Source organism: Arachis ipaensis, chromosome B1 (assembly GCF_059453495.1).
Source record: "Arachis ipaensis isolate K30076 ecotype BB chromosome B1, ASM5945349v1, whole genome shotgun sequence".
Lineage (NCBI taxonomy): Eukaryota > Viridiplantae > Streptophyta > Magnoliopsida > Fabales > Fabaceae > Arachis > Arachis ipaensis.
Genome location: NC_142436.1, coordinates 131,380,676 through 131,452,764, shown reverse-complemented (window position 1 = coordinate 131,452,764; position 72,089 = coordinate 131,380,676). Strand labels below are relative to the sequence as shown.

The 72,089-nt window shown below is 33.6% G+C and overlaps 1 protein-coding gene, 1 long non-coding RNA gene and 1 other non-coding gene across 5 annotated transcripts; all 3 read left to right on the top strand.

Annotated features, from left to right (window-relative positions):
* Nucleotides 1-15,849: 15,849 nt before the first annotated feature.
* LOC107634528 (respiratory burst oxidase homolog protein A-like) lies at nucleotides 15,850-23,055 on the top strand. Of its 3 annotated transcripts, none has more exons than XM_088499416.1 (14): nucleotides 15,858-16,400; nucleotides 17,430-17,520; nucleotides 17,847-17,895; nucleotides 18,111-18,224; nucleotides 18,783-19,205; nucleotides 19,716-20,102; nucleotides 20,181-20,276; nucleotides 20,828-20,943; nucleotides 21,024-21,126; nucleotides 21,302-21,481; nucleotides 21,607-21,741; nucleotides 21,952-22,083; nucleotides 22,235-22,313; nucleotides 22,568-23,055. In XM_088499416.1, exons 1-14 carry the CDS (start codon nucleotides 15,959-15,961, stop codon nucleotides 22,675-22,677), a joined length of 2,457 nt encoding a protein of 818 aa, XP_088355542.1. In that variant the 5' UTR covers nucleotides 15,858-15,958; the 3' UTR covers nucleotides 22,678-23,055. The 3 variants fall into 3 exon arrangements, with proteins under 3 accessions (XP_088355544.1, XP_088355542.1, XP_088355541.1); XM_088499415.1 differs by having other exon boundaries at nucleotides 17,430-17,586; XM_088499418.1 differs by lacking the exons at nucleotides 22,235-22,313; nucleotides 22,568-23,055 and having other exon boundaries at nucleotides 15,850-16,400; nucleotides 17,430-17,586; nucleotides 21,609-21,741.
* A 17,059-nt stretch (nucleotides 23,056-40,114) lies between these two features.
* LOC148578392 (small nucleolar RNA R71) lies at nucleotides 40,115-40,222 on the top strand. The gene has a single exon (XR_015903055.1). It is a non-coding gene; the product is annotated as a small nucleolar RNA R71 (small nucleolar RNA).
* A 5,031-nt stretch (nucleotides 40,223-45,253) lies between these two features.
* Nucleotides 45,254-47,686, top strand: LOC148578391 (uncharacterized). Its single transcript, XR_015902248.1, has 3 exons — nucleotides 45,254-45,637; nucleotides 46,525-46,711; nucleotides 47,552-47,686. It is a non-coding gene; the product is annotated as an uncharacterized LOC148578391 (long non-coding RNA).
* The last annotated feature ends 24,403 nt before the right edge of the window (nucleotides 47,687-72,089 follow it).

Below are 72,089 nucleotides of genomic sequence, written 5' to 3'. Positions count from 1 at the left end.
TATGCTAGTGTATGTTGAAAAGTTTGTTGATGCCATTAACTAAGCGAGCAGGTGTAAAGATGATGTAACTTGTATGCTATTTTTCAAACTTTGAATTTCTATTACTGATATTATTATAGGTTGTGTGTGAAGATAAGTGAGAACGCTAAAATAAGGTAAAGAAGTTGGAAGACAGAACCTTTAGTTTTGTGTGGCTCTTCTACAAAGAGAAAGGACTCTCAATAAAGAACTCTCCTCCAGAGAGAACTCAATACTCAAATTTTTTCTTCATTACCTCTATTTCATTACTAGGGGTTGATTGGATAAGATCCGTGGATCTACGGTATTTATCCGCATCCGATCTACACTCCATTGGGATCAGATCATGGATATCACACCTGTATTTGCAAATCCGCACCCCATAATTAAAAATAAATTAATAAATATATACTAACATAGCAACAAACCCTAATTTCTTAAACACCCCTCTTTTGGTTCTAGACGGCGCTTCTCTCTCTCTCTCCCTATATATATATATATATATATATATATATATATATATATATATATATATTGCTGGCATCAAATTCAATTGAGAAAGTCATATCAAACAAAAAATTAAACAAAATAAAATAATATAGAAAATCAAAATCATTATGCTGGAGCCGGACCCCTCACTTCTAGCACTCTTCCTCTTGTCAACCTTGTCGTTCGAATTTTTTTCATCATCGTTCCATTTCTCTTTTGCGGTGTTCGTTGATAGCATTTCGCGTCGTGGTTCATCTATTCTCACCCCATTCCTCCAGTCCATTGCCTTTCACCGCCTCCTTCATCGTCGCACCATCACCTCCTTCCTCGTCGCCTCACCGCTACTTCAGCTTGCCATCCGTATTTTGTCCTCTTATCTTACCCTCTGATCTATCCCCTGTTCATCATGGTTCTTCTGTTCTTGTCATCTTTTTGTCTGATGTTAATTTTTAAATTTTTAATTTTAGGATTGTCTTGTCCTTCTGATAAGTGATTTTAATTTTTTACTTGTTAAGTTGCTCCTATGGTTGATTTAATTTTAGGATTGTCTCGGATGTCTAAAAGTTTAAATTAATAATTATTGGTTATATATGTTGTATTATTTTGATTTTACTATAAAAGTTTGTTTAATAATATTTTAGGATTAATGAAAAAAGGTTTTAATTTTTTTAGCAATAAGCTTTTTAATATATTTTTTTCGTGGATATATCTGATATCCTATCCTATTCGCAAATGTGCGAGTCGAATATAAGTTTAAAAAGTGTGGATATTAGATCTGATCTGATCCAAAAAATCTAGTGCGGATCGGATCGAATTTTTACCCATATCCAATTCGATCCGATCCGTGTGCAACCCTATTCATTACACAAGAGTCATGCATGATGGAACCATGCGAGCCAAAGAGTATAGAAGCCCAAGTTGAAAATTATTTGGATCAGACCTGCTACACATACAAGCCTTTTTGGCTTACAAGTCCTACAAGTTGGGCCAAGCCAAACAAAAAGGACACTCACCCATACGAGCGTGTTAACACGCGTGCTACTCAACCATTTCCATAGCGCGTTAACTCACCATTATGAAGGACGCTTCTTCTTCCTCGATCAAAACCACAACCGTCAAGATTCAAACCACGTTCGAAAATTTTGAAGAAACTGTCAAAATCGTCGCCAACACTCGAGAAAATCAACAAGAAAACTTCCAAATATCCATAAAAAAAACCAAAATATTATTCAAGGTACTGTTTCACTAATCTTCCATGTTTTTCACTTTTCTGTTCATTTCGAATGCGAAACATTATATCATCATATTTCTATTTATTAAGTAGATTCATTATGTGTTCTTGGTTGAAAATACATGTTACTGATAAACTCCATTTTTAGGATTTATCTTGTGTTAAATTTAGAGGGTCTTGTCAACTTTTCTCCCATTAATTCACTAAAATAGCACGGTTTTGTAAGTTCTCCTTTAATTGTGCTTAAGAGTGAAAACATGCTTTTTAGGTCTTAAAATAGCTAAATTTAATTCACCTTGATTCCATTAGATTCCTTGATATGTTTGTTAAGTGATTTCAGGTTTAGGAGGAAAAGATTGGATTGAGGGAATGAAGAAAAAGCATGTAGAAATGGAGAACTCATGAAGAAATGAAGGAATCGCAAAGCTGTCAATCCTGACCTCTTCGCACTTAATAGATTATAACTTGAGCTATAGAGGTCCAAATGAGGCGGTTCTAGTTGCGTTGGAAAGCTAACATCCGGGGCTTCAAAATGATATAAAATTTGCCATAGTTGCCTAGCGTATAGGGATGCGTACGCATGGGGAAGCTGCACGTGACTCACTAAAGGCAACTCATGGCCAGCAATTTCTGAAGCATTTTGGGCCCAATCCAACTCATTTCTGATGCTATTTAACCCAAATATTGAAAAGGGATGAACCAATTAGTTACCAATTAGTTTTAGTTTGAGTTTTGGAGGGAAAGTTAGTTTCTAGAGAGAGAAGCTCTCTCTTCTCTCTAGAATTAGGATTAGGTTAGATCTAGATTAGGATTTCTTAGATCTAGGTTAATTTCATGCTTTGATTTACTTTTCCTTTATCAATTCTTGTTCCTCTACTTCTCCTCTCTCTAGTTTTGTATTTTAATTCTTGTAATTCTCTACTTTTATGTTGATGCACTTTTGTTTCCTCTATTTTTCTTTTAATGCAAATTATGATTCATGTTCCTTTATTGTTGAATTGCTTTGTTGTTGTTTAATTCCTTGCAATTGAGTAGTATAGATTTACTTTTCTTGCAATTTTACTATGCTTTCCTTTTATGCCTTCCAAGTGTTTGTCAAAATGTTTGGTTGAATTTTAGAGTAGGTTTTTCTCCTCTTGGCCTAGGTAGAGTAATCAGTGACTCTTGAGTTATCTAATTGTTTTGTTGATTGATAATTAGAAGTTGCTAATTGACTTGAATGCCACTAAACCTAGTCTTTCATTATAATTTGGCTAGGACTTGTGGAATCAAGTTAATTCATCCACTTGACTTTTCTTCATAGTTAGAGGTTAACTAAGTGGAAGCAATGGACAATTCTCATCACAATTGATAAGGATAACTAGGATAGGACTTCTAATTCTCATACCTTGCCAAGAGCTTTTCTAGTTGTTAGTTTATTTGCCATTTACATTTCTTGTCTATTACCTCAAAAATCCCAAACATACTTCATAACCAATAACAAGAACACTTTATTGCAATTCCTAGGGAGAACGACCCGAGGTTTGAATACTTTGGTTATTAATATTATGGGTTTGTACTTGTGACAAACAAATTTTTGTATGAAGGGATTATTGTTGGTTTAGAAACTATATTTGCAACGAGATTTCATTTGTGAAATTCTAAACCGTCAAAACTTCATTCATCAGTTACTGTTCTCATCAAACTATTCAAATCGATGATAACTGGTTTATGTACTCTTTCCCGAATAATGTATATTTTAATGTGTTTTTTGCATGTTTGGAAACTGAGTTTGTATGAATAGAAACTTTCGACTGTATTTCAAGTAAATTCGACTATAATTGGTGCTATTATTATTTAATATTATGTATGTGGCTAGTATTTGGGTGTATATCATACGTATTTGAGTGTAACTGGTGATGTTTTATGTGTATATCATGCGTATTCGAGTGTAACTAGTACTATTTTGGGTATATATCATGCAAATTCGAGTGTAACTGGTGTTGTTGTCCTATACCATGTGTAACAAGAAATAGAGTATTGTCCTTGTACTTCTGGTGTCATTTTATACATGTTTGGTTGACTTGAATATCATTTTAAACTCATATAATGTTGTGTAAATCCAAAAATTAATAGAGGTGTATGTTGCTGGTATTTGGGTGTATATCATGCGTATTCGAGTGTAACTGGTGCCGTTGTCCTATACCATGTGTAACAAAAAAATAGAGTATTGTCCTTGTACTTCTGGTGTCGTTTTATGCATGTTTGATTGACTTGAATATTATTTTGAACTCATATAATGTTATGTAAATCGAAAAAATAATAGATGTGTATATAGCTGGTATTTGAGTGTATATCATGCATATTAGAGTGTAACTGGTGCTGTTTTGGGTGTATATCATGCAAATTCGAGTGTAACTGGTGATGTTTTTATCTATTAACAATATTTTTTATTTCTTATAGTAAAAATGGCAAGTAAGAACCCAGCTGGAAAAAAAATACAATGTAAGCACATATATCTTAGACCAACTCAATTTTTTCTTTTATAAATATAGCTTATTTAAATGATTTTCGTTTGGTTTGTTTACAGCAAACCAAGGATTTGAGATGCTCCATAAGACTACTGAATGAAAAGTTCCAAAAAATGATTAAAGTAAAGAAGGCCATCGTCCGGGAATTAGGATTTGATGATTTGATGCACATCCCTCTGATGAATGTGCCACATAAACTCTTGAAGGAGTTGGCATATTCCTTTCATTTGTCAAAAAACAAATTGGACACCCGGCACAATGCATTGAGCATTAAACCCAAAATAAATAGGAGCTGCCCTTGGCTTGAATGCATCAGGTAACTGATTATACAAAACCTTCATACTTGCATTCTTTGTAATATATTCTTCTGATCTCATGTAATCATAAAATAAATTGAGGTGTATATGGCTGGTATTTTGGGGTATTTCTAGTGATTTGGAGTGTAATTGGTGATCTTTTTTGCTACTTCTGTAGGGGGCCTATTTCCCCAAAAATTTAGTTTTAAAGAGCTATCTGAGGAGAACAAAGAACTTTATAGAAAGTTCCAGGGGAAAACTTTGAAGAATCTGAATGATGAGATGATAGATATTGGTGTTGACACAGATCAAGATCGCTTGATGTTCAAGAGGATTTTCATTCTTTATATTCTAATGGCATTCTTGTTGCCGACTACCATAAACAAAGTATCTCATATCCACATGCCTCCAATTTTTTGACTGGACAACATAAGGGAGTGGAACTGGGGTAGCCGTGTCCTTGATTTCATCATCAAGGGCATAAGCCAACACTACTTGAAAAAGAAAAAATTCATTGATGGCTGCCTCTATGCCTTGATGATTGTATATTTTCATGAAACAAAACACAGAAACAAGAAAGCAGATGCAATCCTTGGACCACCCTGGGTGATGCATTGGGATATGGAGCTACTAGTTTAGAGGATCAAAGCTGAAATTGATGGTCATATGGTAACTGAACAGAATACTTTCTCTAAATTGAGTGTATTTGATTTATGTAGATGGTGTGAACTAATATTTTAACTATTTCAGGGCATCGTCAAGAGGGTAGAACTGAAAAAGAAATTGAAAAAAATGAAAAAAGAAGAAAAGAAAGAAAAAAAGAATAAGGAAAGTTCATCATAGAGTGATATTGCTATTTCCTCTGAGTCTGAGTCTGAACAAGACTCAGAGGAAACAACAAAAACAAGAAAACAACTAACCAGAACAGCAAAAAGGTAAGTAACATTTTTGGGTGTATTTTGTCATTTTTAGGGTATTTTTTGCTAGTGATTGTTTGCTGTTCAGAATGGTATCCAGAAAGAGGAAGCAGATTGTGGAGGATTCCTCTTCAGAAAGTAAAAGCGGATTGATGATGAATAAAATTCTGAATTGTCATTGCATTACTATATTTTCTGTTTATATCTAAATTTTATGTATTAACAAAGTGTTTCTCATTTATTGTTAGAAGTGAAGAATTGGAACTAATAATTAAAAAAAAATCAAAGAAAAAAGTTCAGACTCCACCAAAAAAGTATGCATTGATTTTAGGTGTATTTTATCGTCAATTTTGTTGTGTTTGTCTGATTGATACTTCTTTGATTTCCAGGAAGTAATCCAGAAAAAGAAAGCACATTGTTGAGGATTCCTCTTCTGAACAACAAACTGAATCCTATGATTTGTAAGATACGTTGTAAAGCTATCTTACTCTTTTTCATCAAAATTTTATTTCTTTAACATATTCTTTTGCATGTACTGTCAGAACTGAAGAAATACAAGAATATTTTAGAGAATCAAAAAAGAAAAAAATAAATGAAAAGACTGCACAGGGGTATGTTGAATTTGGGTGTATATTGCCACTTTTAAGGTATTTTTGTTGCTGGTGATAGTTTTTGCTTTCCCAAGATGAACGAAAAAGGGCAGACATACCAGAAGTTGGGATCCCCTCGACAGAAGCTCACTATGATTCATCCAAAACGTAAGATCCTTTATTTAATAGAATTTTATAGTTTCTGATGTAATTAAATAGTCTACTTATACTTAATGATGTTTATTTTATATTTAGAATGCCAGAGGTGAACTTGGAAAGTGAAAATGATCCTGTGTTTCAAATACAGACGGAATAAAGCAGTGTAAACAAACCCAGTGATAGCATGTAATTTCTGTTTCTATTGCCATTTGCTTAATTTTTGTGTTACCATCTTCTGCTTCTGATTGTGTATATATTTTTTAGAAAAAAAAAAGCCCTTTAATATTTTATTCAAGAAAAAAAAGACAGGAAAAAAACAGAGGTTGTGTTTCTATTTAATGTTTCAGGTGTATTCTGACATGATTTTGGTGGATTTTAGGTTTGGTGTAGAAGAAGAATCATTCAGTGACCCGGCTCAACAACAGATGATCATTGTTCAGAAGGAGACACATTCGCAATCTAAACTGCTTAAGATGTGAGTTTTACAATTATATTTCAACCTTTTAATGTTCTATTTTAAGAGAGTTTGTTAAATTTTTATTTTTGTCTTGGTTGGAGTTTCGCTTTAAGTACGTCTGCCTCCGTCGGAGACGAGAGCACCAAGCCCTATGGAGAGTGAACCAATCCCTCTAAAGTCTCCGAGCAAAAAAATTAGAGAAGAAACAATTAAGGGGTAAGAAATAATATTTGGTTACATGTCTTTTATATATAGGTGTATTTGGTTCTTATTTGAGTGTATCTCTAGTGAATTAAAGTGCATTTGGTTTTTTTCTTATTTAAAACCTTTTCTTTAACCGTGTAATACTTCACAACCCCATCAACCTGTTGATGGCACACCTACAATGCCAGCAGCTCCTTCTAAAATATAAGTTCTACACAATATATATAACTCTCTTTTGATATCATTCATCTATTCTTATTCTTATAGTATTTTATATGTCAACATGCAGTCAACTAGCTCCTCAAGTCACTGCTGCATTGATGATGATGGCTAGGGCAGTATCCTTTGTACCGAAAGAATTTCCCGTGCCATCATTCAGCCTTGCCTTTACTGATTCAAGTCAGGAAGAGACACTGACTCAGGAGGAACGATCGACGTCTGAAAAGGGAAAGAGTCAAGTGAGTCCGATTCTGGTTGAAGATTTAGAAGAACTGGTGGAGCAAGTTGCAAACACAGGGGTTGCGGCGGCTTTGAATTTTGTAGAAGATAGAAGTCCCCCGCTCCAAAAGTTTGAAAAGTTTGAAACTCCTGCGAGGATGACTGAGGTGTCGGGGGACCTAAAAAAAAGTGCTTCCTCTGGGCTACTAATATAAAAACCTATGCAGATGGAAGCACTAATGAGTGGGAGTCAATGTGCATCCTCAATGCTCAACAACTGATGGAAATAACAAAAGGCCACTTTGCGTCTTTAAAAGCTAGTACATATTGAAGCTAAGGCAATCTTAGAATAAGATTAATGATTTTATTATGAGTTATGACTACAATGTTGATGTAATTAATTTGAATTTTTTGTTTTTCTAGATTGTGACTACAATGTGTCTAATTCTCAACAAAACAAGAATAAAAAGATTTGAAGAACAAGTTTACTGCTTTCCCCCTGATATTGTGGTAAGGTGTATTAAGCTCAAATTTTGGTATATTTATGTAATGTACTGTGTGTAGTAACTGTTTCTTTCAGTGTTATACAAATTCTGCAGAATATGGCTTTGGGGAATCATGGCGGTGGCGAGTTCTTACATTCAAAAACAAAAAAGCCCTTCGACATTCAAGACTACTCAATGTTCATCCCTTATTTGGACATGCGAAAATTGGCATCTCATTCATATGTAAGTTTTCGTTTCTAAAACTTATCACAATTCTTTCGTTAGGCGCCAATTAAACTAAAACATCGTTCTGTCAGGCCAAACTTCAGATATTTACCCCGGTTTGCTATTTTATTTTGCTAATTTATTTTTGTTTTTAGCTTTGATTGTGCTATTTATGTAATGAAATGGCTCGAGGTACTTGAACTGGAAAATATTAAAAAGGAAAAATACGACTGGGAGAATTGGACGCAGGTAATTATGTTTAAAAATATATAATTCTGTATTACTTTGCTAAATTAACAGAGTTTAGTAAAAAGAAATTTTTTTAAACTGTAGGCGGAGGTGGACCATTTCAGAGTTGAATAGCTTCGCAGATTCTGTTTCATGAGATGAATCAAGATAGAGATAGAGCCATTCGAGAAATTGAAGGAATCAGATTGTCCAAGCCTTCTGCAGCATTGTTGAGTCCATATTGTCAGTTAGGTTCAAATGATATTGACAATGATTGAATGTTGTATAGTTTGTGATTAGTGATGGAAGAAAAATGTCGGTAAAGATTTTTTCACAAAAATTATCATGTTGCAAGTATAGTTCTAAACCGACAATTAACCCTCAATCAATGTTTAGATTGTTTATCACAAATACAAACCCAATAAAATTAACCGAAGTATTCAAATCTCGGGTCGTCTCTCAAGAAATTGTAGGGAAGTATATTTATTATTGGTTATGAAAAAGCATATTTTTGGGGTTTTTGTAATAAGGAATAAGAAAATATAGATTGCGAGAAAAATAAACTAATAACTAAGAAAGCTCTTAGCAAGGATTGAGAATTAGAAGTCCTATCCTTATTATCATCATCAATTGTGATGGTAAATATGAATTGCCTTCACTTAGTTAACCTCTAACCAATGGAGGAAAGTCAAGCGCATACAATTAACTTGAGTTCACAAGTCCTAGTCAATTCATAGTGAGAGACTAGCTTTGGTGAAGTTCAAGCTAACCGACAATCTTCAATCGCCAATCAACAAAAGACTTTTGATAACTCAAGAGTCTCTAAATAATCAATCCAAGTCAAGAACATAAAAATCTAAATTAAAATCCAACCAAATATTTTATCAAACACTTAGAAGGCGTAAAATAAAAACATAGAAAACTAACAAGACATAGCAAAATCTAAGACTAACAATTGCAAGAGGAAACAATAACAACAAATTAAAGAAAGCAATCATAAATATAAAAACATAAATTGCATTAATATGGATTAAAGGAAACAAGAAATATTCATAAACTAAATTGGCAACATAAGGAAATCAACAAGAGAAATAGATAAACTAAAGTACTAGAACAAATAAAAGTAGAAGAAAATTAAATTAAAGTAAGGTAGAAATCTGAATCTGAGAAGGAACAAGACTAGAAACCTACATGTAAAACCTAAAATTGTGTGAATGAAAGTTAGTCTCCCTTCCAGCTCCACTCTGCAGCCTCTAATCTGTATTTTCGGGGCTGAAACTGGGTCAAAAGCAGCCCAAAAATCGCCCCCAGCGAATTCTGTTTAATGCAGCATGTGACGCTCGTCACGCATACGCGTCGAGGCCAGCTTCCCAATACTTCACTTTCTTGTGTTCCTTCCACTTTTGCATGCTTCCTTTTCATCCTCTAAGTCATTCCTGCCCTATAAAATCTGAAAACACTTAACACACATATCATGGCATCGAATTGTAATAAGAGAGGATTAAAATTAGCAATTTTAAGGCCAAAGAAGCATGTTTTCAATCACAGCACAAAATTAGTAAGGAAAATGTAAAACATGCAATTTACATGAATAAGTGTGAGAATAATTGATAAAATCCACTCAATTCAATACAAAATAAACCATAAAATAGTGGTTTATCAATTAGTTTAAACACATACTTTTTGTATAGATTGTGAATATTCAATCCAATCTTATTATAAATTTTGTTTGCATTAATAAACTTCTATGGAGCTGTCTGTGCTCTATTCAAAAGGTGTTAATTATAGGTTCCAAAAAATCAAGGGAAACAAAGATCAAATATACTAATACGCCCCTTTTATAATACACCAAAAAAAATGGGGAATACACCCTTATTGCATGCTTACATATTTCTCTTTAAAATCTAACCAGGAGTTATGGCAATTCAGAAATTTGAATTATTACCCTCCTTAGGTATTGAATTGTATATGTATTGTAAATTTAAAACAAACAAATCCTTTCAGGACACTAATTTCCAACACAAACAACAGCATCTCACTAATTTCCAACACAAACAACAGCATCTCAATATATATATATATATATATATATATATATATATATATATATATATATATATATATATATATATATATATATATATACACACATAAGAGAATGTCAAAAATAAGAGCATGCAGAATACACCAAAAAATATTCATCGGTACACCCAAATAGTGTCACTTTACACCCCAAATCATGTCCTGTGCTACTGAATCTCTGAACTAATAATTCATAACATGTCCATGATATTGGTTGGAATTTGATTGCACCACTGATCCCCTATAAAAAAAAGGTTCAACTGCGAAAAAATAAACTCACATATTAGCAAAACTATTAACAATATTAAACTAAATTACCCACCCTGTTTAAAGAACATCACTTTTACCTCGCTTGCTTAGAGCTTTTGTTTTCCTTTTCTTTGAAGCATTTGCAATCTGTTTTTCCATCTTTAAACCTAGTTTATTTTTGGGAAGTCCTCTTGTTCTCACACGTGGAGGGCTTTGAAGCTCGTTAATAGCTTCAAGTTAGCATCTTCGTGAGATAACGAATATTTTTCGTTGCTTTTGGCTTTGTGTTCTTGCATCTCAACCATGGCATTATCGTATGTGCGGTGCAAAATCGTAGTGAACTCCTCGGGTTCTGATGCAAATTCACATATATTCTGTGAATGAAACACCAATTTGTCAAATCTCTTGCTTCTTGGCTCTAACAAAGGCTCATCGTGGCTGCTCTTGATGTGTGTGTGTCTCCTCTTTATGTTCTTGCTCTATCGTTCCAATATGTATCTCGGTGACACTTTGTTTACTCGTTCAAAGCTTAACACGCTTAAAGCGTGACGGCACAATATCCCTCTTGACTCGAATAAGAAGCACTCACATTTAACTTCGGCTGCTACCGCATCATATGTAACCCCAAACTTGTTGAATATTGAGTTAAAAATTTGTTCTACAACTTCATATATCGTATAACCTAGAGCGGAGTGCTTTGATCTTATGATGCAATTCACCTTTCCTCTGAATTGTGCTTGAAATTCCTTAAACTTATCGTGAGTATACACGTGTTGAAACTGAGCTTCTATTGAGGATTTTGTTTCACACGGTATGATGGTATGAAAATCTGCAGCATCCGATTCTCTCTTTCTTTGCTCCCTGCTTCCTAGGCAATTGTCGTATTGTTTGACGAATTGGATAAGTGAGCTGTTTTGTGTAATGAACTTGTTAAAAAAAGCATGCATGCTCTCGCTCCTTTGTGTGCTTCTCATCCCGGTCCAGAAGTGGTGATCGAGATAAACTGGAATTCATATATGACAGTCTTCGAAAAGCTCTGCAAAAAACACCTAAATCAGAACTAGGATACACCCAAAAACTTGCAATGTACACCTCTGCTACAGAATTAAAAAAAAATATTACCTGAAAGCCACTTGTTGTCCCCAAGACCGTACTTCATCAGAAAATCATTCTAATTCTTATCGAATGATTCTTTCGTAAGAGAGTTCCAAACAACATGGCTCATCTCTTGTTTGATTTCTTGGTGTCTTTTATAGCTGTTTAATTTGCTTGGAATATTCTTCATAGTGTGCCAAATACACCACCGGTGAATTGATGTCGGTATACAAGCCTCGATGGCCCTTTGCATCAATGCGCATTGATCGGTGAGAATGCCTTTCAGAGCATTTCCTCCCATGCAACAAAGCCAACATTCGAATAACCATTTGAATGATTGAGTATCCTCGTTTTTCATCAAAGCGCATCTGAAAAGTGTTGACTGACCGTGGTGATTCACCTCGACAAAAGAACCAAAAACCATATTATACCTGAATATGACGAAACAGAAAATAAAATAGTTAAATCCGCCGAAATAATCTCTCTCTACACCCAAAAACATGCAATGTACACCTCTGTTGTAGAATTGAATATTACCTGTTTGTATTGTAGGTGGTATCGAATGAAATAACATCTCCAAAATACTCATAGGCAGCCCTGCTCCTTGCGTCCGCCCAAAAGGAAATCTTAATCGACTGATCGACCTCAAGTTCGAGCTCGAAAAAGAAATTCTGATTCTTCTCTTTCATTCTTAATAAGCATTTTCCGAATTCTTTTGCATCCTCTAGTTCCGAAACATTCCGTACTTCTCTTGTGATGTAACTTCTCACATCTTTTTCAATAAAATTTGACTCGCGGTGACCCCCGACTACTGCGACAAATGATTGGTATGTTTTGCTTGGTCTGATTCCGGCTTACTCGTTATTCTCTATTGTACGACACACGGACATGCTTAGTTCCCTGTGCTGTTTAAGCATCTCTACTTGATTTGGACAGCAGGGATGTGAATGATGCAACACGACCTTCGAAATGATCCAAACACCAATGTCATTCAATATGTGTATATAAATTCTTATAGGACAATTTAAACCAGCTGAGAGATTTGTCTTCTCGGTCGGAGATATTTTCAATTTTCATTTTCCCTCTCTGCTACATGTAATCAATTGGTTCTTAATTTCATTACCCTTCTTATTTGGGTTCCGAGCTCTTGTAGAAAAACCTGCAACTTTCGAATAATCTTTGTAGAATTTTGCAGCATCTTCAAGCATCTTAAAAGTCATCCTAACCTTTAGAACAAACTCCTGATCAACATCGCACAGAAACTGCAAAATACACCCAAAAAAGACCACAATACACCATATTAAAAGCTAGGATAAACTATAGAATGCAACAACAACTATTCAATAAGCATCAAATAGAAACGATTCAACTATAAAATCTTAAACTATGAACAAACTACATTGTCTAGATTCAAACTACACCTCATTACTTGATTCGAGTCAAAACAATAATACAATTCACGATCGTTCAATTGACAAGTCAGAACCTGTAAATACACCCAAAATCTTATTACACCCAAATATGTCTGATTTACCCCAAAAAATACGATATAAAATGGACAACAATGGACAGCAATTTTCATCAGAATAACTACATTACATTCAATTTAAACAATCAACAATGAACAATAATTTTCACAAGCAAGGTTCACAATATTATTCACCTAGATAATCATAAACTACTAACAAAAACATTAATTAGAATTCAATCACACCTCAGGCACTTCATTCGATTCAAAACAATAATCCACTTCGCTCTAGTCTAGCTGACAATCTGAACTTGAATCATTCATTATCTTCAAAACGATTTCAGAGCTTAATTTCAAAAACGAACGTAGAGAACAAAGAAAATCGAAAAAAACGCAGAAAGAGAACACAGAAAGAAATGCACGAAACAACGAAAGAGAACGCAGAGAGAACGTATGAAAACAAATGAAGAAAAACGCAGACAAATTCAAAAAAAGAAACGAAATCCTTTTAAAAAAAGAAATTATATATTCGCGCGTTGATTGAAATCTGTTAAATTAAGAGGCGCGTGGAATGGGCGTGTGTAGACGCGTGCATGAGGGTGGTTTAGAGAAAAAAGAATTGTATGAACTTGTATGATAAAATAACTTCTATAGTAAAATAGCTTGTACGTAAAGAACAATTATATCTAAATTTAGGAGAATTTGAAGTTGAATTCAATAAGGATAGATCCTCTAACACTTCATGTCCCCTTTCCACCAGGCTTTGGGCCTTGTGTGGATGGGATCCATATGCATCACAGCCCAATGAATACTCTTCAGGTAAGAGAAAGAAAGGGTCCTAAAAGGAATAATATCTCTAAATCGGTGGAGTCCTTGGAGACTATAAAATAAAATATTCAAACTAAGTGTAAGTAAAAATAAAATAAAAAGTAATTAAAATTAACTAAAAAAAATTAAAGCCCTATACTCTTTTGAATTAGTTATACATCTAATAAATCACCATTTGATCAAAAGAATATCTATATTAAAATCGCGCGTACACAATTTTACTACAAATTTCGTTTATTTTTATTTACGCAACATTCCACACAAAACGAAACCAAATCAGTTACGACGCCCACCGCAATGAATATTGTTTGTTTTCTTTTGAGTCACATGGCTCGCTTTGACTTAAAATAGAGCATACTTAAAATTAAAGTTAACATTTAGTTTGAAATTAAAGTACTCTAAAGACATTTATTTATTACATTTTTACTATTTTCTTTTACTATCAACCGGCATCCTTTAATAAAATCTAATTAGATACGACCATCATTCAATTTTTGAATACATATTAGCTCCCGTTAATTTTAGCGAATATTTATAATATATGAAAAATGTTAGGTAAACAATGACTATTTTGAACAATATGAACAATCACTAATCAAATAAAAATACATTACATCCTAATTTAATGCTATTAATTAAATTTATTTTTTTAACCCTATTAATTCACATTATTTACATATTGTTCAAAAATGTTGTTGGTTACCTATACTTTTTCATAATATATAGCTGTCCTAAAATAATTATGACAAAAAAACACATATTAAGAAAAATAGCAAAATATATAGCTTGAACATTAATCAAATTACAATATATGAATATAATAAATTAATCTTATATATAAAAGGTAAATTTCATTTAATACAAAGATACTTAATATAAAAAATATTTTAAATTTTATAAATTACAAACAAGTACCTTGGACCCAATTGGCAAACCCTTAGCTAGGCTTGGTGATACAATAACACATTAAAATAACTTACTTTGCTACCCAAAAGTGGTAACATTTTTCCATTTGATCCTTCCAAGTTCCAATAGAACCACTTAGCTTTAAAATATTTTTCATTTCCATATATAATTACTATAGCATAGTATGATATATGATATGATAATTAATAATATTCATGATCCATACCACACACATTATTCTGTTTGCTTGCTCAGTGAAAAATATGAGGTGTCATTGATTTAGCAAAGATAGGAAAATGAAATGACAGCGTTGTTCTTCTCTCTTCTCCCCCACATTTCAACCAACACACCAACACACAAATATATAGATATATTATTTATTTTTATACGTCACACAATCTTTATATTTCCAATCTAATAATCCACCACCATGGATTTGTTATGCAACCTATAATACCTGCCCTTACTTAATCTACCTTCATTCTCTCATATAATCAGATAGATGATCCAACAAAACCTACATTAATCATCTTCATCAATTATTTCTATATAATCATATACATTAGTCCACACACCCATACCAAACCAAACACACATACACATATATATACAATGTATTATATTAATTTAATATTATTATCCTTTCTTTTACACTGGAACAAATTGAAAACCATTATTGTCCTTTCTCTTTTCCCTTACTCAACCACTCAATTCCAATAAAGAAAATTCTACACTACTACTCCTACATGAAAAAAATAATATAAATAAAATAACAAAAAATATATACAATTATTGCCAATTTGCTCGTGCATTATTTGTAGCAACATAATTTAGCTAGCTAGCTATAGTTTTCTTTATCTCCTTTCATGGGTCAATTTTTGAGTGCAATTATTATTATTCAAGTGAAGACTTTGTAATGATCCTTATAAAAAAAAAAAAAGAAATTATTCACCTTCTTTCTCTGAAACAAAAATACATTATTTTCTCTATGCTTATTATTATTATTAGGGAAATGCGAATGAAAATAATAAGCTAATTAAGACACAACATCATCAAAGAGTTTCTCAAAACGACCCAACAACAATGGATAATGTTCATCATGTTCAAGTAGAATCAAAAGCTCCTCATCATCAGCATCATAATCATGATAGTCATCATCGTTCTTCTCTCATTGCTCTCATGAGAGCATCACCATCTTCTTCATTGACTCCCTCCTCCTCCACCTCATCATCTTCTTCTTCTTCTTCTTCTTGGACCCTTAAGAAATACCTCCTCTACGACCACCCGGGTCCGACCGGGTCCAATAATGTTCCTCCTCATGATGATGAAGATCATCAAGAACACCAACTACGACCACCACACGTGGCAGAAATCCACGAACTTCAGAAAAGAGTGTTCATCGATGGCATTGTCGGTCACAGTGGGATGCAATGGAACCATGTGAACAGCCGGTTCGACCAAGTTTCCTCCCCCAGAACCAGCCCTGAACCGGTTGTAGAATGGTCCAACTTTGCCTTCTGCATTGGTGAGAAAAATTGTTTTGGTTTAACTAAATTTTTTATTTTTTTATTTTTAAATATTTATAATTTTTGTCGGTAAAATTTAAATATTTTTCTATTATATGCTAATATAATATATTAAATGAAGAAATTAAAAAATAATAATTTTAATTTATATTGACTAATACTTTTAGCTAGCAGATTCAATATTTTTAGTTTAACAGTTCAATATTATATTTTTAATTAATATTTTTAAATATTATAAATTAATTGGTCAAAAATAATAAATTATTATAATCATATAGTAGAAATGTACAATTCTATCAAATATTAATATTTTACATTTTGCTACATTAGTATTTAATAAAATAAATAATATCAGAGACAAAAATAAATCATTTTTATATGTTAATAGATGAAACTAATTTTTTTATATGAACAAAAAATTTATTTAGTATTATAAACAAATAAATTTTTAATCTACTTGTTACTTTACCATCATAAGATAAATATGAAAACAAGACACTTAATATAAAAAAAAAATTCGCATAGATATTTCTTTTTATAAGAAACAGAAAGTCAAACATTTCTTTTTATTATTATGTGTAATTTATAATATTTCAGTAATCACTTTATTGAGTTGTTTTCATTATCTTTAATCATAAAAATTATTATGCGATGCATGATTCTTAGAAACGACACCGTTTTGTGTGCCTTAAATTTCGGTGGCTGCTTTTGTTTGCCTTATAGTACCAATCAACTAACACACAAGAATCATAGGGTGAGCAAAGCATAGTAGTTAGCCACCTTAGCCACGTTCTTCGCATATGCTATAATGTCTTACATTACAACACAGTTTGTATAATCAATTACTCGTTCCTTAATTTGGTTCAGTTATCAATGTTTAACATTTATTTTATTTTGAATCCTCCACTTGGGTTTCTTTTAATTTAAAGGTATTGCTTTTATTTAAACCAACTTAATCTGATTTTGAAAGTTGTTTGTCTCATTGATTCTTTTGCCAATCATTATTGTTATTGTTCATTTTTCAATAGGGATGCAGTCTTCACCAGAATTTGCCAATGAATTGCTAAGAGCATTAAGAGGAGGAAAGCATTGGAAATTCAACATCACTAAAACTGATTTGTACCGTTTCTGGCTTCGGATTAAAGATGATTCTTTTGATTCAAGAATGCGAATTTTTTTTTACATGTAAAAAATTTACACTAAATTATCATACTCGCATCTTCAACTATACTAGGTGTATATTAATTAAAATTAGCTATTAAAATCAGTCACTAATATAAAATATATATTAGAATACAAAATATAAATTGAAAATAAGTTAAATAATACATATATGAATACATAATAACTGGTTTTAGTAGCTAAATTTAGTATATAAGTAGCATTTTTGCCACACCTTAACAAGTTTATTTTACTTTTGACTGTAATTTTTTCTTTTACTATAGGTGTAACAGAAACAATGATGGAAGAATTACCAAGACGGATATAAAACAGGTTAATTAATAATTAATCTTAAGATGATTGAAGAAAAATCATGTTACTATTTGTCATGTTTTTGAATGTTCATGTTAGATTTATGGCACCTAGTCCTACCGGGACAAGTGTATGATTAGTAAAATATAGTAGGTGTGTAAGAAACAGTTAATTGGTTCTAGTAAGCATGGGCATGTTCTTTGTATTTTTGACTAATAATTTTGGCGCTTGTGTAGACAATTGTATTGGCTGCATCTACAAATAAGTTATCCGTGACACAAGAAGAAGCCGAGAACTCTGCAGCTTTGATCATGGAATCACTTGACCTCCAAAACAAAGGCTACATTCAGGTACTAATTTTAATTGAATAAAAATCACATGTTTAACTCTTAAAATTTTAAAAGTTTAGTTAGTTTTGTGTCTTTTTAAGAGTTTAGTTAACATGTATTTTCAAAGTATATTTAGTAGAAGTTTTTAAGTTTTTACTAAATAAATAAATAATAAATGCAAGTTAAGTCTCAAAGTAATTTTTGAGATTGATTATATGCATAAAAATAGTTTCTAATATTTCAATTGCACTAATTACATCTTTAAGATTTCCTATGTACCATATAAGTCTCTGAACTCTTTTTAATCAAGTAACTCATCACATGGTTAAAGATTAACGTGGGGCACTTTTGACAATTTCAAAAATATAATTGATGTAATTAGAATCTCAGAAACTATTTAAATGCACATAATCAATGTCAGGGATTATTTTAGAGCTAAATTTTGTATTTTTCTTAATACAAATTTTTAATTGGTAACATTAACATGTGTCTAAGGACAAGTATTAGCTAAACTCAAGATTTAAATATTGATAATTCAAGAGACACATTATTCATTATGCATTGTTTTTTGTTTTCTAGATATCTCAAATGGAGTGTCTCTTGAAGTTAATCCAAAGTCCATCAAAGAAATCATTAGCAGCAGGAGATACAGAGAAGCAAAATAATGTGGAGAGCAACAAGAATGGGTTCCTTAAGGAGCAAGAAGCAATGTCGAGGGCGGAAGTGTTGTTCCGAACGAACTGGCGGCGCGCTTGGATGGTTCTGGTTTGGGTAATGGCTTGCATTGTGCTGTTTGGGTGGAAATTCTATCAGTACAGTCATAGATCAGGATTTCAAGTGATGGGTTATTGCCTTCCAACTGCAAAAGGTGCAGCTGAAACATTGAAACTCAACATGGCTCTCATTCTCCTCCCTGTTTGTAGAAACACAATCACTTGGCTCCGCAAGGATCCTAGGATCAACTATCTCATTCCTTTTAATGACAACATTAACTTCCACAAGGTACACCCTCGTCTAATTTTGCCTGCATTTCGGTTAATTAATTGTCCACTCTGAACAACATGGTACATTTTGTGTCTAGGCTCTATACATTAGGACTATTTTTAAAACTTATTGCAAATATTAGGCTAGTTTGTTTGTTTACTATCCCAAAATCCACATATATACACATAAATATATGCATTTTGTTTGTTATTAAGATACTAATAAGGAGACATAAATAAATTTGTCATAAAAAACAAATTTACTACTAATAAGGAGAAAATTGTTAGTAAAATATGCGTGTTATGTCTAATATCTGCATCTTAATCTTTTGACAAAATACTAAATACATGTATTTTGTGTGTTGTTGTATGTCAATATGTTCTTATTTTACTAAATAAACAGTGAATATGTATCACTGTAATTCATATCTCGGATAGATATAAACAGCAACCAGAGTCTTAACAACAAAAAAACATACTTTGTCTTTCTGTTTGTTAAACTTATGATGTTATTGGAATTTATATGCAGCTTATTGCAGCAGGAATAGTGGTGGGTGTGGTCTTGCATGGCGGTACACACCTTGCCTGTGATTTCCCAAGAATCAGCGGCTCGAGCACGGCGGTTTTCCAGCAGACTATAGCGGCGAGATTCGGGTTCCGGCAGCCAACGTACTTGCAAATTTTGGCCACAACAGAGGTGGCAAGTGGGATAGCCATGGTGTTTCTAATGGCCATTGCATTCACACTTGCAACAAAGTGGCCGAGACGTCGCTCGCCGGCGCTGCCGGTGTCCCTAAGAAGGGTCACCGGCTACAACACATTTTGGTACTCACACCATTTGTTTGTTATTGTCTATGCATTGCTCATTGTCCACTCCATGTTCTTGTTCCTAACTAACAAATGGACCGAGAAAACGGTTAGTCTTTTCTGTCTTTCACCAAATTTTGATACAAAATTATTTTTTTCTCACTGATAATTTCTTTTGTACGTGCAGACTTGGATGTACATTGCTTTTCCAGTTTTGTTATACACTGGAGAGAGGATCTTTAGAGCTGTAAGGTCAGGATCTTATGAAGTTGATATCTTCAAGGTAGTATTTGATCAACTTTTTTAGCAATAGTAGAAACATTGAACTAATTCTCCGTTAACTTTATCATTCTTATGTAACCGTCCAAAATTTGGAAATTTCCAATTTCATTTTTGTTCTTGTAAGTATGATTAAAAATTGAGCAAACCGTCATTTTTGTTCAAAAAGATTCAATTTGGATATGGTGACCCATGAAAATAAAATGACATTATGCCTTTCAAAGATTAATTCAGTTCTAAAGTGTCTTGATTTTTTATAAGCATGTTTAGTAAAAGGCGAATACTCATATGAAGATGTTTTGATGTGAAGATAATAGTGGACAATCGTGGGATAAGTTGACATATTTGACTAAACAGTTTAATATAAGACTAACATCTTAACTAGATATCTTCGTGATTAGCTACCATAAAGTGAGTTATTTTTATCCTTTCAAATTTTGTTATTTTACGTCGAGGGAATATTTTTAACAATTTTTTCATGTTCAAATAACTTGTCAGATAAAGTTAATCTTCAAGGGATTATAATGTCATTTAGCTATGATAATTTGCATGCAGGTAAGTCTGTGTCCCGGAAAAGTTTTGTACCTGAAAATGCAAAAACCTGAAGGCTTCAAGTACCAAAGTGGCATGTATATATTCCTTCAGTGCCCACAAATTTCATCCCTTGAATGGTACTTCAATTTCTACGACATTAAACACTGCTACATTTTTAATTCAGTATTAATCCATTCCAATCTTGCAATATTTGCAGGCATCCATTTTCCTTAACTTCAGGACCACAAGATGATTACCTTAGTGTGCACATTAGAACTCTTGGAGATTGGAGCTACCAAATATACGACCTATTCCAAGAGGTACACGTATATATTGTCAAATGTGAGAGAAAACGTGTCGGTGTCAAAAAAGACGTTGTATAATAAAAGATCACACTTAGCAACATTACTTAAGAGAAAAATTAAAAAGATTTATTTTCATAAATAATTACAGCATTGAATTTCTAAAAAAGAAGGTTGTGGGATATGAATGCAGGCAGTGTTAACAAGATCAGAAGTGTGTCCAAAAGTGTACATAGATGGGCCATATGGTTCTGCTTCTCAAGATCATGTTAAGTATGACATTGTGATGCTGATTGGCCTTGGTATTGGAGCCACACCTTTCATTAGCATCCTCAAAGATGTAGCAGCTACAACACACAATGATCATGTTCATGTAGGCTTCTTTTTTTTTTTTTCAAAAAAAAAATATATATATAAATTCTACTGTCTATTTTCTTATTACTACACATCTGTAGCTATTCCATTAAACAAACACCAAAACTTTGGCATTTGAAATAGAGTGGTGTGAGAGAATACGGCAACTTAACAAAGTGTCCGCAAAAGGCATATCTCTATTGGGTCACAAGAGAGCAAAATTCCCTTGATTGGTTTAGAGATGTTATGAATCAAATTGCAACTTCAAACAAAAATCAGGTATGTCTAAGTCTAACCACAACCCCATTTAAAAATATCACAAAACCATATTCTCCTGAAAAATGTTTGACTAACTGGGTTCCCATATAATTGGAATGACTCACATTCTCACTTAAAGGTGTGAGTCAATACCATATACAATACAAAATGAATAAATCTATCATTACTCTTTTTCTAATCGTTGTATTTTTTTGGTAATCTGTGTTTTAGTCGGTGGTGGAAATGCACAATTTCCTTACTAGTACCGTGTATCCTGCCGGAGATATCCGTGCGGCGCTGCTAAGTGTCATTCAAGGGTTGCATCACGCCAAGAATGGCACTGACTTAGTTTCCAGGAGCCCAGTAAGTTCATCTTCTTCTTAGTTATATAGGCAGTTTATGTCAGCAACAACAATGTAGGAAGAGTGAAATCTGAGATATATTTGAGTATTAAGTAAATTAGTACCTTGTTACATGAATTATAGAATAATTTTGTCACTGAATTATTTATCAGATATACACTCATTTTGCTCGTCCGAATTGGTTCAACATATTTGCTAGATTAGCTCAAAGGCACAGGGGAGCTAAGATTGGTGAGAATCTCTATCTCAAATTCTTTACTTATTAAGCTCAATGCATTGAATACATAAAAAATATTAAAAATTTTCTATTATTATATTTTTAAAATATACCCGGCACAAGTTAGTTAAATTCTACTTATAATACCATTCATCACATTGGTTATTGTGATATATGTAGATAAAATTGATGTTTAATAATTGAAATCCATATATTATATATTTTGCCCCAACTAATGCTGTTACTAATGTGAGATTTCCTGTTACAGGGGTTTTCTATTGTGGCTCATCTAATTTGGCAAGGGAGTTGAAGAAGTTGTGCACCGAATTTTCCACCAAAACCACAACAAGATTTGTTTTCCACAAGGAAAATTATTAAACCTTGAATGATTGGTGTTGTGTCAAATTCATAGTGAAGAATGCAAATTAAGTCAGGTTCAAAGCAAATCATCAACTATCTACTCTAGAGTCTAGAGAGTGTGTTTGGTGCTATTTTGGTAGGAATTAAGAAAGTATTAGTTATATACCAAGAAAAAGAAAGAAAGAAAGTATAGTTATCAAAAGGAAGGGAAAAACAAATTGAAGAGTTATATATTTATAGTAAGGGAATATTGTTTTACCAGATATAGAAGTAAATAGGAAGAGAATATTTTTTACTTATATAAGGCATGTTGCATATTTTTTTTCCCCAAAGATATGTAATTGCATTACTTTGTAAAAAAGAAATACTCAATTAAGAAGTCGCGGGTTCGAGTCACATATCTTTCCAAATACCAATGAGTTATAGTTCAAATGGCATAGACTCCCCATACTCAATTAAGAGGTCGTGGGTTCGAGTCACATATCTTTCCAAATTTTAAAGCCAATGAGTAATAGCTCAAATGGCATAGTCTCCTCATACTCAATTAAGAGGTTGCGGGTTCGAATCTCCTATCTTTAGTAAAAAAAAAAAAGAAAAAAATACATTGTCTATTATAGAAACAAAGACAAAAGAAAAAGATTGGATATCTCTCACTTTGATAAATATCTAGTACTAGCAAAAGGAGAACTAACAAAAAAAATTGGGGATTTATTCACAAAGAATAATGCTCTATAACTTGAGTCATTCCTTGCTGGAGTTTCCTTTTTGTTTCCATAATTACTGTTGCCGCCAACTTCTAACCTTCATAGACTTCTAAATTTTTCGCATTCGACAATGCTGAACACAAAAATGCAAAGAGAGTCATAGAAAATTGTCCTCTTCCAATAAAACATGTTGCATATTAACTAATATCCATGAATCAAATGTATATTTAATCTTTTTTTTTCTTCAAAAATGATAATGTATATATAACTTTTATTATTTAAAACAATAGTAAGAAAAATACTAAGAGTGGTCTAAATTTTAAGAAAAATTAGACTGTCGTGCAATGCGTGAAATAGTAAATTAGTAATAGTATATAATATATTTTAATAAGTATTATATTGTTTAAAAATTAATTAAAATATATACAAACTAATATTAAATTTGATGGGTTTTATTATTTAAAATATTTTGTAATATAAAAGTTTTTTATATTGAAGTTGTACAAAACTACATCTTCATTTGGTGTTTTGATTTTTACATTTATTTTAGTTGACAGATTTAGTCTTTTTATGTGGTATTTGTCCTTTTTTTTTTTTATTATTGTTAGAGTTATTTCTTTTTTTCCTGTCATATATTTTTGTGAAGACGTGATTTTTTAAACTGATGACTTGTATGTATTTTTTATTATTTTTTTATCTTTGTATGCATGTTCTTCATTTAAAAATATCTCTTGGATTTGTTTGTTTCTCCTTAATTCTTTGATTGGTATATCATATAGGTCTAATTATATTAGTACCAGTGAAGTTGGTTCCTATAATCAATTAAGAATATAAATGAACAATATAAATACTATTTTGAATAATTAAAATTTTTGTAGTATCACATATTTTATTTGTTGTAATATGAGTAAGGTCTTAGTAATATTGTATTGTTGAGTGCCTTCTTTAAAGTTAAAATCATTTACTTTGACTTCAAATATAAGTGTGAGGTTGTATAAATTTTTCAATTAGAATGATACCTTAGTGTCATTGCTATCTTGGAGTGTCATTAGATTTAAGGCAGTTGTGCTTAACAATTTTCTTGTTTTTCTATAAAATAGCATGAGTTAGTAATTTATAATTTGGTAAAAATTTTTATGATAAGTATAATTTGATAGAATTTGATAAAATTTTTTATAATTTAAATCTGTAATAATTTTTTATGTTGTAGTACAAAAATTTTATTTTTAGTATTTTTTGTAGGTTTTTCTTTGACATTTGTTTATTTATTCTTCACCTAGTACATACAGTTTTTCAATAACATCTATAATAGTAAGAATAAAATTTTTAGAATATTTTTTGTGTATATGTGTATGTGTGTATATATATATATACTGAATAAGTTATTTTTTATAAAAATAATTTAAATAGCATAAAGTAAAAATACTTGTTAATATTTTTTTAACCTATTCTATCAGACAATATCTCAAGTGATACAAACCCAAAATAGTATTGAAAAATAATCAAAATTGATTCTTTGATTTCATTCCCAACTATTGTGAGTAAAAAATATACTTTCATTGTACCATAAACTAACTTGGGTTGGTCGATTGGTCAACTCACTCATCCACTTAAACAAGTATCAGGACTTCGAATCCCACTTTATACATGCAGAAGCCTATTAGGCTAGAAGATATCGTATGCAACAAAAAAAAATTGGTCTATATAAATTATTTGCATTTTCTATTTTCAAAATTTTAGTATAGACTTTTTCTTTTTATAACAAATGTTTGAATTTGTTCATCGTATTTTTTTTTACAATTATATGAAAAAGTATTCCTTACAGTATTAGTAAATCATAGTTAAAAATTAATAAACAAAATTATTAAAATTAATTTTTTTTATCATATTTTTTCTTACAATTATATAAAGAGGTATTCGTCAAAGTGATCTTTTATCCCCATACCTTTTTCTATTTTGTGCAGAAATAATTTTTCTTTCTACTAAATAAGGCAGAGTAAAACAATATTAGCTCAGGTATTCAGATTAATCGTAGATGTCCAGCAGTAAACCATTTTCTCTTTGTAGATGACTCAATTCTCTTTTGTAAGGCTACTGAGGAGAGTTGTGACAAGATCTTGGAGCTATTGCTTAATTACGAGAATGTGAATGGGCAAAAAGTGAACTTGGACAAATCATCTTTGTTTTTCAGCAATACTACACCTATGGAGACTTGGTTGTCTATGGCCAAAAGACTGAATATTCATGATATAGGGGCCCAAGATAAATATCTACGGCTATCCTCTACTATCCAATGTTCTAAGAAAGCAATCAGATATAATACTATTATGACAGCAGAGACAAGAACCTCACCTTCCTGCGGATGGCGAAGTATTTTGGGAGGTCATTCTGTGCTGGAAAAGCAACTTATATGGCAAGTAGGCAATGGCAATTACATCCAAATCCTTTCTGATCCTTGGCTCTCTCCCAATCACCTATTTTTTAATCCTCCATCTATGGCCATGGAACTTCAGAGACACAACGTTATTTGGATTAAAGACTTAATGTTATCCAAGGGAATGTGGAATCAGCATCTAACCATTCAACTCTTCTCACCTGAAATTAGTTAGAAATTCCTTGCTATCAAAATATCATAGGAAGAAGATAGACTCCAGTGGAATGCAACCAGAAGTAAAAAAAATATGAAGTTAGCTCTAGTTATCAAGTAGCATATCATTTCAAGCACCCCTCAATAGAATTTTACCTAGTGAATATGCAACGTAAAGAGATTTCGTGTCAAATATGGAAGTTTTCCCTCTTATCAAAACTGAAGATTTTTCTCTGGAGATGCATGCACGAAAAACTCCCAGTACTTAATTTGTTACACTAGCATCTCCCATTTGTATCCCCAATTTGTCGCCATTGTCAACAAGGAACAGAATCACTCAGTCACTACTTATTCATGAGTGAAAAGGCTAAAGATGTATGGAATAAAAGTCTCATTTCAATGACTTTTAATGATAACAGCTCACCTTCCTTCTGGTCTTCCTGGTCAAAGAGAGAATGGAGTTCTTCAAGAATCGTCAGGATGGGTTGTTGCAGCTTGCATTGGTAGTGACCCTGTGTTGGGGGATTTGGAGGGCAAGAAATAACTTCATCTTTGAACGAGAGTTGGTGACCACATAATCGACGTTGGAGTTTTACCTCAAGCTTATGAATGAAATGAACCCCAATAACTATATGTCTAGATCTATACTTACTTTCCCTTCTTAGATTTATTCTCTCTTCTTCAAGTTTTATTCTCTTTCTTCATGTTTAGTGAACATTTGAAAAATTCTCTTGCTTTTGTTTGCGTCCCAAAAATAGACCACATTGTATTTTTTTTTTTGTTCAATGAATAAATACCTTTATCTTTAGAAAAAAAAGGTATTTTTGAACCAAATTTTTAACCAAATCCGCGTGCTTCTTCTCTTTACACACGAGCACTTCTTTCTCTTCTTCCACCTCTTTCGTAATTATCGTCGTCATCATCTTCTTCTTCTTTTGTGCGCTTCTTTCCTGGACGTCATTGTCGTCATCACTACTGCCACCACTCTTCTTCTTCTTCTTCTTTTTCTTCTTCTTCTTGATATTGTTGTTGATGTTGTTGTTGTTGTTGTTTAATTTCTTCTTTTTTTTTCTTTGTCATCCTCTTTTATTATCATTATCATCGTCCTTGTCGTCTTCATCTTCTTTTTCTCCTATAAATGTTAAGAAAACCATAGCACATAAATTTGATGCATAACACATAAGTTTTGGTGCACACAAATTTTAGTGTACATCACTAAATTTTTTTAGAACTACATGTCCAAAATATTGATACACAACCAATAAAATATGCACAGCACATAAATTTTGGTGTACTACACAAAAATCTTGATACAAAGTACATAAATTTTGATGTGCAGCATACAAATTTTTGGCAAACTATATATTCAGAATATTGACTCACCCAACAAACAAAATACATTTGCAGCAAATTGTGTGCTATGTGTAAAACTTTCTATATTATGTGCAAAAATGTGTGTGCTATATGCAAATATTTATGTGTTATATGCAAAAATTTGTATATTATACCAATAAAATACGAACAACATATAAATTTTGGTGTACAACACAATTCTTGGTGCATAACACATAAATTTTGATGTACGGCACATAAATTTTTGGAGAACTATATACCCAGAAGTGACTCACCGAACTAACAAAACACATTCGCAACAAAAATTTGTGTGATATGTGCAAAATTTTATGTGCTATATCAATAAGTTTTCGTACTCTCCAAAAACAATTTGTGTGCTGCAAAAGGAGCAAAAGAGAAGAAATGATACGTATGTCTAACGTATGCTCGCATTTTTTCACTAGGCTTGCACCAACTTAGTTGGACTTGGCTACAAAAATACTTGTATATGTAGCATCACTCATATATGGTTAAAGAATTATGAATAATATGAACCAACTTAGGCTGGTCGAGTGGCCAGCTCACTTGTCCGCTTATGCAAGTGTCAGGGGTTCAAATGCAGCCTTGTGCATGCACCAACCCATTGGTCAACGACAGACCCTTAAATAGAGTTCAAATTCATGACGAATTAATCTTTAACCTGTCGGGTTGGGGATACTGTGGACAACAAAAAAATAAATAATATGTATAACATATTTATTTAAAATTTATTGTCATTAATGCAGAAATAAATAAATAAATAAATAAATCTATTGATAATATAATACTTAGACTTGTTTTTAGAAAAAAACATCTTACATTATATTGTAAATAAAATAGGCTCAATTATTTTATTAATCCCGATAATTTTACTAAATTTTTAATTATATTTATTAAGTTTAAAAATTTATAATTAAAATATTATATTAGATAAATTATTTCAATAATTTTTCTTAAATTTTTATTGTAAAAATAAATTAATTATTCTTACAATATTTATTTTAGCATTTGATATAAAATAAATAATAAAATATTTTAGAAGCAAATATTTTAGAATTATTGTATTTATTCTAAAAGGTAACAACTATTAAAATTTTAACAAAATAATAGAGTAGAATAAAATAATTAAACTATTATAATATTAGAAAAAGTAGAGAACATTCACCCAAATATATAACAAGTTGTTCTTGTAGAGGTTGGCCGGTGTATAGCTCGTCCGCCGATGAGTATCTGTAAGCTTTCTGTCGGGATGAGTTAGACGTCGGCAAGGGGAGAACAAGGGAATGAGTACCTGCAAAAGGCACTTCGACGCTCAAGTCAGTAAGTGAGTAATAAGCTTTGTAGAAAATGCAATGAATCAAATAAATGTTTTACCTCCCTTTTATATTTTGGGATGAAGTATCGGCAATTATACTCTCAATAGTTCGTATTAATGGAGAGTAATAGCATATCAAGGTGTTACAATATTTCTTTTGGTGCCCGTTGTTGATAAATGATCTATAACATATGCTGCCGAGTTATAATATTAAGGACGAGTTATAACGGCTTGCCGAGTTATAGCATTAAAGACAAGTTATAACGGCCATATAACGTATACTGCCGAGTTATAGTATTAAGGACAGGTTATAGGCTTATAGTGGCCATATCACAGCCCCCAAACTTAGCCTGGCTATATTTTGATAAAGCAGGTTGAGCTTTTTTAGTTATAACTCGGCGGTTTGAGTTATAGGTATGGATCCCCCAGATAAACTTACTTTATTAAAATAAGGAATAAAATAATTTGAATTTCAGATGTGATTTGAAGTTAACGTATATTGGAAAGTGTAGTAGTCTTGTCATTGATTGTGCCTTTGGTTTTTCCAATCTAATTTTGAATCGTTGATTTAATAGATGCAATGATTAGGGTTTTTCATGGAACTGAATAGTTTCATTAAATGTGGCATTGCTTTTCTATTGAAGCATTTTGGAGTCTTAAAGGCATGAGTAAAAGAGGTTAGTTTGTGTTACTGCTACTGTTTCTTCTTCTTTTCGCTTTTCTGAAAGAATCGTAAGTAAGGAAAAATATAAAGCTGAGGATCATGGCTCCTATAACTGGGTAAGTGAGGATGTGAGGATTCGGGGTTCACTGTTTGTTGATGAGGGTAGTGTTGGTGAGATTGATTTGGTTTAGACTGTTTGAATTCAACTTGATAAATATCTGAGTAATTGATAGATTGATATTTGATTTAGGCAATAATTGCCGTTGGTATGTTGGTCCCTTATGTTTGTTAGGGATGTGATAGTAGGGCGAGAATATCTTGTCTTTGTTTGATAACTGAGTTAGACAATGGCTTGTTTTAGATTGCCATTGATGTATGGGTCCCCATTGCTGAGACGGATTTGATAGAAGTGAATTGGTTAGGCAAGAATATCGCGTTAATTCACCTTTGTTTGTTGATTTGATTGATGATTGAGTTTGATTGTGCATGTGTAAACGATGCGCTTTTGAAATGAACCGTTAACGCGAATGGATAAGTGTTTGTGCTTGTTTGATATTTGATTGAATTTGTTGACTGTTGATAGTCATAGTTCGGAAGATAGTTGATACAGATTTGACAATGATTGATATAAATCTGATAATGAATGATAAAGATCTGATAATGATTGATACATATCTGAAAACAAAGATAATAGATATAGATCGAAAATAGAGATAACAGATATAGATCGAAAAACAGAGATAATAGATATAAATCAGAAAATAGAGATAACAAATATAGATCAGAAAATAAAGATAACAGATATAGATCGAAAAATAGAGATAATAGATATAGATCAGAAAATAGAGATAATAGATATAGATAAGAAAATAGAGATAACATATATAGATCAGAAAATAGAGATAACAGATATAGATCAGAAAACAGAGATAATAGATATAGATAAAAAAATAGAAATAATAGATATAGATCGAAAAATAGAGATAACAGATATAGATCGGAAAATAGAGATAACAGATATAGATCAAAAAATAGAGATAACAGATATAGATAAAAAAATAGAGATAACAAATATAGATCGAAAAACAGAGATAATAGATATAGATAGGAAAATAGAGATAACAGATATAGATCAAAAAACAGAGATAACAGATATAGATCGAAAAATAGAGATAACAGATTTAGATCAGAAAATAGAGATAATATATATAGATAAGAAAAAAGAGATAACAGATATAAATAAAAAAATAGAGATGACAGATATAGATAAAAAAAATAGAGATAATAGATATAGATCAGAAAACAGAGATAATAGATATAGATTAAAAAACAGAGATAATAGATATAGATGGGAAAACAGAGATAATAGATATAGATAAAAAAATAGAGATAATATATATAGATAAAAAAATAAAGATGACAAATATAGATAAAAAACAGAGATAACAGATATAGATCAGAAAATAGAGATAACAGATATAGATAAAAAACAGAGATAATAGATATAGATCGAAAAACAGAAATAACAGATATAGATTAGAAAATAGAGATAACAGATATAGATCGAAAAATAGAGATAACAGATATAGATCAAAAAATAGAGATAATAGATATAGATCAGAAAATAGAGATAATAGATATAGATCGAAAAATATAGATAAAAGATATAGATCAGAAAACAAAGATAATAGATATAGATCGAAAAGTAGTGATAATAGATATAAATCGAAAAACAAAGATAATAGATATAGTTAAAAAAAACAAAGATAATAAATATAGATCAGAAAACAAAGATAATAGTTATAGATTGGAAAATAGAGATAACAGATATAGATCGAAAAATAGAGATAACAAATATAGATTAGAAAATAGATATAGCAGATATAGATCGGAAAACAGAGATAATAGATATAGATCGGAAAACAGATACAACAGATATGATAAAAAAATAGAGATAATAGATATAGATCGGAGAAAAAAGATAATAGATATAGATCGAAAAACATAAATAATAGATATAGATCAGAAAACAGAGATAACGGATATAGATAAAAAACAGAGATAACGGATATAGATTAGAAAATAGAGAGAATAGATATAGATCGAAAAACAGAGATAATAGATATAGATCGGTCTTTTTTGGGCCATAATGATTTATTATACGACCTTTGTTTACAAAGGTGCAGGTAAGCTTGAAGCCACTAGAAGGGTTGGAAATGGGGCCTATAGAAAGAAGGGTTTTTATTTCGAGGCCCCACAGTGGGCGCCAATTGTTCTTGTAGAGGTTGGGCAGTGTATAGCTCGTCCACCGATGAGTATCTGCAAGCTTTTTGTCGGGATGAGTTATACGTCGGCAAGGAGGAAACAAGGGGTGGGTACCTATAAAAGGCACTCCGACGCTCAAGTCAGTAAGTGAGTAATAAGCTTTATAGAAAATGCAATTAATCAAATAAATGTTTTACCTCTCTTTTATATTTTGGGATGAAGCATCGGCAGTTATACTCTCAATAATCTATTAATATATAATAAGCAACTAGTGCTTGGTCCATTGCTCGACAAGTGTATAGTCTATTTGCTCAACAAGTGTCGAGTCTGTTTACATGACAAGTGGCATAAAAAAAGTTGGACAAAATAGGTATGCAGTGAGAAGATGTTTTGGTGGATTCTTCCCCAAAAAGGATAAAAATTTGAACACAAAATCTGAGTATTTAAAATAAAAAATTGAGTGAACAAATTTTGAATTCTTTGCAGTTCTCTCTTTTTCTTCTTTCTTTCTCGCGCGCTCTCTCTATCTGATTGATGCAAATGTGGAGTAAACAAATGGAGTGATAGTTCAAAATGCACAAAGATTATCACCGGCAAATAGTTCAAACGCTCTCCCATTTTGAACTATCACTCTCAAGTTTGACGAAGAAATGATAAGAACGCGGCAGAGGCTTCAAGTCTGTTTCCTCTTGCGAGTAGCAGAGATGAAGAACAATTAGTCATACGTGACGGTGGCTGTTGATATAGCGTCGAGTAGAAAGAATAGCGGCAACGGTGAGTGGTGTTGCAGCCATCAGTGAAGAAAGAGCATCTGACAATAAGTTGATGACATTAATGTAGAGAACGGAGAATTCTGAGATCCTGCCGTCGGTGGTGTTATAGAGGTAATTTCTTTAAAAAAATAGAAATTTATTTATATATATTTTAAGAAAATAGAAAAATATTTATTTATGTTTAATCTGCTTCTGTTTTGGCTGGAGGTTGAGGTTGGACTGGGTTGGGTTGGCAGAGGAGCTAATGGTGGTACGGCTGATTTGTAGTGATTACAACAGCACCCCCTCCAACAGCTTCGAATCATCTTCAGCTGGAGCATATAAGGTATCTATTTTTATTTGCTAGGGTTTTATTGCTGTTTTATAATTGAAAATCATGTTTATGTTTTGTCCATGTGATATTAGATGATTTTATGGTTTTTTTTAATTGTATCATATATTACAATTACAATTTTAGAAATTGGGAAAGAAAGATAGTTAGAGGATAGTTTACTCTTAATTATTTATTTAAACTTGCTAATTTTGTTATCCATTTGTGTAGATTGCTGATGAAGCTAAGTTCTTTTCATTTGGAACTAATGACCTTACCCAAATGACATTTGGGTATAGTGGAGATGATGTTGAAAAATTTCTTTCCATTTACCTATCAAGTGACATTCTGCAGAGTGATCCATTTGAGGTTAGTTATCTAACATTTGTTTGCTCAATGAGGATATGTGAAAGATGGTTGCTAAAATTTTTGAACTGTTTGACAATAATATTAGGTACTTGACCAGAAAAGAGTGGGTCAACTCATCAAGCTTTGCCCAGAAAAAGTCGTGTTGTCAGACCAAACTTAAAAGGAGGATTATGAGTAACTGACTAATTGAGATTTTTTAACCAAACAAATATTATTGTATAAACTTAAAAGCATGTAGCTCTTCTATTCTATGCACTATTGTACCTCATCAAGGTGCTGCAGCAATTAACACCTTCAGTTGGGTTATCAGGTTGGAATATGAGGAGAGCATGGTGTCAGCCATCTTCTATTGCATTCTTTGCTCAAATTGGTCTTGCTCTATCTCATACTCTTCTTTTAGGTTAGATTTTTAGTTTAAAAATAAATTAGAGTTTTAAATGTTCAACTATTAAACTGAAATTTGAAGACTCTTACAGGGTTCCAATTGAAAAGCTTGCAGCAGCTCAAGTTGCAGTTTAAAAAATTTGTTAATCTGGTGTAAGAGGGTTGAATGACTAGCTTCTAGATCTTTTATTACTCTGTTGTTAGAGCTCCTTTCAGTCCTTAACTGTTTTGTTACATTTTAGCTTCCAGTCCTTAAGTGCTTCCATTACTTTATGGTTTTTGTTACAAATTGATACTGAAAGCTTGCAAAGAATTTGGCCCAATTTTACTAGATTCAAGTATTGTTAGTTAAGTTGAATCAGATAATTAGTAATGTTCTTGCTTCTGTTTTCTTGAATAATATTTTGGCTTTATTTACAAAATGCAATTTCAAATTCAACTTTATTAACAAACTTACATTGTTTTCTTTTTATCTGGTCAAAGACTCAAGAGTTCATTTATTTTACATATATTGGAGATTTGTTAAGCTTAGATTTAAATATTTTATCATTCCTTCAGTATATCAAGTAACTTTTGCAAATAAGTTGTGCTTATTTTTTATCATAGAATTCTTATCTTATCATAACTTGATCTATTGTCATGTTTTGCAATCAATGTTCTAAATCCTGTTGTTCTTGACATTTATGTTTGTGCAGTGGGGGATGAGTATTGGAATTATATATTATTATACAGATTGCCTAAAAGCTAGGTAATGCCAATATGAAAATAAATTTGTTAGGTACTCATAAAGATGTCTTATGCCTTTGAATGATTAATTTAAATTCTTAATTTAATAAAAAAAAGTACTACAAAAGCATTATGTTGTTTTTTAGCATAAAGAATGAGAAAATGGATGTGGAATGAATGATTGATGTGACTTGGTATTCTATATTAGTGTCAAATGGTGGTTCTATTTCACTTGGTACAATAGAATATGCAAATGAAGACTAATGGCCTCAATAGAGTTTACTTATTGGTGCGCAGAAATTTTGATTACACTTTGATTATGTAAAATTTATCGCTCTTTCTTTCCCTGGTAATGGCGCCAAAAACATGATGCCAATACCATGGTTCACAACTTCGCACAACTAACCAGCAAGTGCACTGGGTCGTCCAAGTAATACCTTACGTGAGTAAGGGTCGAATCCCACGGAGATTATTGGTATGAAGCAAGCTATGGTCACCTTGTAAATCTCAGTCAGGCGGATATAAAATAGTAATGGGGTTTTCGAAAATAATTAATAAAATAGTGATAGAAATACTTATGTAAATCATTGGTGAGAATTTCAGATAAGTGAATAGAGATGCTTTCGTTCCTCTGAACCTCTGCTTTCCTGCTATTTTCATCCAATCAGTCTTACTCCTTTCCATGGCTGGCTTTATGTAATGCATCACCATTGTCAATGGCTACTTTCGGTCTTCTCTCGGGAAAATGATCCAAATGCCCTGTCACGGCACGACTAATCGTCTGGAGGCATCACCCTTGTCAATGGTTACATCCTATCCTCTCAGTGAACATGGTCAACGCACCCTGTCACGGCACGGCTATTCATCTGTCGGTTCTCGATCATACTGGAATAGGATTTACTATCCTTTTGCGTCTGTCACTACGCCCAGCAATCACGAGTTTGAAGCTCGTCACAGTCATTCAATCATTGAATCCTACTCGGAATACCACAGACAAGGTTTAGACTTTCCGGATTCTCTTGAATGCCACCATCAATCTAGCTTATACCACGAAGATTCTGGTTAAGAGATCTAAGAGACACTCATTCAATCGAAAGTAGAACGGAAGTGGTTGTCAGGCACGTGTTCATAGGGAATGATGATGATTGTCACGTTCATCACATTCAGGTTGAAGAGCGAATGAATATCTTAGAAGCGAAATAAGATGAATTGAATAGAAAACAGTAGTACTTTGCATTAATCTTTAAGGAACAGCAGAGCTCCACACCTTAATCTATGGAGTGTAGAAACTCTACCGTTAAAAATACATAAGTGAAAGGTCCAGGCATGGCCGAATGGCCAGCCCCTCTGATCTAAGAACCAGGCGTCCAAAGATGTCTAATACAATAGTAAAAGGTCCTATTTATAATAAACTAGTCACTAGGGTTTACAGAAATAAGTAATTGATGCATAAATCCACTTCCGGGGCCTACTTGGTGTGTGCTTAGGCTGAGCTTGAGTGTTGCACGTGTAGAGGTCCTTCTTGGAGTTGAACGTCAGCATTTGTGCCAGTTTGGGCGTTCAACTCTGGTTTTGGATCCTTTTCTGGCGCTGGACGCCAGAATTGGGCAGAGAGCTGGCGTTGAACGCCAGTTTGCGTCATCTATTCTTGGCCAAAGTATGGACAATTATATATTGCTGGAAATCCCTGGATGTCTACTTTCCAACTCAATTGGAAGCGCGCCATTTCGAGTTTTGTAGCTCCAGAAAATCCACTTTGAGTGCAGGGAGGTCAGAATCCAACAGCATCAGCAGTCCTTCTTCAACCTCTGAATCTGATTTTTGCTCAAGTCCCTCAATTTCAGTCAGAAAATACCTGAAATCACAGAAAAATACACAAACTCATAGTAAAGTCCAGAAATGTGAATTTAACATAAAAACTAATGAAAACGTCCCTAAAAGTAACTAGATCCTACTAAAAACATACTAAAAACAATGCCAAAAAGTGTATAAATTATCCGCTCATTACAACACCAAACTTAAATTGTTGCTTGTCCCCAAGCAACTGAAAATCAAATAGGATAAAAAGAAGAGAATATACTATAAATTCCAAACTATCAATGAAACATAGCTTCAATCATATGAGCGGGACTTATAGCTTTTTGTCTCTTGAATAGTTTTGGCATCTCACTTTATCCATTGAGGTTCAGAATGATTGGCATCTATAGGAACTCAGAGTTCAGATAGTGTTATTGATTCTCCTAGTTCAGTATGATGATTCTTGAACACAGCTATTTTATGAGTCTTGGCCGTGGCCCTAAGCACTTTGTTTTCCAGTATTACCACCGGATACATAAATGCCACAGACACATAATTGGGTGAACCTTTTCAGATTGTGACTCAGCTTTGCTAAAGTCCCCAATTAGAGGTGTCCAGGGTTCTTAAGCACACTCTTTTTTTTCTTTGGACCTTGACTTTAACCGCTCAGTCTCAAGTTTTCACTTGACACCTACACGCCACAAGCACATGGTTAGGGACAGCTTGGTTTAGCCGCTTAGACCAGGATTTTATTCCTTTAGGCCCTCCTATCCACTGATGCTCAAAGCCTTGGGATCCTTTTTATTTACCCTTGCCTTTTGGTTTTAAGGGTTATTGGCTTTTTGCTCTTGCCTCTTGGTTTTAAGAGCTTTTGGCTTTTTCTGCTTGCTTTTTCTTTTTTTCTTTCTATTTTTTTTCGCCTATATTTTTTTTTTTTTTTGCAAGCTTTGTTCTTTGCTGCTTTTTCTTGCTTCAAGAATCATTTTTATGATTTTTCAGATTATCAAATAACATGTCTCCTTGTCATCATTCTTTCAAGAGCCAACATATTTAACATTCTTAAACAACAACTTCAAAAGACATATGCACTGTTCAAGCATTCATTCAGAAAACAAGAAGCGTTGTCACCACATCAATATAATTAAACTAAGTTCAAGGATAAATTCAAAACTCATGTACTTCTTGTTCTTTTGAATTAAAACATTTTTCATTTAAGAGAGGTGATGGATTCATAGGACATTCATAACTTTAAGACAAAGTTACTAACTACTAATGATCATGTAATGAAGACACAAACATAGATAAGCACATAACATAGAAAACGAAAAACAGAAGAAATGAGAACAAGGAATGAATCCACCTTAGTGATGGTGGCGTTTCCTTCTTGAGGAACCAATGATGTCCTTGAGCTCTTCTATGTCTCTTCCTTGTCTTTGTTGCTCCTCCCTCATTGCTTTTTGATCTTCTCTTATTTCATGAAGGATGATGGAGTGATCTTGATGTTCCACCCTTAGTTGTCCCATATTGGAACTTAATTCTCCTAGGGAGGTGTTGATTTGCTCCCAATAGTTTTGTGGAGGAAAATGCATTTGAGGCATCTCCGGGATCTCATGGTGATGAGCTTCATACGCCTCTTGAGCTATAAACCTTTGAGATGAATCTTTCCATCTCCCATGACTTGGAGGTGGAAGCCTTTGTCTTTCCTTCCCCTTTTCTAGAGGTTTCTCTGGTCTTAGGTGCCATCAATGGTAATGGAAAAACAAAAAGCTTATACTTTTACCACACCAAACTTAGAATGTTGCTCGTCCTCGAGCAAAAGAAGAGAGAATAGAAGAAGAAGAAAAAGATATGGAGGAGATGGAGGGATGTGTGTATGGATGTGAGTGGTGAATGGAAAGCAGAAGGGATGATCAAGAATGGAGAGAGAGGGGTGAGGTGGGTGGGAATCCTGTGGGGTCCACAGATCCTGAGATGATCCTGTGGGGTCCACAGATCCTGAGATGTTCAATGATTTACAACATTGCACCAAATTAGGCAGGTAAAATGCCCTTGCACACAACTCTGGGCGTTCAGCGCCAGGTTGGTGCCCATTTTGGGCGTTCAACGCCCATTTGTTGCCTATTTCTGGCGTTGAACGCCAGAACCATGCTTGTTCTGGGCGTTCAGCGCCAGCTCCTCTCCAGGGTGCAATTCTGGCGTTCAGCGCCCAGATGATGCCCATTTTGGGCGTTCAGCGCCCAGATACTGCCCATTTTGGGCGTTCAGCGCCAGAACCATGCTCTATTCTAGCGTTGAACGCCAGGCAGATGCTTCCTCCAGGGTGTGATTTTTCTTCTGCTGTTTTTGATTCCGTTTTCAATTTTTATATTTATTTTGTGACTCCATATGATCATGAACCTATAAAGACATATAACCAAGAAAAATATAGTTAGATAAAAATTGGGTTGCCTCCCAACAAGCGCTTCTTTAATGTCAATAGCTTGACAGTGGGCTCTCATGGAGCCTCACAGATGTGCAGAGCTTTGTTGAGACCTCCCAACACCAAACTTAAAGTTTGGATATGGGGGTTTGACACCAAACTTAGAGTTTGGTTGTGGCCTCCCAACACCAAACTTAGAGTTTGACTGTGGAGGCTTTGGTTGACTCTGCTTTGAGAGAAGCTTTTTCTGCTTCCTCTCCATGGATGCAGAGAGAGATCCTTGAGTTGTAAACACAAGGTTGTCCTTATTCAATTGAAGGATCAATTCTCCTCTGTCCACATCAATCACAGCTCTTGCTGTGGCTAGGAAAGGTCTTCCTAGGATGATGGATTCATCCTCTTCCTTTCCAGTATCTAAGACTATGAAATCAGCAGGGATGTAAAGGCCTTCAACCTTTACTAACACGTCCTCTACTTGTCCATAAGCCTGTTTTCTTGAATTATCTGCTATCTCTAATGAGATTTTAGCAGCTTGCACCCCATAGATTCCCAGTTTCTCTATTACAGAGAGGGGCATGAGGTTTATCCCTGAACCAAGGTCACACAGAGCCTTAAAGATCATGGTGCCTATAGTACAAGGTATTATGAACTTTCCAGGATTCTATCTCTTCTGAGGCAATGTCAGTTGATCCAGATCACTTAGTTCATTAGTGAACAAGGGAGGTTCATCTTCCCAAGTATCAATGCCAAATAATTTGGCATTCAGCTTCATGATTGCACCAAGAAACTTGGCAGTTTGCTCTTCAGTAACATCCTCATTCTCTTCAGAAGAGGAATACTCATCAGAGCTCATGAATGGCATAAGGAGGTTTAATGGAATCTCTATGGTCTCTAGATGAGCCTAAGGTTCCTTTGGTTCCTCAGAGGGAAGCTCCTTATTGATCACTGGATGTCCCAGGAGGTCTTCCTCCTTGGGATTCACGTCCTCCTCTCCCTCATTGGGTTCGGCCATTTTGATTATGTCAATGGCCTTGCACTCTCCTTTTGGATTCTCTTCTGTATTGCTTGGGAGAGTACTAGGAGGGATTTCAGTGATCCTCTTATTCAGCTGGCCCACTTGTGCTTCCAAATTTCTAATGGAAGACCTTGTTTCATTCATGAAACTTACAGTGGCCTTGGACAGATCAGAGACTAAGTTTGCCAAATTAGAGGTATTTTGTTCAGAATTCTCTGTCTGTTGCTGAGTGGATGATGGAAAAGGCTTGCTATTGCTAAACCTGTTTCTTCCACCATTATTAAAGCCTTGTTGAGGCCTTTGATCCTTCCATGAGAGATTTGGATGATTTCTCCATGATGGATTATAGGTGTTTCCATAAGGTTCACCCATGTAATTTACCTCTGCTATTGCAGGGTTTTCAGGATCATAAGCTTCTTCTTCAGAAGATGCCTCTTGAGTACTGTTGGATGCAGCTTGCATTCCATTCAGACTCTGAGAAATTATATTGACTTGCTGAGTCAATATTTTGTTCTGAGCCAATATGGCATTCAGAGTATCAACTTCAAGAACTCCCTTCTTCATAGGCGTCCCATTACTCACAGGATTCCTCTCAGAAGTGTACATGAACTGGTTATTAGCAACCATGTCAATGAGTTCTTGAGCTTCTGCAGGCGTTTTCTTTAGGTGAATGGATCCACCTGCAGAAGTATCCAATGACATCTTTGATAACTCAGATAAACCATCATAGAATATATCCAGGATGGTCCATTCTGAAAGCATGTCAGAAGGACACTTTTTGGTCAACTGTTTGTATCTTTCCCAAGCTTCATAGAGGGATTCACCATCTTTTTGTTTGAAGGTTTGGACATCCACTCTAAGCTTGCTCAGCTTTTGAGGAGGAAAGAACTTGGCTAAGAAAGCCGTGACCAGCTTATCCCAAGAGTTCAGGCTGTCTTTGGGTTGAGAGTCCAACCACACTCTAGCTCTGTCTCTTATAGCAAAAGGGAAAAGCATGAGCCTGTAGACTTCAGAATCTACTCCATTAGTCTTAACAGTATCACATATCTGCAAGAATTCAGTTAAGAACTGAAAAGGGTCTTCAGATGGAAGTCCATGAAACTTGCAGTTCTGCTGCATCAGAGAAACTAGCTGAGGTTTCAGCTCAAAGTTGTTTGCTCCAATGGCAGGAATGGAGATGCTTCTTCCATGTAAATTGGAATTAGGTGCAGTAAAGTCACCAAGCATTCTCCTTGCATTATTATTATTTTCGGCTGCCATCTCCTCTTCCTGTTCGAAAATTTCTGAAAGGTTCTCTCTGGATTGTTGTAATTTAGCTTCTCTTAGTTTCCTCTTCAGAGTCCTTTCAGGTTCTGGATCTGCTTCAACAAGAATGTTCTTGTCCTTGCTCCTGCTCATATGAAAAAGAGAGAACAGAAAAATAATAATAATAGGGGTCCTTTTTACCACAGTATAGAGGTCCCAGTGTGAGTAGAAGAAAAGAAGAAGAAGAAATTCGAACACAGATGGAAGAGGGGGTTCGAATTTGGGTGGGATGAAGTGTTAGTAGATGAATAAATAAATAGAAGGAGATGAGAGAGAAGGAGAATTTTCGAAAATAATTTTTGAAAAAGAGTTAGTGATTTTCGAAAATAGTTTTTGAAAAATGTTAGTAATTTTCGAAAATTAAGATTTAAAAATTGAAATAATTAGTTAATTAAAAAGAAATTTTGAAAAAGGGGGAGATATTTTCGAAAATTAGAGAGAGAGAGAGAGTTTGTTAGGTAGTTTTGAAAAAGATAAGAAACAAACAAAAAGTTAGTTAGTTAGTTGAAACAAATTTTTAAAAGATAAGAAGTTAGGAAGTTAGAAGAGATATTTTGAAATCAGTTTTTTTTTTTTTTGAAAAAGGTGAGATAAGAAGATATTTTTGAAAAGATATGATAGAAATTAGTTTTTGAAAAAGATTTGAATTTTTAAAATCACAATTAATGACTTGATTCACAAGAAATCACAAGATATGATTCTAGAACTTAAAGTTTGAATCTTTCTTAACAAGTAAGTAACAAACTTGAAATTTTTGAATCAAAACATTAATTGATTATGATATTTTCGAAAAGATGATGTAAAAATAAGAAAAAGATTTTTGAAAAACATTTTTATAATTTTCGAAAATAACTAAGAAATTTGAAAAAGATTTGATTTTTGAAAAAGATTTTGAAAAAGATGAGATTTTTAAATTGAAAATTTGATTTGACTCATAAGAAACAACTAGATTTTTAAAAATTTTTGAAAAAGTCAAATCTAATTTTCGAAATTTTAAGAGAGAAAAAGGGACAGATATTTTTTTGATTTTTGAATTTTTAATGATGAGAGAGAAAAACAAGAAAAATGATGCAATGCATGAAATTTTTAGATTAAAACAATGAATGCATGCAAGAATGCTATGAATGTCAAGATGAACACCAAGAACATATTTTTGAAAAATTTTTAATGCAAGGAAAACATGCAAGAGACCAAACTTAGAATTCTTTAATGCTTAGACACTAAGAATTCAAGAATGCATATGAAAAACAAGAAAAGACACAAAACATGCAAATGCAAAGATCAAACAAGAAGACTTACCAAGAACAACTTGAAGATCATGAAGAACACTATGAATGCATGAGAATTTTTGAAAAATGCAAGATGCACATGCAATTGACACCAAACTTATAACATGACTCAAGACTCAAACAAGAAACACAAAATATTTTTGATTTTTATGATTTTATGATTTTTTTGTCTTTTTATTTTAAAATTTTCGAAAATCATTTTGAAAAAGAAAAAAAATAAGGATTCAAAATTTTTAATATGAATTCCAGGAGTCTTGCCATGTTAGTCTAAAGCTCCAATCAAAGGGTCAGGCATGGCTTAATAACCAGCCAAGCTTTGGTATGCTGTTGATACCTTCCATGTATAGAACAACTAAGTGTGTGAGAATCAACAAGCTCTTGTGATGATAAGTTGAAACCTCAGTCCAAAAGATCAGACATGGCTTACAGCCAGCCAGGATTCAACAAATCATCATGAAACACTAGAATTCATTCTTAAAAATTCTGAAGAAAAATATATTTTTGAAAACATTTTTATTTTTTTTTTCGAAAACTGATGAGAAAATTTTTGAAAGATTTTTTGAAAAAATTTTTGGAAATTAAAACAAAAAGAAAATTACCTAATCTGAGCAACAAGATGAACCGTTAGTTGTCCAAACTCGAACAATCCCCGGCAACGGCGCCAAAAACTTGGTGTTGTTGCCGGATCAAACTTGGCACTGATGTTACCGGACCAAAAGCTTGCCGAAAACTCAAACAATCCCCGGCAACGGCGCCAAAAACTTGGTGCGCAGAAATTGTGATTACACTTTGATTATGTAAAATTCATCGCTCTTTCTTTCCCTGGTAATGGCGCCAAAAACATGATGCCAATACCATGGTTCACAACTTCGCACAACTAACCAGCAAGTGCACTGGGTCGTCCAAGTAATACTTTACGTGAGTAAGGGTCGAATCCCACGGAGATTGTTGGTATGAAGCAAGCTATGGTCACCTTGTAAATCTCAGTCAGGTGGATATAAAATAGTAATGGGGTTTTCGAAAATAATTAATAAAATAGTGATAGAAATACTTATGTAAATCATTGGTGAGAATTTCAGATAAGTGAATAGAGATGCTTTCGTTCCTCTGAACCTCTGCTTTCCTGCTATTTTCATCCAATCAGTCTTACTCCTTTCCATGGCTGGCTTTATGTAATGCATCACCATTGTCAATGGCTACTTTCGGTCTTCTCTCGGGAAAATGATCCAAATGCCCTGTCACGGCACGACTAATCGTCTGGAGGCATCACCCTTGTCAATGGTTACATCCTATCCTCTCAGTGAACATGGTCAACGCACCCTGTCACGGCACGGCTATTCATCTGTTGGTTCTCGATCATACTGGAATAGGATTTACTATCCTTTTGCGTCTGTCACTACGCCCAGCAATCGCGAGTTTGAAGCTCGTCATAATCATTCAATCATTGAATCCTACTCGGAATACCACAGACAAGGTTTAGACTTTCCGGATTCTCTTGAATGCCGCCATCAATCTAGCTTATACCACGAAGATTCTGGTTAAGAGATCTAAGAGACACTCATTCAATCGAAAATAGAACGGAAGTGGTTGTCAGGCACGCGTTCATAGGGAATGATGATGATTGTCACGTTCATCACATTCAAGTTGAAGAGCGAATGAATATCTTAGAAGCGAAATAAGATGAATTGGATAGAAAACAGTAGTACTTTGCATTAATCTTTGAGGAACAGCAGAGCTCCACACCTTAATCTATGGAGTGTAGAAACTCTACCATTAAAAATACATAAGTGAAAGGTCCAGGCATGGCCGAATGGCCAGCCCCTCTGATCTAAGAACCAGGCGTCCAAAGATGTCTAATACAATAGTAAAAGGTCCTATTTATAATAAACTAGTCACTAGGGTTTACAGAAATAAGTAATTGATGCATAAATCCACTTCCGGGGCCCACTTGGTGTGTGCTTGGGCTGAGCTTGAGTGTTGCACGTGTAGAGGTCCTTCTTGGAGTTGAACGTCAGCATTTGTGCCAGTTTGGGCGTTCAACTCTGGTTTTGGATCCTTTTCTGGCGCTGGACGCCAGAATTGGGCAGAGAGCTGGCGTTGAACGCCAGTTTGCGTCATCTATTCTTGGCCAAAGTATGGACTATTATATATTGCTGGAAAGCCCTGGATGTCTACTTTCTAACGCAATTGGAAGCACGCCATTTCAAGTTCTGTAGCTCTGGAAAATCCACTTTGAGTGCAGGGAGGTCAGAATCCAACAGCATCAGCAGTCCTTCTTCAACCTCTGAATCTGATTTTTGCTCAAGTCCCTCAATTTCAGTCAGAAAATACCTGAAATCACAGAAAAACACAAAAACTCATAGTAAAGTCCAGAAATGTGAATTTAACATAAAAACTAATGAAAACATTCCTAAAAGTAACTAGATTCTACTAAAAACATACTAAAAACAATGCCAAAAAGCGTATAAATTATCCGCTCATCACTTATCATAGCACATTATAATCCAATGAGGGAAACCAGAGGTAAGCATATTTTTCAATGTGAATGCACTATATTATTGATGCTGTTTCTATAATGCATGTGCTTTAATATGCTTTTGGACCATGTATATTCTTTTTTTTTTCTTTTCTTTTTGCCATTTGTGTTTTTAAAAAGTTTCTTTTCTTTTTTTTTTCTTTTTGAGATGTAGATTTGGATAGTATAGTAGGACGGATAATAGCCACTTTAAGTATTTTATGTCAATGTTAATGAATTATGATCTTTGGATAGAAAGAGATGTGAATTGTTCAATTTCTACTTATATGGATATGCATGCTTTCTTTCCTATCATGCACACTTTTATTTATTTATTTATTTATTTATTTATTTTGCACCCATTCAAAGCATGTTTATTCTTTTGGCCATTGTTATCAAGAAACAATCCATACAAAATTTAAAAAATGTGACTAAATTGTAATGATCTTATTTTTTAAATAAATTAGTTATATTTAATACAATGACCCTTTTGCAATCTATTACTTTTCCTTTGGTAATGAGTATGTGGTTTTCATGCATTTAAAGTTCATGTTTTCTGTTTGTCTTTATCTCTAATATATATTCAACAACTCATTCAAAAAATTCAGATTATGAAAAGCTATGACTAGGCTTTTGTTCTAATTTTTTTCAGGAGTCTTCATCTCTTAAAATGCTAACCAGTGGTGATGAATCTATGTTTTTGGAAGAAAAATATTCTAAATTTATGATGAATCTCTGAATTATGAAGGAATACTTCATTGGTTAGCTTCCAAATTTCTACTAAAAGATAAGTTCTCTTTTATTTAATGGTATACCCTTTTGGCTTTTTTCAACTATAGCTTCCTGAAAAACAAAGAGTTGGCAACTATAGTGGATTTATGATTATCACCAATTTTTTATTATTATTTTTGATGCTATGCTTTGTGGTGCCATGGTGTTGTAAGTTATTTTCTAAAATCTAAATACATGTTTTGTGTTATAGCTTCAAGGTAACGTGTGGGATGAATTTTTTGAAACTAATGATAATTTAATGCCCAATGCTGGTGATGATGACCACAAGGTGCAATTTGCATTACAGGCTGAGAGCTGTGATGCAAATTCTAGCAGCGTGGATGATACTATCTTAAGAGACAAGTGTTGGTGGAGTATGATGGCCTGTCTCAATATCAGGTGTTTTTTTTATTTCCTTTGTGGTGATTGCCAGTTGTTTTATGAAGCATATGGACCAATAGTGTCCAACAATTAATAAAAATCATGTTGAATGTTCCCTTAGAAGTCTTTGCTTCGATATACTTGCAATGAAGGTTGCAGAGTAGCTCTCTTTTTATGGAATGATGAGCATATTGTGAGTTTAATTTCTTAAAATAGAGTTGTAATATATCCAATAATTGGAATCAGACAGTTTAAGGACTCACTTTGAATATTCGCAAGATGTTCTTAGAAATAGAGGTTGAGTTATTCGAACAGTGCCAAAGACAACATGCAGAGAAAGAGGCCTAAAGCAAAGATATTAAATAGTAGAAGGAACCAACTTGGAAGAGACTAGTAGATGTTGCCAAACGAAATGGAAATAGAGTAGTAGTAGGTTCTTTACTCGACAAGTGCCCGTTCATGAGTTGTGTTAGTTTTTTCTTATTTCATTTTATTAGCTTAATATGTTTTTCTTGAATTCTATTGTTTGGCGTTTGAAAAATATAAATTGGTAATAGAATTTTATGATTTGCTAACAGAATTTTATGATATTGTCTTAAGCATGCTTTTTATGTGTTTTAGGCATTTCTTGCTTTTAATCACTTTTGTTGTCATTACTTGATCAAATCTAAATGCCATTGATTTCTCTTTATTATGAACTATAAAGCTTATGATTGACGTCAAAAAAATTTTCATAACTACATAATTTGCTATATCTATTGGAGATTTTATAAGAGTGAAAAATATCTAACACTTTTGATGGTATATGGGCAAAATATCTAGAGAGGAGTTATGAAATTATTTTCTTTCAATAGATCTCCAAAGTTCAATTATTTGTTACAAATTATGTTTTTTGTTTTTGGCAGGGAGGATAAGTGGAGGAGGGAGTGTTCCAGCACCAAAAGCATCTCATGAGGCTTAGCAAGGATTGTTATGATGTTCTTAGAGGAGAATAAGAATGTTGATGCTTTGACAACTAAAGCTAAGGTCAGAAAGTTGTCAGTTTTGGAAAGCGCTGAAAAATCCTTGAGGAAAGAGGATTTATAATGTTAGGTATTTCCTTACTTCTTTTATTATTGTATTTAAGCTTTTAGTAAATTTCAAAACTAACTTATTCCAACAATATCTATCTGTTTATGTATCTGATGGAAAATTATTGATTTAGTATGTGTGTGTGTATATATATATATATATATATATATGTGAAATTTTAACAATAAATACTTAAAGTGCTAAGGAGATAGGTTCTTTCATATGCACTGATGCAGTATGCTTTTGTTTGTGTGAAGATGAATCTCAATTCATAATAACACTGTTGCTTCAAAAAAAATCATCATTAACCCTGTCGCTTTATGGTTAAAACAAAGATAACACTGATTAACACTAAATAGTTAAATAAATCATCCTTAACATTGTTGCTTTATGGTTAAAATAAAGATAACTCTGTACAATTAACACTAAATATTTATTTGATCTAATAGTTAAAATAAAGATAACTTTACAATTAACACTTAGGATCACAGATAAAATACTTTATGGTTTTCTTAAATAAAATACTCAAAATTATCTAACAGCACTATTTTTTATTCCTCATTTTATTGAAGTGTCTTAGATAAATATTTTTTTTTTTTGCTTATCTTGCTTCATCATGGAAGTGTTTATTTATTGTACTTTTGGTTTTTTGAAAAACTTTTATGCTCTTTGGAAGTGTTGAGTTTTATTGCTTGATTATGCTAAGTAGTACTACTACTATTCTGAAGTTGAATCATTTCAAATTAAACTGAATTTAGCCCTGAAGACATGAACTACCAAATGGTAACTTGGAAGTTTAGGTATCTAGATATACTAATATGTACATTGTGCTTATGGTCATTTGATAATATGCATTTTCAGGTGGTCGCACCAAAGTCAGGTTCATTTTTCCCAAGCAAAAAAATTGGTAGCCTTGAGCGGAAAGGGAGTAATAAGGATCGCTAGGTATCTGACGTCTTCAACGGATATCACAAGTTAGCACATCAGAATCTGCTCTTTTTTTGTGGTACTCTTAACTAATATGCTATAGGCCTACAACTTTGGTTCTGAGGCTTTTCCCTTCAAAAAACACTTTGATCTGTTTGTAGATTCTTTCAGGAATTTAAAGATTGTGGTTTTGTCTTTGTTGTGAGCTCTGCAGTGTATTCAAATGCATTGTTAATTAAGTTGGCCATTTTTTTCTAACAGGTATTTTGACCTGTTTCTCTATTACAGCCAGCATGAATGTCTGTCTTTTATATATGTTTCCATGGAAACTATATTTTCCTTTAAGAAGTAATTGAAACCCTTTAATTCTGATATGAAGACACTTGATTTATGTGATGCTATTTTCAGCAAAAATAGTTCTATTGACTTGAATATAATGTTATGATCCTTTCAACTCCAACTTTATTTGTGGCATAGAAGTAGTTTACTTCTTTAAAATTTCTAAAGTTGAATATTTTTTTTAGCATTTTGAAGGCAACTCATATTGAGAAATAGTGAAATAGCAACCTTTGATGCCATCTTCAATTTCAAGTAACCACCTATATTGTGTTCCCTTTTTTTCCTGTTTCTCATATCACCATTGCAGGTTGTTCATTTTTTTATAACATTATTTTAATCCAGATGTGGAATATCTTAATTTCATATTTTCCATTATTGCATGTTTGAGTGATGAGAATTGAGAATTGAGAATTGAGAATTGAGATGGGTCTTTTTGTGCAGTGGAACAAAATCCCGATTATCTTGGAGAGCAGAAAAATCCTTTATCATTAGCTTTGTTTCCAGAAACTAAGAACTACATATCAACATATGAGAATATCACTTATACCATTCATTATGTTAATTTAACTATCGGTTTTCAAGTGCTCTTTGGCATCTCAGTTATCTTATTTTTGGTGCATGTATGAATAATATTATATCTAGCAGTAGTTGATTATATAGGGTGTATAAATTTTCAAATTGTACCCACTAGAACTTGATTTCATCAAAACACTTCGTCAGATATATTCTCTAGCTAATTGAAATGGCACAAGATAACAATAGTTTCTTTTAATGTGGATTAGGAATTTGAATTTTAACAACTATATATAAGCTTGCTAATACCACGATAAATGAACATTCAAGTTTATTCCGATGCACCGGATGGAAATGAACCATTGGCTTTGGACATAGAAAACATGGGAAATGGTCAGATATGGATTAATGGAGAGAGCATATGAAGATACTGATTGTAGAATTGAAAGAGGGGTTGTTCTTAAGTTCAAAGTTGCTCATGTATTTTTAACCACAAATTAGAATTTCTTTAAATCACATTAGGATTAATAAAAGTATGCGCTATGATGTTTTTTTTTTTGTGTATTATTTGAAATTTCAGCACATTGCAAATCTTGCTGCAACAAAACTTTGGTATTACCTATAGCTGCATTTAACTGATTATATTTTGTTGTAAGTTGTTGATAAGCGTGACTAGCAGAAAAACGCATATAGCAATATGTGTCAATAAGCATTTCCGTTAAGCTAAGTAGGGTAACACTTTCAAAAAACTTCTGGGAATATGAATTACCTTGAACCTAAAAAAAATTTAATATAACGATATTCAATTTGTATGTTATGTACTCTTTAAAAGTAATTCATGTGAACCAATCAGATTTACTTGGTCCCCCCTTTGTTTTTTCCATTTTCAGTACTTTAGGGCAGAATCGGTATTTGGTTTCATTTTCTATTTCATTTTTCCATCTTCCATTATTGATTTTATATTTTTGTTCTTATTGAGTGATTTTTATTTTCTAAAGAACAGTATATGAAAAAAGTGAAAGCATGATATAACAAAAGAAAATAGGAAATCTTTTGTTGACTTTATCTTAAAAATAGAGAATTGGTTTATGTGAAGGAAAGATTGAACTATTTTTTATATTTGTTTTTTATTTTCACTATTTATCTAACAAAATTGTGAACAAAACCAAACAAATGCGTGAAAAGCTAACAATTTTATTTTGGTAATTCTATATTTTGAAAAGCTTTCAAGCTTAATGGCCATCAAAATTTTTCTGTTTGGTGTTTGTGCACTTTTCATTTTAAGTGGATTGCTAAGTTATTTAAAGATCATATTAGGAATTTGGTCCTTCAAAAATATACTTGACATGATCTTAAAAATATTTGTGGTATTTTCACTCTTAATTGACAACTTTAAATTCTTTAGAATAATATTTTGGATTTTCGTCTTGCTTCTTATATTGAGTATGAGACTCAACCTACAAATTAAAATATAAGTTTCCACCATTTCATTAAGTTTGTGTATTTATTTATTTAAATTTTATGATTTTGAATTCTTTGTTGTAACTAATATTGTATGTGCTCTACTTTTAGGTTTGATCTTCTTGACATTATAAATTCATTGTTTGTAATGAAAAGCTGCTGATGCTGCATGATAAGATCTAAAGTGTCATCCTTCTAGACGGTCCTTTAACTTGCGAGGTATTAATTGGACTTTCATTTTGTCCATTGCAAGAGGTCTTTTAACTCCTTCAAACCCTTATATTTAGGAATAAAGATGGAAACATGGTAACTAACCTCATCCATTCTAATAACTATCTTTCATCAATGAATCTTCAATTATTGTTCTTAATCTATTTATTTTGTCTGTTAAAGCTTTGGTGGCTAATTGGTTTATGAAAATCCCATTAAATTCTTCTTCTAAGAAATTGTGCTGCTTTTATTATAAGGATTTTACTTTGGAGTTGTTTTTGTTTTTTTTTTCGAAGAATGACAGCTTCAAGTTCCATTGCTCTATGATAAGCAAGGTTCTGAAAACCGGTTCGGACTGGCCGGTCGAACCGGTTGAACCGTAAACTGCACAGAAAAATGAATCGGTTAAAAAGCAAAACCACAGAATTTAAAAACCAGAATTGAACCGGTGAACCGGCCAGTTATCGGTCGGTCGAACCAAACCATGACCCGGCCGGTTTTTGAAATTGTGCCAAAAACGCAGCGTTTGGCATTTGTAGCTGAAAGGAACCCTAGCCTAGTCTTCCCCCAAACACCACACCCACAGACCCACTCTCGAGCCTCCAGCCCTCCACTCTCACCTCTCGCTCTCAGTTCCCACGTCTCCAATCTCCACCTCGAGCTTCCGGCGCAACCTCCGTCCAACCACCGCCGTCATCGCAAGTTCCGTGGAAGTCACTCACCGTCGCAAGTTCCTTTCAGCCAGCTTTTCGTTCGCGCAGCCACTTTCCGTCGTGAAGTCAGCCGTCGAAATCGCAGCCACCGCCACGCCACTTGCTGTCGTGCAGTGTCTTCCCACCAGCGCCAGCTCTGTTCGACCCTTCCACCCCTTCAGCTCTGTTCGCCGCCAGCTCTGTATTCTTCCCTATCTTCCACTAACCCTAGGTATAAATCTAATTTGTTGTAATAATAATTGTTGAAGCATGATTAATTGTTGGTTCTAAACCTTGCTGTTGATTGCTTGAAGCATGAATAATTGTTGTTGATTAATTTTTTGGTGCTGATTGCTTGAAGCATTATTAAAGGATTAATTGTTGAAGCTGATTGCTTGAAGCATTATAAAAAATAACAAGTTTGTTTTTGGAGAATTTCTTGATTCCTCTTACAAAAATTCTACAAGATAAATTTGAAATGGAATTGTTTGTTTTCTGTTTCCATATACATATTTACTATGCCATTAAACATGTTCATGAATTGGACAATTTCTGCAGAAAAACTTGGTAAAGAATAAATAACTTCAACATTACAGGATTGAACACCTTTATCTATAGGTTTTGAGGGGCCATCGAAACTTGCAAGATCTTTTTTCAAATATTTTGCTAGAGTCATATGATTAGCCTTCTCTCTTACATTTCTTTTTAGTGCACTACTATGACAAACCTCAGAAGCATGTTGAAGGAGTTCCCTATACAGATATCCCTATTTTTCTCTTAGGGCAATATAGACAAGTGAAGGTCTCATCTGATATTCTCACAATGTGAATTCCCTTCTTGAGCTCTTCATAAGATTCATCTACATACCATGAATTTATTTGAGGTGCACTTGCACTAGTATCCGTGTTAGATATGGAGCAATGAGCCATTACAATTTCTCCCAGCCAAGGTATTACAATAACTGAAACACAGATATTAACACTAGAACAGTGTATAGATGGTTGCCATTTTGGTTTACCTATCGCTTCCATGAAAAAAATAAAAAAATAAACAAACATTGTGAAGTAGCGAATTTCTTCAAAAAATTCTCCAATTTAATCAAATTTAATGTGTTTATTTATATTTATTTATTATTTTATTATAAAACGGTTTTTTCGGTTCAACCACGGTCGAGCCGGTTGAACCTATAAACCAGTGAACTAGTAACTAGAACGGTTCGATGATCGATTCGATTTTCAGAACCTTGATGATAAGTAGTGAATTAAAGTTCTTCATCATCTTTTTTGTTCTTTTTTTAACATTTTTATTAGAATAATTGTTTTATCTTTGTAATTTTTAATGAATTCATTTAAGTGTTTGGATTAGAATTTATAGATTCAGGAATTTATTATAATAATTTTTATATTTAAGTGAAATTTATTAATATAGACTAAAAAAATAATAAAATTATTTTGGTCTCTATAAGTAAAAAATATAATAATATTATATTCTGTATAATAAATTTTTATTACGAAAACCTTTTCAAGTTAAAAATAATAACTATTAATATTAATGAGTAGGTACTAATAAATTTTTATACTGAAAAAATCGTCCGGGTTTTACACTAATTCACATTAATGGAGAGTAATAACATATTAGGACGTTACAATATTTTTTTGTGCCCGTTATTGATAACATCTATAAACCGAGTTATAGTATTAAGGACGAGTTATAACAATCTGCCGAGTTATAGCATTAAAGATGAATTATAACAATCATATAACGTATACTACCAAATTATAGTATTAAGGACAAGTTATAGCGACCATATCACAAGTCATAACAATAAACTAACATAAGCAACCTACTTTAAACTTTAGGCGTAGACTATAGTGCAAATTGAATATAAAAATATTTGCACATGTAAAAATGTATTGTTAAAGTGTAGACGTGATAAATAGTCGATAGAAAAGATAACTTCTACAACTTTTACACGAATATAAAAAGAAAAATTATAGTTTACAGATTCTATTGTATAAATATTTACAGATGTTTGGATTGGAAGAAGCTAAAAGTGACATGTGTCCCTGAGAGATGTGGCTGAGAGCATCTTGAAGGTCTGTGTAGAAGGGTGTGTACGGAAGCCACCACGGAGCCGAACTGCTGAAGCTGGAATGGTGGATGGCTCCGTTTGGTATATATATATATATATATATATTTTGGAGAATTTCAAAATGGATAGTTGGAGCTGAGCATGCTATTGTAATGATTGGGCCTGGAGACCAAAAAACATTGCACAAAAGGCCTTGGTTGATGTAGATGGTATTATGAATAGGAAAAATCATGATGTAAGAGTTATATCATTGAAGAGTATATGACCCCTGAATAAAAAAATAAAAGTATATGACCCAAATGAAGAAAAAAAGGATATGTATATATATAAGGCCAGAAAAAAAATATTTTTAAGTTAATATAGTAAATATGATTTTGTTAACATTAAATATGTGATTAGGCACTGTAGTATTAATAATAGTCTTAATAGATGTATGAGACCGTCAATGTTGTCCAAAAATTATAATAAAAAAATATTTTTAAGTGGGTAAATTACTTAAATAAAACAAATGGACCAAATATTTACCCAAATATAATAATTAAAAATTCATTACTTATTTATCCTATTTTTACTCTATGTAAACCGTGGAATCTATTTTTTTAGAAAACATGTAAACAGTGGTACAGCTTTCATGGTTTATGAATAAAGTAGACAACACATAAATAATGGTATCTCTCTCATGGTTTATGAATAATAAGCATGCATTCATAATCCTCTCTTCCCCTTCCATGGTTTATGAGGAGTAATTGACACAGCCAGAGACGGAGCTTTATTGGGGCAATGAGACCATGACCCTCCAAATATTTTATAAAACAACGAGTAGTGATGTTGTATATGATATTTTTCATCTAATTAGTTTGTTGTTTTTGTTTTTCTAACTCAACTATATGAGCACTATTCACATCATGTTACACTTTATTTTTTAAAAAATACTCTCAAAGCAATGAAATGATATTTAGACTTTTACAAAATATACTAATAATTCAAAAAAAATTTATAGAATATGGTAATAATAAATTTAAAAATAATCAATTTAATAAGTAAAAAGTATTTTATTTTATAAATTATACCTAATAAAAGACATTAAACTATTCTTATATTTCTTTTATATAATAGAAGATGAAAAATATATAATAGAGGACATTTTAAAAAGTAATTTAAACATTAAATTCTTCTCAAATATGAACTAAATAATTTGGTGTTCACTCCATTTTATTTGATGATCACTTGTAATTTATATAGCTAATGGCAATAAGCTTACACATTATTTGATAAGTTGATTGTACACATTTAAATGTGCTACCATATATGTTTTGCCTTTTTTAACCTATTGACAGTGTTGAAATTAGAAAAATCAAAAAACAAGAGAAGAAAAATTGGAAAAACAGAGGAGATAGCTTCTTTTGTTTGTATGTTATAGAATGAATCACCAATGATGCTATTATCAGTGTGGATTATTGCTTTGGATTTGTGCATTTATTACTTTCTGCTCCTCATAGTAAAATATATTTTTGGAAAAACTTTTTCTCGTTGTCATTATTTATCGATGTTCTATCTTAAATTTTTCAACTCATAAAATTTCGAGCATAAAAATAAGAATAAGATGACTTAGAACTTTATTAATAACAAAATTAAATAATTTAGATAAAAAATATTAATAAAATATATATACATTTTAATAGTTACAAAAAAGTGAATTGTTTTTATTTATATTTTAAGTTAGTAAACTGTTGATACTAATTTATAAAATATTAGTCAAAAACAATTTTGAATAGAAAATAGTATGGTATAAATTATTTACTTTACATAAAGAAAAAGAAAAATTACTAAAAGTTAAGTAATACAGAACAGTAAGAATAAGTGATGAAAAAATAAGAACCAATAGCAAAAAAGAAAAAAAAAGAGAATCTTGATGAATTAATAGAATAATTTTCATTCAATGAAAAAAACGTTTACAAAATGAAAAAAAATCACGCACACAACTCTAACAAACTGATCCCTTTTTATACACCCACACTTGTTAACTATTCTTAAAAGGTATTAACTGATGAATTGCTACTGATCATTAGACTGTTGTTGACTATTAGTAGTTAGGCTTATACTTTGCACTATGCTGATACATTGGACTGTTGTTGACTATTACTAGTTAACTACTCTCAATAGGCTAACTAATATACGTGAAGATTTAAATATCTAAATACATTAATATTAATTATTTAAATATTTTCGTATATTACTTTTGTAAGATCTAAGACTTTTGAAAAGTCCTATTTTGAACCAATCTCAAATTATATATTTATTTATGGTTTTAATTTTAGAAATTATTTTTATTGAAAACAATTAAAGGCAATTAATTGGACTTGAAATAAATTAAGGTTTTTATCCAAACTCTATACCTATAAATTATTTTCCTATTTATGATTTAAAGTTCTGAAAATTCGAAAATAATGAGGTTTGGCTATTTAAATTAGAATTTTGTCTAATTTTATAATTATTGAATTATTTTCTATATTTAAATTATAAAATTGGTAGTTATGAAATAATAAGAATTTTATATGATTTGATTTTAGATAATTTAATTTATATCGTTTAATACTTTAAGTTAAAGATAAAGAGAAATTAATTATATTATATTATCATGAATTTTCAATTAGAGTAATTTATTGAAAATCAATTAGTATTTTTATACTACAAATAATATTTTAAAGTAACTTTAGAGGTTAAATTAGTTTTTCAAATATTAATACTTTATGCTCCAATTTTATTAAAATTACCAAATTATCCCTAAACCTAATTTTTACCAAAACCCTAAATTCCCAAAATATCATCCTAACCCTAATTTCCCCAAAAACCTAGCCGCCTTATCTCCTCAGCCACCGAATCCCTTTTCTTCCCTAAACCCAGCAGCAAATTCAGAGAAAGAAAGAAAGGGGAAGCAGAGGGAAGGGAGAATGGAGAAGAAGGAAAGGGGGAGAGGAACGAGCCAGCACCGGTTGACCTCCCTGTCGACGCCGAGTTGCTCGCCGCCCGTCGCCTTCGTGAGGAAGCCCAGAATAGAGGGAGGGAGAGCTGCGCAAGGAGGAAAGGGCATGCGCCAGCCACGTGAACCACTGCCACGTCGCGTTTGTCACCGTCTTTGAGGGCTCCTATCGCCGCCATTGTCCTCGTCGTGAAGCCATCGCCGTTGCTGTAACTGTCCGCGCCGTTGTCATTGCCGAAGGGAGCTAGCATCGCCGCAGTCCATGGAGGAAGCAGAGGAGAGAGATCCGCAAGGAAGGGAGGATCGCGACCTGTCCAGCCGCCGTGCCCAGTCGCCGCTCGTGTCCCCGGCGCCGTCCTCGTCTGAACCGTCGCCAGATCCGCCGCTGCTAAAGCTTCTGGCCGCGCCTCTGCATCGCTGGAGCTCCATGCCACCACTGCTGCCGCCGAAAACCATCTCTGAAGCCTGTTTGCTTGGTAAACTCTAAACCTTGCTTCAGCTTCTTTGTCTATTAAGTCGATTTTCACCGTTAGAGTGGTTGCTGAGATTGTCTGTGTCAGGATATACGGTCACCGCGAGTTTCTCTGCCGCCGCAGAAAGTCCATCGCCGTCTCGTTGCTGCCGTCGCCAGAACCACCGCCAAACTTTCTACAGTTTGGTTTGGTCATTATTCCTTCATTACGGTAAGAGTTTACATTTCGGAACCTTTCAAAATCTGTATTCTATTATGTTTGATTAGAAATTCTGAGGTTTCGGTAACATATGGTTGAATCCCGATTACTGCACGTCATGATCAAAGCTATTCTTGTTGCTACGAATGGTTTGGAGCTGAAGTTTCATCTGCCGCCGTTGCGAGCCAAGAGAAAATGAATTTGTGACGCGTTCTAGAGTTTTCAAGTTTCAACTTTCGAGGTAGGGGTTTTTCTTAAAATCTATTTTACATTACGAAGTTGTTATAAATAGATATTAATGTGAGAAAACATATGTCTGTGATTATGATTGTCTTATAAATGTGGTTGTTTGCTGGACTGAATGACTGATTGCTTGATTACTTGAGTAGTTTGTGATTGCTGAAAAGAAATTAGTTTGAAAGGTTATTTAGTTGATTATTATGAAAAATGGCTTTCTTGGTTTTGAAGCTATTTTTGATAATGTAAAGGAATCGACTTTGGAAATGATTTGGAATATGAAGCTGAATTAATTTTGGAAACGGTTTAATTTTGAGTTAGTCTGACTTTATAAATGACTTTATAAATGATTTAGTATTTGTGTTGGTTTGATTTTAAAAAGAGATTTACTATGGGCACTGATTCGCTTTGAAAACAATTTAATATTGGAACTAGTCGAATTTTGGAAATGAATGAGATTTGGAAATGGTTGAGAAAAGGTTTGAGAAATGTTTGGATGGGACCCGAAAAGGGTGGCAGCGTCCGAGTTTTAGAGGAGATGCTGCCAAAATTTTATAAAATTGGAAGTTTTATTTGAAGTGATTAATTAAAAAGATTTGTTTTTAAATATTATATGTTTTAAGATTGATTTATTTATCAAAGAAAGAATTACATTTTGAATTGGGATTGTTAACGGACGGAATAGAAAGAAGGATGATGAGGATTTTCTTTGAAATATGGTTTTTGAATGAATTTGGAAATGAGATTTGGATTGATGAATGATTATGATGTTGATAATGTTAAGATATGAACTTTGAATTATTCATTTGGCTTATGAATTTGAATTATCTGAGATACGAGGTTCCCTGGATAAAGTACCATGGCTTGCCACCATGTGTACCAGGTTGAAAACTCGATACTCTATTGACCTTATGACATATGTGTGACTGGGCACTATATAAATTCCCGGGAATGTTACCCCCATTGAGCAATATTGATTATCTAAGAAAAAGCTATGCATGGACTATTCGGGATGCACATTGGGGGACAGTCTAAGGACAATTCAGACTTGTTGAGTTCGCTGGATAACCGACAGATGAGCCTCATCAGCCATAGGACAGGCATGCATCATATGCATTTGTATGCTTTGCTTGGGTTTGAACTTGTTTTGGTTTGCCTAATTGCTAAATCATTCTTAACTGCTACTTGAACTATTTGCAGTAACGGCTACCTAAACCTGTGCTTTCCTTGTCTGTCTTGCCTGTGTTTGTCCCGACGTGCAACATTTGAGAATGAACTTTGATGCTGAATTAATGATTGTGTTGTTTGATTGCGTGGTTGATTCCTGATTGAGATTTTCTTATAAGAAAGGAAAGGTTTCGGATTTCTGAAAGATTAAACATTGTTTCTTTGAAAAGGTTTTGAACGATTTCCTATGGGTTTTTAAAAGATTCATAAGGCAATGATAATCACTGATCTTGAGAACATTTTTCTTATTAAATATCTTCTTATGACAACTTTGAAATTCTGTGGTGAGACCGTGTGGTTAGGTTCTCACCCCCTATAGCTTTACCTTTTCAGGAACCGGATGGAGAAGCATTAAGAAGAGTTACACTGCGTTTGGTTTATATGTTGTTGTATTAATTAGATTATTTTCTTCCCTCGTCTTTGTTATTACAAGTTTGTAAGAGGGATAGGAATTGTATGTTTATATGTATAATATATTGAGTTATTATGTAAGGAGTCTTGTATATGAATCTATGCCTGCTTATATTTTTCTTAAGATAAAGTATTTATTTCTGATTTTCAAAGAAATTAGCGATACAATGTTAAGTCACAGGCTCCTATTTTAGTATTTAGTATGTAAAGTAGTCGTAATACTTCTTGCTATCAGAGTAGCGCAGTCGGAAGCGTGACTTCTGATAGTGAGGGTGTTACATTATGGTATCAGAGCGGTCTTTCCTGTAGAGCCTTGGGAATGGACTGATTATGCTTCAATTACATACTCTGAAAGTCTATCATGTAGTAGGTCTTGTTTGAATAACAAGAATAGAGCTTTATGCACATGACGGTCTACTGATTAATGCCATTAGTCTTGCATTGCATAATTCCTGATATTAAGTTTGGCCGGCTTAACACTAGTGAATTATATATATGTAAGCATTAATGGGTTGTCATAGACGATATGCGAGTCGTAGATAACGCGAGTCGCGGGTTTTGGGAATGTTAGAAACTGAGTTCTAGAGATTGGTTCCGTTTCGACGTATAATCTTTATTCGTTCTTGACATTAACTTTTCTTTATCAATTGTATTGGAATCCCTAGTTCTTGATTTCTTTCTTGGAATGTGATTTGGATATTTTTCTATTATATCTTGTCATTCATATATATCCTTGCTTGATTATGTCCCTAATTGTTGCTTGAATCTTTAAGGAACATTCAATTTTGATACTGTTCATAAATTTAGTATTTGTTGATTTGATCTCCAAATTAGTTTTGGTGCAATGCATAATCCTTCATTCCTAAATCGTTTGAAATCTTAAGAGTCGCGATTCATAATAAAAATGATAAAAGCTGATTTTGTTTTGATAAAATGTATCAATTCTAGTAATTTTCTTCTATAACTCTTATTTTGGAATATTTTTAAAAATAGTTCCATTTTGGTTCTTTTTCTGTTTGATTCTGATTGTAACCATTATTTGAATTCTGAATACGACAATCTTTGATTTTGTAAGTACTTTCCTACAAAAAAAATAATTAATAAATAATTTCTTTATATAGTTACAACATGCTTCTATCTAAGAGTACTACTTAGTCTTTATTTATCTTTACAAGAATACTTTACTTTAGATTTTCTTATTTGAACATAATTTAATCATTTTGTAACATTATCCCAAATTTTTATGCATATATATATTTACTTAACTATGTATCTACGAACTCTTCAAACTTCCTAAAGCAAGATTTCTATTTTCATTTTAGTTAATTTTCATTTAATAGACTTCAAACAAATCATTTTAATTTGAATTTGATATAGTATAACATAATATTTACCCTTGTTTAGTTTTTTTTTAATATTGAATTTATATACTTCTTTAGAAAAAGATAAACTAACTCCTTTAGATTCAATTTGAAGTTGTTCTAAATTGTTGTACTCTCTTTCCTATTATTGCCCATGTCAAAACTCTTTGATTCAGAATTCCTTCTTAAGCTTTCGAATTAACTCCCTTTACATTACACTTCATTGCTTATATACATCCTTGTTCAACTGTGAACCTGAGTATCCTCCCGATTTCTTGCAAATACCATTTGTGTCGCTTGTAATATTCTCAAGTTTAGTATTTCTTACGTGTTAGCTTTTAGGGACGCGATTTGTGTGCGTAGAAAGTGAATTTGGTAAGTGTACGGGGTTATAAGGAGTCGCGGAGTTTCGGTAATGCAAACATCTATACTTTGTTCAGTTCCCTCAATTGTTTATTTCATATCTTCTCTTTTTACTAGGTAATATGATCTTCCTCTTAAGTTTATCTATTCCTTATGGACCTCTCATTTGATTGCGTTCCTACATATTCCCTTGGATTTTGTAAATGACGTCCTTGACTCTGGTCACTTTCTTGTGAATCTTGTACTTTGATTTAGCTTGAATTCCATTCTAATGGATGCACCATTTTCTTTTCAAAGTATCCATTAAAGTTCTTTAATCTCTCCATACGTCCGCCTCTTATTTGTAAACTGCTATCTGAATCTTTAAGAACGTCTACCCTTGTCATTATACTTCTCTTTATGAAATCTTGCACTCTTTGACATAACATTGGAATTGTTTTAGGTATGATGCCGACCCTTAAATCTTTGAAAATGTAAAGTGTCCCTTTTTATTATATTGTATTGGCTTATGTGTTCTAAATTGTGCCATTCAATTTGATATATCGTTCTTCCTTCTCTTTTCTTGAAATGTAATTTAAATTTCCTTGCTTCGCCATTTGTACTTTACGCATATCTTGATTGTTTACACTTCTGACTATGTTAAAACTCTTGCAACACGGCTATTGATTCCATATTCTTCCACGAACTATGAAACCCCCGTGATCATTTAAAGTGGTTCCGCAGTAATGCGTCACCATAGTCTTTAATCATTCCTTTTCTATGAAATCTCATATTTCTTCAACTCAGCTTGGATATGTTTCAAACTAATGTGCTGATTTCCTTATTGATTCTATTGAATTTTTTTTATCCAAAGGTTATCCTTGAAGTTGTCAATTGATTTCTTTCTAGCAAACTCTATTGTTTGAGCATCCTTGTTTACCTGCAATTGTATTTATTCTTTCAAATTCTCAAGAACAAGGTCCTTGTTGCTTTTCTTTCTTTTCTATGGTCTATTATCCTTCTGAGTATACTCGAGATTAGTTTTGGTATGTTGTGCGACCGTTAGACTTAATAAACGACACCTTAGTTCTTTAGGACACGTTTGGTGAACGCAAAAGGTGAAACTCGTAAGTATACGACGTCACAGGGAGTTGTGAAACCTTGTTTTACGTGAAAGAGTTTTGTTGATGTGGGATTTATGACCAGTAGTAAGGTTTACAAAATTTTTAACAAAGTTGAGAACCTTCGGATGAGTTGCTCAATAAAGTACGATTAAGAATGGCGGAGATAAGTTATGTTGAAGTTTGAATAGTTGAATCTCTGAAGTTGGTATGAGATTAGTATACGGACGTTAAGCACATCGTTTTAACTCCAGCTTAATTTATAACCTTTTGCCGCCTTGTTTTACCATCACATGTTTGAAACATATCGCCTTGTACATCAAGCCTATATTGTAACTTCTATTTCGCATAACACTTATACCCTTCATACCTTTATGCTATATACTAAGAACTTTTTGCCTTTCCTTTAAATAAGTTCAAGAGTGAAGTAATATGAAATCTCTTTTATTTTGTATCAATTTTCGGGGACGAAAATTTTTATAAGGTGGGTAGGATGTAAGACCCAAAAGTGTTGAAAAGTCCTATTTTGAATCAATCTCAAATTATATATTTATTTATGGTTTTAATTTCAGAAATTATTTTTATTGAAAATAATTAAAGGCAATTAATTGGATTTGAAATAAATTAAGGTTTTTATCCAAACTCTATACCTATGGATTATTTTCCTATTTAAGATTTAAAGTTCTGGAAATTCGAAAATAATGAGGTTTGGCTATTTAAATTAGAATTTTGTCTAATTTTATAATTATTGAATTATTTTCTATATTTAAATTATAAAATTGGTAGTTATGAAATAATAAGAATTTTATATGATTTGATTTTAGATAATTTAATTTATATCGTTTAATACTTTAAGTTAAAGATAAGGAGAAATTAATTATATTATATTATCATGAATTTTCAATTAGAGTAATTTATTGAAAATCAATTAGTATTTGTATACTATAAATAATATTTTAAAGTAACTTTAGAGGTTAAATTAGTTTTTCAAATATTAATAATTTATGTTCCAATTTTATTAAAATTACCAAATTATCCATATACCTAATTTTTACCAAAATCCTAAATCCCCAAAATATCACCCTAACCATAATTTCCCTAAAAACCTAGCCGCCTTATCTCCTCAGCCACCGAATCCCTTTTCTTCCCTACACCCAGCAGCAAATTCAGAGAAAGAAAGAAAGGGGAAGCAGAGGGAAGGGAGAACGGAGAAGAAGGAAAGGGGAAGAGGGACGAGCCAGCACCGGTTGACCTCCCCGTCGCCGCCCGTCGCCTTCGTGAGGAACCCCAGAATAGAGGGAGGGAGAGCTACGTGAGGAGGAAAGGGCTTGCACCAGCCACGTGAACCACTGCCACGTCGCGTTTGTCGCCGTCTTTGAGGGCTCCTATCACCGCCGTTGTCCTCGTCGTGAAGCCGTCGCCGTTTCTGTAGCTGTCCGCGCCGTTGTCATCGCCGAAGGGAGCTAGCATCGCTGCCATCCATGGAGGAAGCAGAGGAGAGAGATCTGCGAGGAAGGGAGGACCGCGACCTGTCCAGCCGCCGTGCCTAGTCACCGCTCGTGTCACCGGCGCCGTCCTCGTCTGAACCGTCGCCAGATCCGCCACTACTAAAGCTTCTGGCCGCGCCTTTGCATCGCTGGAGCTCCACGCCACCGCTGTCGCCGCCGAAAACCATCTCTGAAGCCTGTTTGCTTGGTAAACTCTAAACCTTTCTTCAGCTTCTTTGTCTATTAAGTCGATTTTCACCGTTAGAGTGGTTGCTGAGGTTGTTCTGTGTCAGGATATACGGTAACCGCGAGTTTCTCTGCCGCCATTCTGCTTGCCGCCGCAGAAAGTCCATCACCGTCTCGTTGCTGCCGTCGCCAGAACCGCCGCCAAACTTTCTGCAGTTTGGTTCGGTCATTATTCCTTCATTACGGTAAGAGTTTACATTTCGGAACCTTTCAAAATCTGTATTCTATTATGTTTGATTAGAAATTCTGAGGTTTCGGTAACGTAAGGTTGAATCCCGATTACTGCATGTCATGATCAAAGCTATTGTTGTTGCTGCGAATGGTTCGGAGCTGAAGTTGCATATGCCGCCGTTGCGAGCCAAGAGAAAATGAATTTGTGACGCGTTCTAGAGTTTTCGAGTTTTAACTTTCGAGGTAGGGTTTTTTTTTAAATCTATTTTATATTACGGAGTTATTATAAATAGATATTAATGTGAGAAAATATATGTCTGTGATTATGGTTGTCTTATAAATGTGATTGTTTGCTGGACTGAATGACTGATTACTTGATTGCTTGAGTAGTTTGTGATTGCTGAAAAGAAATTAGTTTGAAAGGTTATTTAGTTGATTATTATGAAAAATGGCTTTCTTGGTTTTGAAGCTATTTTTGATAATATAAAGGAATTGGCTTTGGAAATTATTTGGAATATGAAACTGAATTAATTTTGGAAACGGTTTAATTTTGAGTTAGTCTGACTTTATAAATGACTTTATAAATGATTTAGTATTTGTGCTGGTTTGATTTTAAAAAGAGATTTATTATGGGCACTGATTCTCTTTGAAAACAATTTGATATTGGAACTGGTCGAATTTTAAAAATGAATGAGATTTGGAAATGGTTGAGAAAAGGTTTGAGAAATGTTTGGATGGGACCCGAAAAGGGTGGCAGCTTCCGAGTTTTAGAGGAGATACTGCCAAAATTTTATAAAATTGGAAGTTTTATTTGAAGTGATTAATTAAAAAGATTTGTTTTTAAACATTATATGTTTTAAGATTGATTTATTTATCAAAGAAAGAATTACAGTTTGAATTGGGATTGTTAACGGACGGAATAAAAAGAAGGATCATGAGGATTTTCTTTGAAATATGGTTTTTGAATGAATTTGGAAATGAGATTTGGATTGATGAATGATTATGATGTTGAGAATGTTGAGAATGTTAAGATTTCAACTTTGAATTATTCATTTGGCTCATGAATTTGAATTATCTGATATACGAGGTTTTCTGGATAAAGTACCATGGCTTGCCACCACGTGTACCAGGTTAAAAACTCGATACTCTGTTGACCCTACGACGTAAGTGTGACCGGACACTATATAAATTCCCGGGAATCTTATCCCCATTGAGCAATGTTGATTATTTAAGAAAAAGATATGCATAGACTCTTGGGGATGCACGTCAGGGGGACAGTCTAAGGACAATTCAAACTTGTCGGGTTGGCTGGATAACCGACAGATGAGCCTCATTAGCCATAGGACAGGCATGCATCATATGCATTTATATGCTTTGCTTGGGTTTGAACTTTTTGGTTTGCCTAATTGCTAAACTGTTCTTAACTGCTACTTGAACTATTTGTAGTAACCTGTGCTTTCCTTGTCTGTCTTGCCTGTGTTTGTCCCGACGTGCAACATTTGAGAATGAACTTTGATGCTGAATTAATGATTGTATTGTTTGATTGCGTGGTTGATTCCTGATTGAGATTTTCTTATAAGAAAGGAAAGGTTTCGAATTTCTGAAAGATTAAACATTGTTTCTTTGAAAAGGTTTTGAACGATTTCCTATGGGTTTTTAAAAGATTCATAAGGCAATGATAATCACTGAGCTTGAGAACAGTTTTCTTATTAAATATCTTCTTATGACAACTTTGAAATTCCGTGGTGAGACCGTGTGGTTAGGTTCTCACCCCCCTACAGCTTTACCTTTTCAAGAACCGGATGGAGAAGCATTAAGAAGAGTTATACCGCGTTTGGTTTATATGTTGTTGTATTAATTAGATTATTTTCTTCCCTCGTCTTTGTTATTACAAGTTTGTAAGAGGGATAGGAATTGTATGTTTTATATGTATAATATATTGAGTTATTATGTAAGGAGTCTTGTATATGAATCAATGCCTGCTTGTATTTTTCTTAAGATAAAGTATATATTTCTAATTTTCAAAGAAATTAGCGATACAGTGTCGATTCACAGGCTCCTATTTTAGTATTTAGTATGTAAAGTAGTCGTAATACTTCTTGCTATCAGAGTAGCGCAGCCGGAAGCGTGACTTCTGATAGTGAGAGTGTTACAACTTTTGTCTCGAAGTCTAAATTTTTCTGTGCCAACCACTTATTGGCACTATAATTACTGAATGCTAAACCCATAGTCCAGTGTGGCATGTTCAGGTGATTTTTTTAGATTCTAAGAATTACTGTTAATTAAAAGAAAGCAATAGAAAAGGTTAGTGTGATTAGTGTAGATGTGGGTATACCTCCAATGTGAAAATAGCATTGGCGACACATAGAATGAAAAATAAGAAAACAGTTGGTCATTAGGGTATTTTGTGTTTGTTGCGAAAATTTAAAAGAGCTGTCCAAATCGTTCCGGAGGATGTAAAACGTTCCCGATTAAGTGGAAGTTATGAAATAGTGAAAGAAGTAACGATGAGACAAAATCAAGCTTAGATTCTTGAATAATGCAATTGACTTGTTAATTTCTTGTGATAAAAGTAAACCGTCTAAACCGTAACATTAAATCCTAAACACTAAACCGTAAATCCTGAACCCTGAACTTAAACCTTAAAACATGAACCATGAACTCTAAATCCCAAATCTGGAAACCCCAAACCCCAAAATTCTTAATCCTAATTCATAAAACACAAATCTTAACCCCGTTTAACCCTAAATGATAAATCCTAAACCCTAAAAATCAATTTATTTGTTTATTTCTTTTGGGGAGAGTACACGACAACAGTAATTCCAGAACCTCATCCCTGAATCCCAAACCCGAAAACACCAAATTTAAAAATTCTGAACCATAGTCCTCAAACCCGAAAATCAAAAACCCTAAACCTTATACCCAAAATCATAAATCGCAATAAAAAGGATAACAACGAAAGGACAAAAAATATATGAATCATAAAAAGATAACAAAAAAAAGATATGAATCAAAATAAAATCCATTGCTTCATAAAGCAAAGCTCCGTTGCGTTCTCTTTTCTTTATTCAAAAAACCCAAAATACAGCTGACAACTCCCTTATCTTTGTTCTTCAAACAAAATTAAAATACGCAAAAATATTATAAAAATGTAGGTAATTTTATACATTTAATTTAATGTTATTCTATTTACTGTTTATTTAATATAATTTTTGATATTATACAAAAATAGTAGAATTTTTAATAAATTTTTTTTTTTGTATTTTTATAGATTGATAGAGAATTTTGCAAGTTATAATTTAAGAAGTTCGAATCTTTTAAGCTAAATTTTGAGTTTAAGCAATTATATATTTTTGCATCATTTTTGTAAAATGAGGTCATTTTTTATTTATTTAGTTTAGTATTACTTTATATTTGTTGAATTTTAAATTGAATATCTTTTGGCTAAAAATAATATTTCATAAGTATTTTATAAATTTGAATATTTATGTTTCTAAATTTTTTTTTTTACATATTTTATAAGATACAAGATAGAAAATAATTTTCTCACAGATAGTTTGTTATATATATTGAAAAAAAAATTATTAAAAAATTTAATTCTGATCTAATTATTAAAAATTTTAAGCCAATTAAAAAATATTATTATAAACTAATTTTTTTCCTCTCACTTGAGCGTGAGAATCAACCTTTCCCTTTCCTGCACCTGTTTCACCTTAGCAAGTCGCCGACGTAAACTAACGAGAAATTTCCTCACAGTCACAGCAACACATCTCTTCTTTCTTTTTTTTTTCTAATATTAAGGTCACATGTTATTTTTTCTTGTACAATACATCACAACTTTTATACCTATTTTAAATGCTATGCTAACCTATGCCCGAAACCCATCAATACTCCTCCAAGTCCAATAATTTTGTTACCACCATCAATTCTCCACAAAAACTTTAAAAATGACCCAAAACACAACCCACCAACTCATGAAGCCCATTACTAACTACTAAAAAAAATAATAGATTATTGTAACTGCATTAGCTAGGCTCAATTAGGGGTGGCAACGGGGCGGGTAGGAGCGGGTTTTTGCTCTACTCGACCCCGCCCCGCCCTACAAAAAATCCACATAAAATCTGTCCCGCCCTACCCGCGGGTAGTAAAATGTTAAATCCTAACCCGCCCCTACGGGTACCCGCCTCTACCCGCCCCTATAATTATTAAATCTAACAAATAAAATAAAATTTTAAAAATTATATAACCACCATTTACATACATAACATAAATTAAAATAAAAATTTATATATAATATAATATTATTAATTATTTTACTAATTATTTTATATATATATATATACCGGAGCGGGTAGGGACAGGTTTAGCCTAAACCCGACTCCGCCCCGCTCCGCCCAAAAACTCGCCCCGTTAAAACCTACTCCGGTGTGGGGACGGGTAATTATCCGCCCCGAGCGGATAGGGACGGAGTGGATACCAGTGAGTTCGAATAGTGTTGCCACTCCTAGACTCAATCAAGCTAACCATCTACTATACACGAAATCCATGAGCTGACAAGTGACAACTTCCGTTATGCAAAATAAACGTGCACGTGTTCTATACTTCTATTACCAAACTCTCTTTAAATCTTTACCAACAAACATCTGTATACTAGATGGACCTATATAAAAAACACTTGTTTCAAGAGAGAGACAATTTTTACAGGTTCTTCAATTGCTTAATTATAATTAAATTTGCTAGTAAAGTGAGTCTTTTTGTTTTCCAGCTTGCATTTTGTGAATTTTTCTGTATTTTGGACCGAAAAGTATTATTTATTTGGGTGTAGCTTTCTTTTTTAAGTTTTATCAACCAAAATAGCTATTGTTAGTTTTAGTCTGAATTTTTTGAGTTTTATCTTTTCGTGTATTTGTTGCGTCGTTTTTTTAATAATCATATAAAATAACCATGCTTATTAAACTAAATAGAATTAGGCCTCTTGAGCCTGTTAGAAACAAAAGACTTGAGAGAGTAATCTGAAAAGTGTATTATTGAATTATATTTTAAGGTACAATATATAAAGGGTATTTATAGGTGCTAAATGAATCAGAGCAATAAAGGCATAGAATTCTACAATTAATATACAGATATACTAGACGATACTAATTGATCTAAATTGATTCTAATGATTCCCTAACATCCCCCCTCAAACTCAAGTGGAAGTTAAGGATACCAACTTGAGTTTGGATAACAAAGTCCGGAAACGAGTCGGATGATGAGCTTTCGTGAAGATATCAGCAGTTTGATCTAGTGTTCCAATAGCAATGAGACGAACAGCATCAATAAGGATACGTTGCTGAATAAAGTGACAATCAATCTCAATGTGTTTGGTGCGTTCATGAAACACGTCATTATGGGCGATCTGAATAGCACTGTGGTTATCACAAAAAATATCAGTAGGGGACGACTGAGGAGCACCTAAATCTTTGAGAAGCCAACGAACCGAGATAACTTCAGCAGTGGTGTCAGCGAGGGCATGGTACTCAGCTTCTGTGCTTGAGAGAGCAGTGAATGTTTGCTTCTTAGCACGCCAAGAGATGAGAGCGTCGCCAAGAAACAAACAGTAACCAGTAGTAGAACGACGATCAGTGGGATCACCAGCCCAATCAGCATCGGAGTAAGCCTAAAGAGACAAAGAGGAATGGGCAGAAAAATAAAGGCCATGAAATAGAGTGCCTTTGACGTAGCGAAGAATGCGAAGAACTGCCGCATAGTGAGGAGTACGAGGAGCTGACAAGAACTGGCTAAGTACATGAACCGGATAGGCGATGTCTGGTCGGGTGACAGTCAAGTAGACGAGACCGCCAACTAACTGTCAATAGAGAGTCGGATTATCCAAAACAGTGCCATCCATAGGGGTAAATCGAACATTAGGCTCAAGAGGAGTAGACTCAGTGCGACTATCGGTAATCCCAGCGCGAGCAAGAAGATCTGAAGCATACTTAGCCTGAGAGAGATAGATGCCATCATCGGTGGAGATGACCTCGAGACCAAGAAAATAGCTGAGAACCAAGATCTTTCATCTCAAAGGTACGGTGAAGTGAGGCCTTGAGATCAGAGATACCATCAACATCATCCCCAGTAATGATCATGTCATCAACATACAAGAGTAGAAGAACAACTTCACGTTCGTTTTTACAAATAAAGAGGGCATTCTCATGAGGGCTAGAAGTAAAACCAAGACTGCATATGGTAGTGCTGAACTTGTCAAACCATTCACGAGGAGCTTGCTTAAGTCCATAAAGTGCCTTGCGAAGGAGACAAACCATATTAGAAGGACAAGGATATCCTGGAGGTGGTTTCATATAAACTTTCTTTTTTAAATCTCCATTAAGAAATGTATTCTTCACATCCATCTGACTGATAGACCATTTTTTAACCGCGGCAATGGCAAGAAGAGCTCTAACAGACGTAAGACGAGCGACAGGGGCAAAAGTCTCTTCATAATCAATACCATACTCTTGCGTACAACCTTGAGCAACCAAGCGGGCTTTATAACGGTCAATTGAGCCATCAGAGCGAGTCTTGATCTTGTATACCCATCTACTGCCCACAACTTCCTGATCAGAAGGAGGATCAACCAAATTCCAAGTGTGTGCTTTTTCAAGTGCCTGTATTTCTTCTTGCATTGCTTGTTGCCAATTTGGGTTTGAGGAGGCTTCTCTGAATGTCTTAGGTTCATGTTGATGAAGAATAGTAGAAAAGCAATGGTAATCAAGAAGATAAGGAGGTGGATTCCTTACCCTAGAAGAACGAGCAGGAGGAGGAGGCATGACGGTAGGAGCAGGATCATCGGCTGGTCTGGAATCATCGGGAGATGGAGAAGGCGGAAGAACAGGAGGCTATGGAGGGTCACTCGAGATAGAATCTGTAGAATCATCACTAGGAAAAAGATCAACATTGGGATTAGTAAACAAAGGTGACTGAGTAGTAGGAATGGACTCAAAGGATGAGAATCGAGAAAACATGTGGTGCTCCCAGAAGACAACATGACGAGATATACGAATACGTTTAAAGAGAGGATCCCAACAACAATAACCCTTGTGTTCAGTGCCATAACCAAGAAAACAACACATACGAGCCCGAGGTTCAAGTTTACTATGTTCATGAGGCTGAAGAAGAACAAAACATACACAACTGAAAACTCGAAGAGAACTATAATCTGGGGAGGTATGATAAAGACGCTCAAAGGGAGTAACATTACCAAGAACAGAAGAAGGGAGTCTATTGATAACATGAACAACAGTAAGAACAACTTCACCCCAAGTACGCTCAGGACACGAAGAAGAAAGGAGCATTGCACGGACGGAGTCAAGAATGTGACAGTGTTTGCGTTCAGCTCTACCATTTTGTTGAGATGTACCAGGACAAGAAAACTCAAACAAAGTACCCTGTTCTGCAAGAAAGGCTAAGAGTTTGGAATCACGGTATTCCATAGCATTATCACGTCGAAAAATCTTAATGACCTTGAAAAACTGAGTTTTAATCATAGTAGCAAAGTTGATATAGATCTGAGGTAACTCATGGCGATTAGTCATCAAATACACCCAAGTAAAACGGGAATAATCATCAATGAAAATGACAAAGTATCGAGCTCCGCCCATAGAGACAGTGGGAGCGGGGCCCCAAACATCAGAGTGAATGAGATCAAAAGGAGAGCAAGCAAGAGAGGAATTATTGTGAAAAGATAAAGCAGGTTGTTTGGTAGTTTGACTAGAAATACAATCAAAAGATTCATTTGGAAGCTGACCTAAAACACCCTGAGACACAAGAGGACGCAGTTTTCCTAAGGAGGTGTGGGCAAGACGCTGATGCCATAAGTGGAGATTAGAGGGAGAAGAAGCAGCACAGAGATTTGGTACAGGAGGAATATGAAGATTCTCGAGTTCAAACAACCTTCCGACCTTACGTCCAGTCCCGATGATTTGTCCCGTCCGAGGATCCTGTACACGACAACCAGAAACAAAAAAAGTGACTTCAAAACCCAGATTAACAAGTTGACCAACAGAAATAAGATTGAAGTTTAATTTGGGAATATAATAAGTATCAGGAAGATTAAGAGTTGACTGGGATATAGAACCCTTGTGTGTTGCGTGCAAGAGGGAGCCATTTGCAGTATTGACAAAAGGTCCATTTGTAGTGGTAGACATGGACGAGAAAATATGACGCAACGGAGACATGTGATTAAAGCAACCCGAGTCAAAGTACCATTTAGAATTACCAGGAGGGGTGGAAAAAGCAGTAGGAGTATTACCAGAAACAGAGAGAAGACGCTGAAGAAGAGATGCAATATCAGAAAGAGAGACAGGAGACGAGTTGAGTGGGCTAGGACATGGTGGGCGAGTAGGACAGGCAGTAATTAAATGACCCGAGAGCTTGAAGTAACGGCAGAACAGCTGTGAACAATGGTAGCTAATATGACCTTTCTGGTAGCATGTGCGACATTCAACAGAAGGACAGTCGGGGAAGAAGTGCCCAGAACGGTTACAGTTTCGACAGAATTTACCCTTTCTGTCGGTGGCAGCAAAAACACCTGGCTTTCCATGATAGTAGTCACAAAGATCAAAGAGAGGAGAGAAAACAGCAATTTCGGAGCAGAAAAATGAGAAATCGGAGTGCAGAATCGGAAAGAGCTCACCAAAAAATCTTAGGGAGGGTCCCACTTGACTGCCACGTCAGTAGTGACGTCAGCGCCACGTCAATAGTGACGTCAGCGCCACGTCAGCAGAACGGTGACACGTGGCAGCCCGCGAGAAGACAGGGAAGACAGGCTGGCACTGAAGTGGAGGTTGGGTCAACCAGCAGGTCGAGCCAGGCGTGCGCGGGTCGGGGCAGGCGTGCGCGGGTTGGCCAAGGAGAGCTTCGTTGCGACACG

Excerpts from the sequence above, each read along its gene's own strand:
- LOC107634528 (XM_088499415.1), top strand. The coding sequence starts at position 15,959 with ATGGATAATGTTCATCATGTTCAAGTAGAATCAAAAGCTCCTCATCAT. Across the intron at positions 20,103-20,180 it reads ACAAATGGACCGAGAAAACG|ACTTGGATGTACATTGCTTT; the intron begins GTTAGTCTTTTC and ends TTGTACGTGCAG. Across the intron at positions 20,277-20,827 it reads ATGAAGTTGATATCTTCAAG|GTAAGTCTGTGTCCCGGAAA; the intron begins GTAGTATTTGAT and ends ATTTGCATGCAG.